This window comes from Tasmannia lanceolata, unplaced genomic scaffold (genome assembly GCF_043159265.1).
Source record: "Tasmannia lanceolata isolate RefF3 unplaced genomic scaffold, GAP_Taslan_0.1 ptg000018l, whole genome shotgun sequence".
Lineage (NCBI taxonomy): Eukaryota > Viridiplantae > Streptophyta > Magnoliopsida > Canellales > Winteraceae > Tasmannia > Tasmannia lanceolata.
The window spans coordinates 24989508-25047021 of NW_027518695.1; the positions used below are offsets into that span (position 1 = coordinate 24989508).

A 57514-nucleotide genomic window follows, 5' to 3' on the forward strand; every position below is an offset into this window, starting at 1 on the left:
GCCTTCAATGTGATTGCATAACTGTTGGACACCAAGTAACGCGGGTGTTTAGATCGGGCACTTTCTCTAGGTGCCTCTTGCTTATCGGTCAGAGCCGGGCCATGGGTGAGGTTTTCATGACCTTTGTAATGTGTTGTGCGAGGAACATCGGTGCCGCATTTAATTAAGCATGCAAAGCATAGATTAGTGTTGATTATTCCCATGCCATGCTGCCCTACTTCGATCTCTAACTATTCTTATTCACTAAACAGAGTATCTAAAATGCAGTTTAAGTAATGATAGTTGATTTTAGATGAATAGTGGGCTTGACCTGAATAAAATATAGCAGAGAAGAGCTCCTAACCCCCAAACCACCCCCTCCCCCCCCCCCCCCCCCCCCAAAAAAAAATGCTAAACTGAGAAAAACCCAATTTTTGTTGCACCATGAACCTGTCTCTAGAAATCCGGTTTTCGGACACTAATCAAAGCAAACAAAGACAAAATAGCCTTCGGGGACCCATAGAGTTAGCCCAAACGAGTGTATACAACAATTCAAGTATATAGTGAAATAAAGAAAGAAGACAAGAGACACAAAAGATTTAAGTGGTTCGGCACTTGGCCTACTCCACGGGCAATCAGGGAGGTATAAATTCACTAAGAATGATGGGAAATTATAACAAGGGTGAAAAACCCTTACCTCTCCAACAATGGTAAAAACCCCACCAACACCGTCTTCTTACAGCCCCAGCAAAAAAAAAAAAAAAAAAGCCAACCCCCTCTTTACAATGTCTTCACAACCCAGAATGCACCATAAAAGGAACCCAACAACCTTGGATCAAGCTCTTGCAAGAGAAGAAGAAGAAAACCCTTGGAGAGAAAGAAAACTCATTTTCTTGTAGAGAAAAGCCCTAACCCCTTTCTTGAGAATTAATCCCCAACTAAAGATAAAACCCTCTTTAGTGGGCTTATAGAAACACATTACAAGAATGCCCCTTCTTAAAGAAGTTATTCCAAGTGATTTATATCACTAATCCAACAATCTCCACTTTGATAGAAAATCACCACTTGCCATTGCCAAAATCACCAAACTCACCTTGGCATAATACCGAGAGAAGTCAAGCTCCAATCCAACTTCTCTATTGAGATTGTCTTTGTCAACATGTCCACTAAGTTCTCCTTTGTTCCTACTTTTGACACATGAACCTTGCCTTCTTCAACAATTTCACGGGCATAGTGATTTTGAACCACAACATGCTTTGTTCTCTTGTGGAACACCAGATTCTTGGCTAAGCAAATATCACCCATGCTGTCACACAACAACTCCATGAGTTGAGTGATCATACCAACATCACCCATCAAACCTTGAAGCCACACCGTTTCTTTGCAAGCTTCCGTCAAAGCCATGTACTCGGCTTCGGTAGGTAGTAGACAATGCAACCGTTGGTTGCAATTTCGACATCCAACTAATAGGACCATTCCTAAACCAGAATACATAACCTGTAGTAGATTTCTCTTTGTCCAAATCATTGGCATAACTTGCATCAACAGAACCATGCAACGGCTTCGAATCCTTTCTATATGTGGTAGCATAATCACTAGTGCCTCTTAGATAGTGAAGCACCCATTTGGCGGTCTCCCAAATGCGCTTTATGTGGATTCACCATAAACTGGCTTAAAACTCCAACAACATAAGCAATGTCCGGCTTAGTGCATACCATGGCAAACATCAAGCTCCCAATAAGACTAGCATATGGGACTCGATCCATTTTCTTTACTTCCTCTTCTGATTTTGGGTATTGATCGGAACATAACTTGAAGTGGGGCGCTATCGTCTTAGACTTCCTTATCCCAAACCTTTCAAGCACCTTTTCCACAAACATCTTTTGTGAAAGCAACACAGCTTAATTCTTTTTATCTCTTATAATTTCCATTCCAAGGATTTGAGTTGACAGTCTGAGATCTTTCATCTCAAATGAATTGCTCAATTGTGCCCTGAGCTCTTTAGTCTTTACTTTATCCTTGCCCACCAAAAGAATGTCATTCACATGCAAGACCAATATCAAGAAAGTGTCATCTTCAAAGAACTTTAAATAGGGACAATGATCATTGAAATACAGGTGTGACAACCCAAGAGGGGGGGTGAATTGGCTAATTAAAAATTTGGGGCTTAATCAAGAGGATTATTAAAATTGATTTACTAATTAAGCACTAGTTAATCTAACCCTTGTTCAAATAATCAATATAATGAAGTCTAGGGTTTATATGTTACTTTAAGCTTATATACTCTAACCCTTGTTCAATAAACCATAAATGCAATTAAAGGGTAAAGATTACCAATCACCAAGTGTAAAGAGAGGGAGAAGAGAAAGCATCCACAAGGCACGAAATTTATAGTGGTTCGGTCACAACTTGACCTACTCCACTCTTCCAAGTTTACCTCCTTGGGCGCTCCACTAAACCAATAAGATCCTTCAACGGGCGAATCTCAAAGCCGTACACTAACTTCTTCTTCAAAGGGATCACACCCTTTCTTTACGAAGTCTTGCGAGGGCACACTCCCTCTTGCAATGATTCACCTTTCTTAGCGGGCCGAATCGGAGACCCTCAAATAAAAATGAAGAGATAAAAGAAAAGAACTCTCAATGCCTCTGAATTAGGCGGATTACAACTTTGAAAGCTCACAAACACTCCAAAGAATATAAAATGTAAAGCTTATGGAGTTCCTCATGAAAGAATGTAAAAATACAAATTCAAAGAGGTTTAACCTTTCATGTAAAAGTTTAAGTTCAAGAAGATAGGATTTGATCTTGCAAAAGGTTGTTTTGAAAGGTTTAGATAGTGTATATATAGCCCAGAAGGAAATATGACCGTTTGGGGGTAAAATTGTAAAATACAGGGTTGAAAAAGTCAACCTGCGCAAGCCCCAATACTTTATTTCAATGTCGCGGCGGTTGAGGCACGACGGTCGCCCGCCCTTATCGGGCTCTCAAATTGAATTTCAAATTTCATACCAGGGCGGTCGACCGGCTCTGAGAAAAATTTCATTTTTAACTTTAAATTCAAGGGGCTTTGGGCTTTGGTCTTTGGGCTTAAGTCCTAGGTTTTCAAACACATATTTGGGTGTGTGAAATGATTTTCAAAGATATAAAAAGTTAAGTATGAAAACCTATTGAAAGTGCATTTAAACATAAAATCAAGAGGACTCCAAATACATTCTAAAAATAAGAACCTTGAGTCTTCTTGGAATGTCTTGGCTCCTTTGCACTTCCTTGGACTTCTTATGCTTGAGTGAACAACTTGAACTTTGTTTTGGCTCTTGTGACTTGTCCTCCAATCTTCAATGCATGTTGAGGTACATGAGGTGTCACAATGGCATGTTCAACTCCAAGCTCTTTCTTGACACTTGCGGGGAACTTGTGGGATCTTCATGTTGAGCTCCTTGACTTGGTCATCTCCAAATGGTGATGACTCCAATGTAGGTGCAAGCTCTTTGTTCCTTGCTTTCTTGATCCACAAGCTATGTGTTGCGTTGAGTTGTGTAATGGCAATTATGACATGGAAATTCCTGTATATGACACAACACCTCGAGGCAACACATTAGTCCATAAAAGCTAATAAATTTAGTTTGCTAGCATCAAAACAAGAAATACATCCCAGAAAATCAATGACTTACACTAGCTTTAAATGTGTCAGGCTCAAATGACCATACTACAATCAAAAGATCAATTTTATGGGCAGGAACCCTTGCATAGGAAAAGGATCGTGGGCCCCACTCTACATAAGCCGGTTACCGTATAACACGTGTTGTTTTCTTTGTATAGCCACATGGCATGTTAATGAAGTGGTACGGACTGTTAACCCAGTTTAGATGGTCCACTCATAGTTAGCAAAACGTGATTAGGCAAAAAAAAAACGGGGATGAGAAAAATTGAGTTTAATAAGTTAATGGTTCAAAATAACATCATAATAAAAGTGGAAACACAAAAAAATGGGTTAAAATTTTAGTCATTTACAAAATAAGATGCGGTAAAATTGGAAAGTTGGTCAAAAAAGGTGTTTAAATTTTTTTCCTAAAAAACAGAACTTTTCTCTACCGTAAAAGTTTTAAACGGAGTATTAAATGGCACACCAATAAAACATGTTTTTTTTAAATGCCATTTAAATGGAGTTTTGCTACCCACTTTCATTGAATGATCCTAGCTCATTGTTCATTCGTACTATCCCACCAAGAAAAGATAACTATTGATTTCTTTGGACCTCTAGGGGCCGTCTGGATACACGAATTTTAGAATCTAGGATTTCTTCAAAATTGTAGCTAAGAGGAAAGATAAGAAGCGGACCGGCCGTCATTTTTTACTCGAAAAGACTTATTGCCCTTCTTTCCGTCAATCAGAGAGTAGCAGATTCTCCCATATTTCCACGTTTTAGGAATCTTAGGATGCGGGAGAATTTTTAAAACCTGAATTTCTCACTTAAAATCCAAGAAACGCTGTGAGGACAGCATACAACAGCTTGATCATGAACCCTTTTTTACATTGTTTTCAAACTAAAAACCTGGATTCTAAAATCAGCGCATCCAAACGGCCTCTTATGTCACGGTCCTGACTGGGGGCCACCTAGGTATGGTACTGGGTGGGACCCAGTCTGGTATGAGACAGGTTTAAAGGGCCTTGCCTAATGCGTTCCATCAGCTCTGGAGCTTTTGGCGTATCGGCAAGATACCTAACATTTGGTATCAGAGCAGCCACCACGTCCCGTGTTCGAGTCACATAAGGGGCGACCTGTGGAGAGGGCTACCAGGAAAAAAGGCCAGAGTGAAAGCCGTCACAGAGTGGGCCGCCGAGGACGGCGGGTGCGGAAGCGTGGTGGTATGTTACGCTCTTTAGCGGGGGCCCGCCTAGGTATGGGACTAGGTGGGACCCAGCCTGGTATGGGACATGTTTAATGGGCCTTGCCTAACGTGTTCCATCAGCTCTGGAGCTTTTGGCATATCGGTAAGGTACCTAACATTTGGTATTGTTTGGACTTGATGTCTATTCCGGCTGCCAGGAAAATTTTTTCATAATAAATTACCGTATCCCAGTGGTGAGAGAGGTGTAGGGCAATGGGAGGAGAGAGTTTTGAGAGTGCACAATTGAGATTAGCTTGAAAAGTGGTTAAAAATCAGGAAAAAGTCAATCCGATTTTGAATAGAGTTTTTTGTTTTTTCTTTGTTATATCAAACACTAGTTTCCTTATTTTTAGCCACTTCACTCTCATCTCCAGTTGGAGACATTGATTTGTCATGAAAAAAAAATAAAAAAAATTCATGGTAGCCAAAAGTGGCCGATGACTCGATGAGTCAACCAGTAGTCGAATCCACCATGATATTTAACTCATGCCATTCTTTTGTTCTTTTAAAGAGTAGAACTTGAGTTTTTATCGACTGCCCAGGCTTAGAAATATTCTTTATTTGGATGTAATAGAAGGCCACCACAAACCTCTACTGAAATTTAGATCCATTAGTAAAAATTCAATGTTAAACTTTCATGACCTTAAAGTAGGGCTGCAACAGGGTTGGGTTGGGTCGGGTTTTTCAAAACCCTAGCCCAACCCTGGATCCCATTATCTCGACCCTGACCCGCCCTGACCCTGAGTCAGGGTCGGAAAACCTCAACCCATTGCCCGCCCTACAGGGCTCAGGGCGGCCCTGGCCCACCCTGATTGGCCTTGATTGGGCCGGGCCGGCCCTAATTGACCCTAGTGCAAATACCTGTTAAGAGTGCCAAAAATAAAGCAACCACATATCATATAGAACAAAATGATCACTAAACCGAGAAAGGGAACAAAATAAGACAATATGAATTCCACAACATGACGGGCAACAGAGACAAATAATAATAATAATAATCTAAAGAAACATCAATCCAAGATAATAGAAAACATTAGCAAAAGAAACATGCACAGATGGTTCAATTCTATAATAGAAAACTTAGGGCCGGGTCGGGCTAACCCGAGGTATCAACCTTGAACCCGACCCTACCCTGAGTCATGGCCTAAAAAATGAACCCTGACCCGCCCTCGGGGTTGGAAAATCCAGTCAGACCCTGTTCGGGCTTAGGGCGGGTCAGGGCTAACAGGGCCAAATTGTCCATGTGATGGGCCACAACCTAAATAGGTTGTGCCCAAAAATTCATTTCTGTATAATGATCCCAACCCTCCGATCTATAGAGGAACTGCATATAGAAACCTCTATAGATCGGAGGGCCAAGATCATCCTATGTGACTGATTTTTGGGACACTACCTATTTACTTTGTGGCCCATCACATGGACGGTTGGATCATCCTATAGTGTGGTCCGTACAGTACTTTTTGAAAAACACAGGACTATAAGCGCTTACAATACATCCGATTTCGGAAGGGCATTTTTGTCATGTTCGACGTTAAATGCCCCTACAGAAACGTCCAAACAAACACCGCTAGACATAAAAAAGAGACACCGCTATCTCTTTTTTATGTCTCTTTGCCCGTAATTATCATAATTTTTGAATTTTCTTTGTACTTTTTCCCATAATTGTCATATTTTACTACACTCTTTCGGTATTTTTTTTAGTATTTTGCTAATCTACTTCCATTTTCCCGTAATTTTTCATTTAAAACTTATTACATGATTATCATCATTTATTGCTATTATGTATTGCTAGCCACCTTTTGCACAACTCGTACTTCATGGGCTACAAGCATAGAAGTAGACTCGGAGAAGGTGGCTAGCAAATCTCTATAAAAAAAAATTTTCTTCCAAAAACGTCAAAATTCCGGTTGACCTGCGGGTGTGCGGGCCAGGTGCGGTCCAAGCCCAACGACCCATAAAATTCCCCCCCGTGATTTTGACCCGGCCCGTTTGACCCGTTTCCCCACGATTACATGAAAATGATGAGATTATGAGAGTTTTTATATACTGTAAGTCCTGATAGTGAGTATTTTTTAAGGAAATGTTATCAGCACTACTATATTTTGATGAGGGCACTCCTCACTTTATTAAAAGTACGGTATGGACTGCACCATAGGATGATCCAAACCGTCCATTAGATGGGCCACGGCCTAAATAGGTTGTGGCCCAAAAATTACTTCCATAGTTTGATCCTAACCCTCCGATCTATAGTGGGTTCGGATCAACCCAAAAAAGTTATGTATGGCTTACATCGTAGGATGATCCAAACCGTCCATTTCATGGGCCACAATGTAAGTAGGTTGTGTGCCAAAATTCATTGCCATAGGATAATTACAACTCTTCAACCAATAAATGTTTCCTAAATATGCCGTTCCTCTATAGACTGCAGGGCTAGGATCATCGCATGGAAATGTGTTTTTTGGGAACACCCTATGTACGATGTGGCCCATTAATTGGACGGTTTGGATCATCCTATGGTGTAAGTGATACAGTACTTTTTTTTTTAAATAAGGAGTGTAAGAAATATATTTTTGGTTTGCAAGCTTTGTCACAAAATTCTTGTTAGAATATATATGGTGTAAGCCCATGTAGTGAAGTATTTTTTAATAAGACAGGGGTCCCCGCAAAACCCCAACATACCTATAAAAGAATTAAAAATTGTACTGAATATTTTACGGCCTACACCATAGGATGATCCAAACCGTCCATTTAATGGTCCAAACCGTCCATTTCTTGACCCGGCTCGTTTGACCCATTTCCCCATGATTTAGAGGGAAATGATGTGATTATGAGAGTTTTTATATAGTGTAAGTCCTGATAGTGAGTATTTTTTTTTTTTTTGAAAAAGTACTGTATGGCTTACATCGTAAGATGATTCAAACTGTCCATTTCATGGGCCACAATGTAAGTAGGTTGTCTGCCAAAATTCATTTCCATAGGATAATTACAACCCTCCAACCAATAAATGTTTCCTAAATATGCCGTTCCTCTATAGACTGCAGGGCTAGGATCATCGCATGGAAATGTGTTTTTTGGGAACACCCTATTTACGATGTGGCCCATCAATTGGACGGTTTGGATCATCCTATGGTGTAAGTTGTAAGATACTTTTTTTTTAAATAGGGAGTGTAAGAAATATGTTTTTGGTTTGCAGGCTTCGTCACAAAATTCTTATTAGAATATATATGGTGTAAGCCCATGTAGTGAAGTATTTTTTAATAAGCCGGTAGGGGTCCCTGCAAAACCTCAACTTACCTATCAAAAAATATAAAATTGTATTGAATATTTTACGGCCTACACCATAGGATGATCCAAACCATTCATTTAATGGGCCACAATATAAATTGATTGTTCCCAAAAAATAATTTACAGATGATAATCCTTTGTTCACGCACATGCAATGCACGTGCGTTTTTACTAGTAAAATGACAAATGAGATTTTATATTCAAAAAGTATTGTACGGACCACATCATAGGATGATCCAAATCCAAACCGTCCATGTGATGGTCCACAATGTAAATAGGTGTTTGCAAGAAAAATCATTTCAATAGGATGATCCTAGCCTTCCGATCTATAGAGGAACATCATATTATAAAACCTCTATAGATCGGAAGGCTGGGATCATCCTATGGAAATGATTTTTGTAGGACAACCTATTTAAGTTGTGGACCATCACATGGAGGGGTTTGATCATCCTATAGTATGGTTCGTACAGTACTTTTTGAAAAATAAGGGACTATAAGGGCTTAACACCGTATAAAACCTCTCTCTTAGTTTTTTAAGCGCCCCACTTCCCCAATCTCTCTCTCTCTCTCTCTCTCTCTCACAGGTTCTTACAAAAATGAGCGGTAGCTTTCTAAGAAATTTTAGCCGTCGATGCTTGAATGGGGACTCAAATCAACGGTCGATTCTCAACCCATCTCTTTTTCCCTTCTCCTCTCCATCTTCTTCCATTACTCGTTCAACCACACAACACTTGAGATCATATAATCGATTATTTCTTCATAAGAATCGAGAAACAAACATCTATTCATCTCTTTCTTCTTATTTTTCATCAACATCTTCTTCTTCTTCTTCGAAGGGATTAGTGAGATGGTATTTGGGCATGATCGAGTCTCACCCTGTTCTCACAAAAAGCCTCACTGCTGGCTTTATTTTCACAGTTGCTGATATCTCCTCCCAAGTAAGACCCATATTTCTTCTTCCTTTCTTCGTGCTATTTGTTTTGTTTTTGGAATGTTGGGTTTTTCTTTTTCTTTTTCTTTTTAAGAAGCTCTTTCTATAAGGCCCTTTTTGGATTGTTAAGAAATTTCTGGAAAACCTTTTCCACATGAAAAGAGATAACGTGAATCAATCCTATTCAATTTTTTTTCTTAGTGAGACCTTCAATTTATGATAATATCCCTAAAAAATTAACCATAATCATATCATTTTCTTCTAAATTGTAGGAAGAAAATTTTTTCCCAAGAAAAAATTTCTGTCAGAGATGTTTTTTCTTGCAATCCAAACAGGACCTAAATGTAGCTGAATTGCTTTCTTTTTTGGATTTCTATTTTTCTTGCACATTTTCTTTTCCCTTTTATATTTGTTTATAATTCTAGATAGAATCTTGTATAAATGCATGCTATCCTTGGACGGAGTCCTTTTGGATATCTTGTAGAAATGGAGGATCTCTTATGAGTAATTGTAGTTTCTTCGCGTTTTTCTCTAACAATGGGACTCTTCGATAGTTTTTTAAAGACTTACAGAGCAGAATATCATTGGAAGATAGGTTAAAACATGGGAGGATTCAGGTTTAAATCCATTCATAGTTCAATTCCCAATTCATCACAATGGCTCCATTCATCATTGGATTCCCCCATCCGGGGCCGACAAGTGTCAGATCAGCTGGGCAAAATTGAGGTTTCCACAAATACCCTCTTCAACCTTGATTAGAAGATGATGGTACGAAACGATGGCATTTTGGATTTGGCTGACTGAGTCTTGTCTAGGTTCTCTAGATCGTGGGATTTGCCTCCTCCTCAGGGCACCCGAAGAAATGCATGAAAGATCAAGAAACAGCCTCAGCAAATGGATGAGGGCTTTCTTTGCCACCATCTATCTTCTCCAATTTTTTGTGGGGGTAATTAATACTCATCACTGGATCTCTTGAAATAGTATGTGTAAAAAGAAAGAAGGGGGCTTGGGTATTTGATCCATCTTTGATGTCAACCAGGCCTTTAGACTTAAATCTCTCCATCACATTCACCAAAAGAAATTCCTTTTGGAGAAGGTTTATGATATCTAAATATGTTAAGGACCAATGTCAATTATCTAAATGTGAGAAATAACAGCCCAAAAAGCTAGAAAGATATTGTAAATGTTAGAGAAAAATAATAGCTAGATAATAGTGCATGAATTATTGGAAAATAAAACATTTCTTAAGGAGATTCTTGATTGAAGAGGCCACAAACATTCATGATGTTGATAAATAACTCAAACTTAATGAAATATTAAATGAGAATGGTCATTCGAATTGGGATAAAATCTCTGAATGCTTGAGCAAAGGCTTAAAAGACAATATTACAAATTCAAAACTTCAAATTAGCAATAATAAGGACAATCTTATTTGGTACCCTAATAATGATGGAACATTCTCCATTATATCTGCTTGGAATTTGTTAGGAAATAATCAACTTACCCACATTTGGTCTAAAAATATCTGGAATAATGTTCCTCCAATGATTAACATTTTATATGGAAACTTTTGAATAGAGTTATGCCTGTTGATGGGTATTAGGGGATAAAAATATTCAGATTGCTTCTAAATGTAACTTTTGTAAAGTAGGAACTTACGAAAACCTTAAACATATGTTTATAGAAAGTGATCTGGCTGGCGATCTTTGGAACCTTTTCTAGAATTTTTTAATATCAATTTGATCCCTAGCCAATCCATCAAAAACAGAATTCAATCTTTGCATGAAAAAGCTAAGAAAAGTTATTTTACATTCAATAACATTGTTAAAACGGTCCCCTCTATTATAATATGGAAAATCTGGTTAGAAGGATGTAAAAGAAGAATGGAAAATCAAATGACCCAAACTAACCAGATAAAAAATAAAATCATATCTTGGCTTAAGGATCTAGGCAATAATGCTAAAACTACTTCCAAGTTCCAACTGCAACTTCATGGAAAGATTATTTCTGGATCAGATCAACAATAAAATCAAAGATCCCATCTCGAAAAAGTTCTACTTTGGTTTACTGAAAGAAACCAATTGGAGATATTTTGAAGCTATATGTCAATGGTGTGGCTAGAGGCAATCTTATTGTTGTCAGAGGAAGGGGGTGTTTTAGAGATAATAAAAGTAGGGATAATATTTACGTTTTCTCATTTCTATGATGTGAATACTAACATGTTAATTGAAGCTAGAGCAATGGGAAATGACCTATGCTACTAGTGTTGCTTTAGGCATTAATAAAATATGGATTGAATTTGATAGTCTAGTCCTTGTCAAAATCATTAAAGGCTAAGACATATTCCATTGGCACATCCATTATATTCTAAAGCAAATATTATGTGCTATGGAATTTGCTAGTACTAACATTTGTAGCGAAGGTAACCTTGTTGCAGACAACTTGGCAAATTATGCTTATGACACTAACATTAACGTAGTTTTTTTCGGATTGGACAAGTCTCTCCAAAGATTATAGAGGAGCTGCTGGATGCGATCAACTGTATATTCCTTATATTTGTAACAAATAATGTTGTCTTTTTCTTGGAAAGGGAGTTTATTTTTATTCTCTTCTTGTATTTTGATGGGTTATGTCCTCTTGTAATTATTATTTTCTAATTCATCATTAATAAAAATTATGGTACCACTTAGGGTTCCTAGATAAATTCCGGGTTAAATAAAAAAAGTATTTTGTGTAAATATTAATATAAATTACATGTGAAATGTTGTGTATATTGAATTATCATACATGCGCGACAACACATGTCACTAGGTGTTCAATGTTGTTAAACTATTATGCTAGTTGTCTTGCTTATATGATGGTTTCTAAGGGCATGTTTGGCTGCCAGGAATTGTTTTCCATGATAAATTGGCGTCTCTAAAGTGGAGATGAGGGTGAAGTCGGCTAAAAATCAGGAAAGAAAATCCTGAAACTAGTGTTTCCGGCGACGAGAAGTTCCGGGTTTTTAGCAGCTTCTCGCCGGAGGAGACACTAGTTTCAGGATTTTGTTTCCTGATTTTTAGCCGACTTCACCCTCATCTCCTCTTGGGGACGGCGATTTATCATGAAAAACAATTCCTTCCAGCCAAAGGTGCCCTAAGTGTATACTTGTGCTTATTCTAGCATTTCCGGTAGTTTCATCTTAAAATTCTATCACTTACATATGCTTTTGTGATTTGTTAGGACTAGTAAAAACGCATGTGCATTGCACGTGACAAAGTATTATCATATGTAATTTTTTTTTGGGAACAATCAATTTATACTGTGGCCCGTTAAATGGATGGTTTGGATCATCCTATGATACAGGGCGTACGATTCTTTTGAAAAATACTTGATTGTACGGACTTACACCATAGGTTGTATGCCAAAAATCATTTCCATAGGATGAGCCCAACACAGTTACGGGGTTTCCAAAATATGTCATTTATCTATAGATTGTAGGGATGCGATCATCATTTGGGAATGATCAAATGGACGGTTTGGATCATCCTATGGTGTAGGCCATAAAATATTTAGTAAAATTTGTTCTTTTATGATAGGTAAGTTGGGGTTTTGCGGGGACCCCTACCGGCTTATTAAAAACATACTTCACTACATGGGCTTACACCATATATATATATATATATATATTCTAACAAGAATTTTGTGACAAAGCTTGCAAACCAAAAAATATTTCTTACACTCCCTATTAAAAAAAAAGAAGTACTGTATAACTTACATCGTAGGATGATCCAAACCGTTGAATTGATGGGCCATATCGTAAATAGGATGTTCCCAAAAAAATACATTTCCATGCGATGATCCTAGCCCTGCAGTCAATAGAGGAACGGCATATTTAGGAGACATTTATTGATTGGAGGGTTGTAATTATCCTATGGAAATGAATTCTGGCACACAACCTACTTACAATGTGGCCCATCAAATGGACGGTTTGGATCATCCTACGATATAAGCCATATAGTACTTTTTGAAAAAAAAATACTCACTATAAGGACTTACATTATATAAAAACTCTCATAATCACATCATTTCCCTCTAAATGATGGGGAAACGGGTCAAACGGGCAGGGTCAAAATGACGCGGGAAATTTTACGGGTCATTGGGCTTGGACCCGCATCCGGCCCGTGCATCATCGGTTGATCCAAACCGTCCATGTGATGGAGTACAACATCAATAGGTCGTGCCTGTAGGCTGATCCTAGCCCTCCAATCTCTAGAGGTTTCCATAATATGGTGTTCCTCTTCAGGTGCCCCGAATTCGTATATATTTCGCAAGGTGTGCGGGAGTCGTAATATCCCCAAAAAATTCATCAGGAAAAGTAGTTTGTGTGTAATTGTCATATGTCGATACCTCCTCTCTGTAGTTTTTTTCGTAATTGTCATATATAGGTATCCATGGTCCGTAATTTCCCTACAAAACTTAATAAGTAATGATTATTATTGTAGCTTCTTTGTGTACTCATTATTGTTAGCCACCTTTACAGACATAGTATTTCCGTGAGGTTTTTCAACACGACTAATAAGACAAATCTCTTAACACACACAATTGCAAAGGACGGGCGAGATGTAGCCTTCGGAGAAGGTGGCCAGCAGATGGGAAGAATGACAGGTCACCAGTTTGGTTTTGGAAGGATTTGTAGGGGTGCTTGACGATGGAAATGGCAAAAATACCCTTTGTCAATTGGCTGTAAGGGGAATTATTTTCACCAACACAAATGGGACACAAGAGGAAATTGTAGAAAAGAAGGGAATGAATTGTTAAGGTTCTCGCTTTATATATAGGATATAGATTTCCACCAAAACCAAAATGTTTCTGTTTTTTGTGGTGGCCGAAACCGAAATTTAAAACCTTGGCTATGATCTAAAGTTCTAAAGTAAAGTAGAACTTTCAATAACACTACTTAAATAGAAAGCTACTTGACTAAACAAGCATAAGTACCTGGAGGTGTAAGATGTGAGGAGGTTGTATTCCTCTTGGATTTGTCAATTGGTAGGAGATTGGGCCAATCAGTTAGGGTTCGACTGATTGATTAAGGCTCTAGCAATTGGTTGAGCCTGATGGGTCATCGGGGAGTTACATACTCTAATCTGCTATTCTCTAGTATACTTCTAACAATTCTAACTATGACTAAGCATTGGACTAAGTATGAGCTAAGAAGCATGCTAATTTAAAACTAAAAATTGGAAAAAGAAAAGCTAAAGAGATATCGGAGGGAGGAATCCATATTACTTCTTTTGTTCGCCCAAGGGCTCGCCTCTACGCAGAGACTAAGATAGGGGAGGAAGGTCAAGAGTGAGAGAGGAGTCGATGCGAGTCCCAGGGCACCTTTGACTCTGCTCGAGTCTTAGTGTCTTAGGGCGGTCTCAGATTGGCTCTTCGGTCTAGAATGCCTTTTCCCTAGCCAGGCTCCTCTTTTGAGCTTCCAGAGCTTCCTAGGAGGAAATCAGATGATTTAAACTTGGGTGGGGGGGTAAGGAACTCTACTTATGGACTTTAGATAGAGGGGGGCCTAGGTTGAATTCACTAAAATAAAGTTTTGATCCGAAGGTCTAGGTTATTCTAGGGTTTTTGGAAGGCCAAGATCAGTTTTAAAGTGTTTAGGAGCGTGAAGTGCATATAAGGGGCAAATCCTAGTTCATAATATCAAAATTAACTTTTTGAACTTTTCCAAACGACTAATCACTGGGATATCTAACCGATCGGTTGTTTCCTATCCGAACTGATTGGTTGTTTCCTAACTGATTCATCAACCAGATTGTTTTAAAACGCGGATGCGAGTCAAAATGTTGCCAAAGTGAATCCTAGTAGACTCGACATGGTGCGCTCGAGTACTCGGTTGACATGGCTAAGTACGTACTTAGTTGATGCGATCATAACTTGGGAAAGTCAAAGGAGTTTTGATTGACTTTATAGGTCAAGACACGGACTCAGACTAGAACGCGGCGAAGGTAAAAGGGAGTCCACGATGACACGGAGTTTTGAAACTATGGTCAATAGTACGAATTGTCAGTCCAAAAGATTCCAATTCTAGGGTTTTATGGCATTTTTGGCAATGTTTGAAGGGTATTTTGGTATTGTTAATGTCTTCAAGGTTTCTAGAGGTTTCTTTGGACGTTTGAGGGTGATGGGGCACAAATACGGCTACGCTCCCAAATATCGCCACGTGTCATCCATGCACGAGCAGAGCCCAACCATCATGAAGAAGGGTGTTGGAAAACGGCAAGGACCACGCATTCATGACACATGTCGCCCTCTCACCACCCAGGCCTCATCATCACAAATTAGGGAAGGAAATGGCCGCCAAAGCCACGCGCGCCGGCGAGGCAGAGGGATGGCCCAATCCTGTAAAGGAAGTTCTTCTCACCACCCAGGCCTCATCATCACAAATTAGGGAAGGAAATGGCCGCCAAAGCCACGCGCGCCGGCGAGGCAGAGGGACGGCCCAATCCTGCAAAGGAAGTTTTTCCCTCCATAATGATGAAAAAGGCCGCACACCTCCCTTTAAAAGGGGAGGGAAAGGAAGAAGAAGGGGACCTTTTTTTTCTTTGGACCCCGGAAAGCAGGGAATTCACCCATCCTCCACCCCGCAACACCGGAAAAAGAGGCGAGGCAACAACAGAGGAGGCCAGGAATCCCATCCTGCCCTCCCTGCTAGTCCCCTCCGACTCACTCATTTATGCACCCAGAAATGTCCCCGCGCACCGGCCCTGGTAACCCTGGTCAAAACCCCCTCCCTTTCTAGCTGTTCTTTATATTGACTGGTCGAAGGATCTGACTTGGGTGTCGAAGTGGTCGTCCGGGACCCACCCCGGACCCCCTGACCCCCTTTTGTTTGTGATTGCAGACCCCGCGGAGGCCCTCTACCGACCGCGCGATCGCAGACCCGGATCCAGACGCCATCAGAGGGTATTTGGTAAATTCAAAAAAATTTGGAATTCCTAAAGGCATCTAGGTCTAAGGGTCCTCTTAAACGCTTAAGGAAGGCTTATGGAAGTGTTAAATTTCGGTTTCGATCGTTAGCAAAACGGCATGAAATTTCGCTGAAATCTTGTGAAAGCACGAAAACATTTTGGCACGAAATCATGGCCGAAATCTAAGAAAGATCCATCACCACTAGTTTTTCTTTTTCTTTTTTCTCCTTTTTTACAAATATCTTTAAGGAATCTCGTGGTTCTCTTCTCTGCCAGTGGAGTTGATTTTTGGTCAGGGATTCTGCGAAATGTCTTTGTTTTTTTAATCTAAACAGTTGCATTTTTCACATATTTTGACCTAAACATTAATGAACTCCTGAAATTTTGGGCGAAATTCTGAAATTTCGAGCGAAATCTTTTACTTTTCTGAATCCAAGTGGATTTCATTTCAGTAGTAGCCGAAATCAAAATATTTTGGCTGAAATCAAGTTATATGAACATGGAACAACACTATCCTTGTAGATCAACTCAACTTCTTGAAAATGTTGGTGCGAAATTAGATTTTGGGCTGTCCCTTAGTGGTGTCCAACAATATATAACCACCAAGATTTTTTACTCCCAAGGGAGTTCCCATGGCTAATTTATTAACCGAATCATCATTTCACTTGTTTGTAGTGAAATGCTGCCATCTTATCATGTTGAGAGTCATCTTATATATTCTTTGTGTTTAATTGGTCCACAGAACCCATCATTATCCCGTGGTTAATCCATTAGTGCCTGTTTGGTTGCACAATTTCTGAGGTTAACTTGGTGTTTTGGTTGACTTTGGGGGTGCTACATCATGTACTTGTGGTGTTTGGTTGCATGTTTTGATTCAAACCACTAGGAGACTGCTTGACTTGTCTCTCCCTTGTCTGCCCTTCTGGCATGACTTTTGTACCCCCACCAAAACTATTCGAAAAAGGAAGAATTTTCGTTAGTAGAGTATTGTGATTTAACATTAGCAGTCCTCTCTCTCTCTCTCTCTCTCTCTCTCTCTCTATATATATATATATATATATATATATAGAGAGAGAAATATATTAGAATATTTGAAACTTGACAGAAATATATTAGAATCATACGAGGGTTACATGCGAGGGGGACCAGTGGTCCCCCTATGTTCTACAGCGTATGAAACCTGGAAGGAAATTCCAGGCTCGGGAAAAACAAAAAGAAAACAGTAAAACCATTTCTCAGTCCTTCCAATCTTCCTATACGTCCTCCTTATAGGCTTGAGGACCACCCGATCCGCCCACCTTTCAAAAAGGTCTATCTTCCACCATTTACAGGAGACTTCGCCCCCCCCCTGAAACATTCCAAAAAAACTTTGCAATCTTCCCGCGAAGATCTTGACAACTATTGCTACTAGCATTTCTCCAAAAAAGTTCTCTACAGCCATCCTAAAAAAGGGACCCCCTCAAACTATACACTTGCCCAATTCCTTCAACAAATACTTAATCTCATAACGAAAAGCTTCTTCGTCTGACACTATGGCATGATCCTTGGCTTTCAGAACCCTACCTTCAGCCGCCTTACGGCAGCTAACGGAGACTCAACCATTCACTATAGAGTTTTTGTAAGTAGAGTATTGGGATTTTGCAGTAGCTCTCTTCTCTCTTTCTCTCTTTCTCTCTCTTCTCTCTCTCTATATTCGTAATGACACCCCTACTGCTCACATATTTTGTTAATGTTACTCTGCACACTATGCACTAGGAAACTAATTCATTTGACAATAGAACAGTACTACCACTACTCAACGAGGAGACTACTTCACTACTATTACACCTTTCGACAACTACAATTCTTATCCACCACCACTCTACAAGGTAACTTACCTGCAATCAAACTGACCCTTAACCATTCACTATTTCATTTGGTCTGCATGTTTTGATTCAAACCACTAGGAGACTGTTTGACTTGTCTCTCCCCTGTCTGCCCTTGTTGCATGACTTTTGTACCCCACCAAAAACTAAGCTAAAAAGGAAGAATTTTCGTTAGTAGAGTATTGGGATTTAACATCAGTAGTCTCTCTCTCTCTCTCTCTATATATATATATATATATATATATATATATATATATATATATATATATATATATTGGTATTGACACCCCTAATATCCACATTTTTTTTTGTTAACGACACTCCGCGGTAGGAAACTACTTTCATTTGACAACCGAACACTACTACCACTATACGAGGGGACTGTTTCACTGCTATTACACCTGACACCTGTTGACTACTTCAATTCTAATTCACCACTACTCTACAAGGTAACAACGTGCAATCAAACTGAGACTTAACCATTCACTATAGAGCTTTTGTTAGTAGAGACATAAAGTATTGGGATTTTGCAGTAGCACTCTTCTCTCTCCATATTGGTAATGACACCTCTACTGCTCACATATTTTGTTAATATTACTCCGCACACTCTGCACTAGGAAACTACTTCATTTGACAATTGTACACTACTACCACTACTCAATGAGGAGACTGCTTCACTACTATTACACCTGTCGACTACGTCAATTCTTATTCACCACTACTCTACAAGGTAACTACCTGCAATCAAACTGACCCTTAACCCTTCACTATTCATTTGGTCCTAGTTTATTGCTATTTTATCATGTTGACCAGCATTTTTCTATGTTTCTGGGTTTGATATATCAAATAGACCCTCTAGCTTCTGTTAAATTGCGGTCTGCACATGGTCTGAAGTCAGATATACAGTTGATTGCTCATGTTAATTATCACAGGTTTATGTATTGACTCTTAATTGATTTCTTCTCTTTGATTAACTGTTCCTTTTTATAAATGCAACAATCATATTCAGTTTTAAAAGACTGTTGGAGTTACTTCTATTGGGGTTTAATGAGATGTTTTTTCTCTCCTTATTCAGCCCAATAGAAGTATGCTTCAAAAGACTATAAATTCTAAACACATTTAATTATTAGCACTCCATTTGTACCATCTCTGTAACAATATGTTATATTGTCGCTAGCTAATTCTTTTGTATAAAATGTTCCCAGATGATTACACTCACATCTTCAGATTCCTTTGATCCGATAAGGACATCACGTATGGCTGGATACGGAATGCTAATATCAGGACCCTCATTGCATTTATGGTTTAATTTTGTCTCAAGAATTCTACCAAAGCGGGATATAGTCACTACTTTGAAGAAGCTTGTTTTAGGTCAAACTGTCTATGGACCTATTATCACTGTTGTTTTCTTTTCTGTGAATGCAGGTCTACAAGGTACATAAACATAACTCCCTTGCTTTCATATGCTTAATACACTTTTATCTAAATGTCTATGACCAGTTTTTGCGTTGTTTTATGATGATTGCATGTGCTCGGGTTTATTGCTATTGGAAACTGAAGTGAAGGGTGGGTATTTGTCTTCCAAGGGAAAAGTGGAGACAATAGTGAATGCTATATTTGGCCTTCTTATATGACAAGGAAAATGCTGGAAAAGTTGCCTTATTTCCCACCACCACTGGGTTGCTTGGGTGGGAAGGAAAAAAGGCAAAATAGAAAGTTTTTTTTTTTTTTGCAAAAACCAAAGGTATAAATGAAAGAGTAAAAGAGAGAGAGAAAGAGAAAGAGAGAGCGAAAGAGAGAGAAAGAGGAAGAGAGAAGAAGAAAGAGGGTTTCTTCTTGTGGTTTCTCCTGGGAATTTTCTCTTGGGTTACTCTCGGTGTACGGTCTTGGGTGGGAGAAGCAAGGAAAGGGTTATGGGTTTGTGGGTTTTTGGTTTAATCCATTGCAATCCTTGTATATTGTTTTCTCATAGTGAAGATCATGTTTCTTGTCCGCGGATGTAGGCTTGGCCAAACCACGTAAAATCTCGGTGTTCATCTTGTGGCTTGTGTTTGTTTTTACTTTTATGTTTATTTGTTCACGATCAGATTGGACTTGCATGGTGGATTTTCTCAACAAGTGGCATCAGAGCTCAGGTGGAGTGATCATCGAGGCTGGTGGAGTGATCGTGGGTGTTGTGATTGGATCGCGATTACAGTGATTGTCCAAGGGTAGAAAGATTGTCCAAGAGAGGTGGAGCGATACACCGAGAAGTGCAGAGGAATCTGAGATGGGGATAAGATCGAGTTCTACCCTGCTCAACATTGACAAGTTTCACGAAAAGGGCAGTTTCACCCTATGGCAGATGAGGGTGGAGGACATCCTAATTCAACAGAGATTGGCGAAGGCGTTGAATGGGAAGGATGGGAAGTCGGGGAAGATGACGGATGCCAAGTGGGAAGACATTAAGTCGAATGCGGTCAGCATGATTTGGATATGTCTGGTAAATAACGTTATATTTAACATTATGGAAGAAGATTGTTGAGAGAAAGATTTAGAGAAGAGAAAGTGAGTTAGGGCTATCTCCCCCTCACTAATTTATTTATATACTAAAAGAACAGTACAATTACTAGAATGCCCATAGGCTTATTCTAACACTTCCTCTCAAGCTGGAATGTATAAGTTACTTCCTAACCTGCTACAAATGTCACTCAGCTTTGCTTTATTCAATGGTTTTGTGAACATGTGAACATATCAGCCAACTGTTCTGCAGAAATAGTAAATAAAGCACGTATCTCCTCTTTCTGGATTCTCTGACGTATGAAATGACAGTCGACTTCGATATGCTTTGTTCGCTCTTGGAAGACTGGATTTGCTGCAATATAGATGGCTGCCCTGTTGTCACAATATAACTGTGAAGGCGAAGGAAACACAAAGCCAATCTCAGATAGGAGTGATCTAATCCAAATAATCTCTATAGTAGTATGCACCGTGGCTCTGTATTCTGCCTCTGCACTTGATTTTGCAATGACGTCATGTTGTTTTACTTTTCCTTGAAACTAGGTTGCCTCCCACAAAGGTACAATACCCGGTAGTCGATCTCCTATCAGCTGGAGATCCAGCCCAATCAGCATCTTAGAACCCCTCAATTCACGTATGATCATGCCGTTTGAATAATAATTCCTTTCCCGGTGCACCCTTCAGATATTTGAGGATTTGAACCACTGCATTCCAATGTGAAGTCTGAGGAGAGGTCATGTACTGATTGACTACCCCAACGGCATAGGATATATCAAGATGAGTAACAGCAAAGTGTATGAGCTTGCCTACAAGCCTTCTGTACCTACCATGATCCTTCAACAAATCACCCTCTTCTGGAACCAGTTTCACATTGGGATCCATGGGTTCAGATACAAGTTCCACACCAAGATTTCTTGTTTCTTCCAACAAATCCAAAACATACTTTCTCTGTGATAGAGATAAACCACTAGAGGAGTACACGACTTCTATTCCAAGAAAATATCTGAGACGTCCCAAGTCCTTTGTAGCGAACTCGTTTTGCAAGAAAGCTTTCAGTTTCTGAATTCCCCCTGAGTTACTACATGTAATAATGATGTTATCGACGTATACAATCAACATAATGCATCCTGTTGAGGACTGATGACTGAATATTGAGTGATCCACGTCACACTGTTTGAGGCCAAAGCTCATAACTGCCTCACTAAATCTGCCAAACCACGCACGTGGAGACTGCTTCAACCCATATAATGGTTTCCTGAGGCGACAAACTGATGAGGACAACTCCCCCTGAGCAACATAACCTCGAGGTTGCTCCATATACACCTTTTCAAGGAGGTCGCCATACAGAAAGGCGTTCTTCACATCTAACTGGTGAAGATGCCATCCATTATTGACTGCAAGAGACATCAAAACCCGAACGGAAGGTATTTTCGCTACTGGAGAAAAAGTCTCATTGTAATCAACTCCGAAAGTCTGAGTGTACCCCTTAGCAACAAGATGAGTCTTCAGCCGCTCCACAGTTCCTTCAGGTAAATATTTAATGGAGAACACCCAACAGTAACCAACAGGTCGAGCACCAGTAGATAGAGAAACCAGATCCCAAGTATGGTTAGAATGTAGAGCACCCATCTCATGGTCCATGGTAGCTCACCAGCCGGGGTGTGTGAGAGCCTCATCCAAAGACTGTGGTAACACAATTGAAGACATATAGAGTACAAAGCTTTTGAAAGTAGGTGTTAGACGATCATAAGAAACAAACTGAGAGATAGGATGTGCAGTAGAGTGGGAACGAGTACGCAAAGCAATAGGAGAGTCAGAGAACTACAGGAGAAGGTGAGGTGGATACCTGAGTAGAGGGTAAAGGAATCTCCGCTTGTGAAGACGATCTGTCGGGGTGAGGATGCCGTGATTGCTGCGAACGACGTTGATATTGAAACTTGATAGGTGGAGGATCTTTCTTGTGAATACAGGAGTCGACCTGACTAGGAGGGCAGTCAGAACTGGTTGGTAAAGCTGCAGGAGCACTGTCTAGAATGACAAGAAGTGAGATGGACACCTCAGGTGCCGAAGTGGTCGAGGAGGGACAGAAGTAGACCCGTAGAGGGTTCGGACTCAAAGAATGTAACATCAGCCGAGAGAAACCTTGAGAGAAAGATTTAGAGAAGAGAAAGTGAGTTAGGGCTATCTCCCCCTCACTAATTTATTTATATACTAAAAGAACAGTACAATTACTAGAATGCCCATAGGCTTATTCTAACAAAGATGAAGCACCTAAATTGTGGGAGAAGTTGGAAAAGCTTTACATGTCAAAAAGCTTGGCCAACCGATTGTATCTGAAGCGACAATTGTACTGGCTGAAGATACATGAATGTAGAGATCTTCTGGAACACATGATTGTGTTCAATTGGCTTGTGGATCAACTCCACAACGTTGATGAAAAGTTGAAGGAAGAAGATACGGCCTTTTTTCTTCTTACTTTGCTTCCTGATTCGTATGACAACTTGGTGACGACTTTATTGTATGGTAAGGATACAATAAAGTTAGAGGAAGTCATGACGTCGCTCTTGTCGAATGAGATGCGGAAGAAACATGTTCTTGATGGGAGTCAGGAGCATGTGTTGGTTGTTCATGGTGGGAATCAAAGAGGAAGGTCGTCTGACCGGGGATCAGGAAAAGGCAGGTCAAGATCCAGGGTCGGCGGAAAGGGAGTGCACTGTTATCATTGCAAGGAATACTGCCACATCAAGCAGGATGGTCCGAAACGAGCTGACACGACGGACCATGGTGTTACGAATAAGGTGGTGGCTGTAACGGATGAACAGAGTGAAGTGGTTGGAGACGTTCTCAGAGTCTTCTCAGGTAATCACACTTCTCATGATGAGTGGGTTCTAGATTCAGGGTGCTTTGTTCATGTATGCTCTAGAAAAGAATATTTTGATGCGTTCCAGGAGAAAAAGGCAGGTGTTATGTTATTGGGTTACGAGTCTACTTGTGACATCACGGGAGTTGGAACAGTGAAGATCAAGATGTTCGATGGAGTGATTCATACTTTGGGTGGTGTGGCGTATGTCCCAAAGATGCGAAAGAATCTAATGTCACTTAGCCGGTTGGACTCTAGGAGTTGCAAGTTCTCAGTTGCAGGTGGAGCCATGAAAATCACACCGACTGTATGGTTCTGATGAAAGGAGTGAAATGTGGTGGATTATATTGTTTGGTCGGGGACACGGTGACTATTGTTCATAAGATCTTGATGGCTAGTTGGAAACGGGGTGGTAGTGCGCGTACGCGTAGGTTCTCTTTCGCAGTTGGTGCAGATACAGGTTTCCAAGTTGCATATGATGGTGAGAAGGTGATAGTACCTGAATTGGAGAGGATGGATCAAGATCTCTCTCCACGGTTGAATAGGTGAGTCAACGGGTTAGCAGCTACACGTGTGCATTGACTGTGTTAATCGAATCAGGAGGAGTCAGAACCAGGATGATTCGCAGGGTGTGTAGCTGGTACTTAGAAAGTTAAATGGTGGTTTGCGGCGACAGCAGACCGATCGCGACAACAAAGGTATAAAAGAATGAATATGTGACTCTCTTTTGGGTGGCTAGAGAGAGAAATAGAGAAGGGGAGAGAGAAAATAGAGAAGAGAGAAAGAGGGTTTCTTCTATGGGTTTATTCTCAGGTTTTCTCTTTGGAATTTTCTCAGGGTTTTCTCTTGGGTTACTCTCGGTGTACTGTCTTGGGTGAGAGAAGCAAGGAAAGGGTTGCGGCTTTGTTTCATCCATTATAATCCTTGTATATTGTTTTCTCATAGTGAAGATCGTGTTTCTCGCCCATGGATGTAGGCTTGGCCGAACCACATAAAATCTCGGTGTTCATCTTGTGGCTTGTGTTTATTTTTATTTTTCTGTTTATTTGTGCACGATCGGATTGGATTTGCCCGACGGATTTTCTCAACAGAAAATTTAATAGTTCAGGGAATATCTCCTGACTTAAGTTTATCATTCCTTTATACATTTGATTTCATTTTATATTTTTTTGGCTATTCAAGTTGTGGGACATTTATGAGATAAAATATTCATTTGGGGCTCTCAAATAAACCACTTTAGTGCTCTGAATTTAGAAGTTCATATGTAATCAACTTATTCATTTCTTTGGCCATAATTTTAAAATGCTGATTTAACCCGTTAATAGTGGCGCCTGTTGGGAGAGGAGATAGAGAGGAGAATGGGAGAAAAGAAAGAGTGAGTTGGAGATAGCTTCCCCTCACTTATGTATTTATAGAATAGTGAAAAGTGTACAAGGACCAAAGTGCCCGTGCCCTTAGGGGCGCGTGCGCGTGCGTGCACACACACACACACACACACACACACACACACACACACACACACACATATATATATATATATATATATATATATATATATATATATATATATATATATATATATATATATATATATATATAACACTCCCCCTCAAGCTGGAATGTATGTATCATGCATTCCTAGCTTAGTACAAATATCATTTAGCTTAGCTTTAGTCAGAGACTTTGGTAAATACATCAGCTATCTGATCCACAGATCAAGTGAAGGTAGTGCATATCTCGCTCTTTTGGATTCTCTGGCATATAAAATGACAGTGAGATGAGCAGAACGGTGTGGACGGAGCTCGGGATGCAAGGCATAGCATGTATCCACATGATGTCCAGCCACCTGGCAGTGAGTGCAATAAGGGCGGCCACGCCCACCAATACCATGGCAACCACCAAAATCTCGGCCACCTCCACAGCCAAAGCCACCTCCGTCATGGCCAGAACGATCACCACTATCATATGGAGCGAGCGCAGAATCATCAACAGAGGCAGCATGAGAGGAATCACCCAGGAGACACTGCTGGGCACAAGAATAAACCTCCATGAGGGAGGGAATGGAGCCAAAGACAATAATCTGTTGTCTGAGATGCAAAAAGTTAGGCCCAGGAGGCATCAAGGAAGTGAACAACGTGGAGCTGTTCCTTTTGCCGGGTTAGAGCGGCCAGATCAGCTGTGAGGGGCATAAATACATTGAACTGCTGATAGAGTGAAACAAAATGACTGTAAAAGGTAGCTAGGGGTGTATCGTAACGCTGGAGGCGCATCCACTCCGAGTATGTGGCACAAATGCGTGCGAGGTTATCAAAGCCCAGAATATAGGATAGTCGTATGATCCCAGATCTCCTTGGAGGTCTTAAGGCACATCATCATGCCCGCAATGTGAGGTGCCATGCTTTGCCATAGGAGGGTACGAATGGGGGCATCATCCTACCGCCATCAAGCATATGATGGATCCGTAGAAAAATGCGGACTACGCTCAATGAAACCAACCTTACCTCTTCGTAGGACGTAGGACGCCAATCGAGTTTTTCAGAAGTCATCTGTGGATGAGAGTGCTCCACAGAATTAGAGTAACTAGAAGGAGGAGCCGCAGGTGGAGGAGTCGAGCTGACAGTAAGAGTCGGTTTGATAGGAGGATCCATGAAGAGAAGATAGAATGAAACTCACAACCACAACGACATCAGAGGAACAATAAAAAGAGAGGAAACTCACAGGACGGTCCCGGACTGCGTACCGCGGCTTTGAAGGAGTTAAATGGCAAAGATAGACATAGGGCGACTAGCCAAAGGGAGAAGATAACCTAACTAAGAAGATCGGAGCCGCGAAGACATATGAAGAATGTGACAGAGAATTTAGGCCATTTAGAAGAGGTGAGAGAGAGAGAGAGAGAGATTAGGATTCCAAGAGATGAGAGGTCAAAGGATTAAAGGTAAAAGGAAGGTAGAGAAGATGATGGTGGTTGTGACGAGGAAGGAGCTGGCCGTACGGTAGATGAGAAGTCGGGTTTGGGATTTGGAAGGGTGGTCTAATGAAGGTTACAGTGGAGAGGAGGGGGGCTGGTTTGGGTAAGGAAGAAGGGAGGCAAGTGGAGGGGGGCTGGCTGCTGTTGGTTTGGGGGTTGAGCTTTAGAGGAGGGGCGAGGGTGCTGGGAAGTACGGAGGCGAGTGGAGGAGGGCTGGGGGATGTTGGTTGGGGTCGAGTTGAGATTTGGAGGAGGAGCGTGGGTATGAAAGTAGAGGAGGGCTGGGGGGTTGGTCCACGACAAGGAAGGTGCTGGGGTTTGGGCGCGAGGCGAGTGGAGGTCTGGGGCTAGGAGTTAGGGTTTGGATGGGACTGAGAGTGGAGAAGGCCTGAGAGTTAGGGTTTGGATGAGGCCAAGGAAGAAGAAGAAGAAGGGAGAGGAGGGGGGGGGGGGGGGGGGGGATGGTAGTCCTTAGGGGGTCAAAACCCAAAGGCTCCGATACCATGTTGAGAGAGGAGATAAAGAGGAGAATGGGAGAAAAGAAAGAGTGAGTTGGAGTTGGAGATAGCTCGCCCTCACTTGTGTGTGTGTGTGTGGAGAGAGAGAGAGAGTGAGTTGGAGATAGCTCGCCCTCACTTGTGTGTGTGTGTGTGTAGAGAGAGAGAGAGAGAGAGAGAGAGAGAGACTTCTAACATCGCCAAAAACTTGTTTTAATAATTGTCTGAGCTACATCTTTTCTTTTCTTTTTTTTTTGAAAAGTGACAATTTTATTATAATCGAGGTGGGACAAGATGTCCCCCAAGATTACAAGATAATATGTAAATTAGTTGATCCTTGAGGATTTACAAATATGAAATAACTAACATGTCGTCCTTTAGCACACCCGCTTTAGCCAGGCCATCGGCCATCCCGTTTGCCGACCTTCTGCGGTCTGAGCTACATCTTAATGTTATTATTATTAAGATCTGTTAGTGTCAATGATCCATTTATTATTATTATTGTTATTATTATTATTATTGTTGTTGTTGTTGGTGTTGTTCGTGTGAAATTGGTACCCTGATGACATTTAAGCAGTGTTTAAAAATGCGGATTTGACGCGGAACGAGGCCAAGAAAAATCCTTGTTGACTCGGCGCGGACGCGGCCAAGAACGCGGTTAACACGGTTGACAAGGTCATAACTCGGGAGAGTCAAAGGAGTTTATTGACTCTGTAAGGCAAAACGCGGATGTGGTGAAACGCGGAATGCGGCCGAGGTAAAAAGGAGTCGACTCGGGCGAGTTCCTTGCCGAGTCAAGGAGTTTTTAAACACTGCATTTAAGCATCATATATTCATGGGCCTCCGATGGGTATAAGCATAGTTTCAAAATTCCACCGTGTCATCGTGGACTCCCCTGTGTCGACTCCCTTTTGCCTTGGCCGCGTTCCGCATTTTGCCTTGGCAAAGTCAATAAAAACTCCTTTGACTCTCTTGAGTTGGGAGTAATGACTTGTTTGTAACACATCTCTTTCTTTCACTATGCTTGCTCCTACATTTTCAAAAGGTCGAACTGTTTCTTGTTTTGGTGCTAAATGCAGGTGAGAATGGTTCCGAGATTGTTGCCAGGCTGAAGCGAGATGTCATCCCCACTATGATAAATGGGCTCGTGTACTGGCCAGCGTGTGATTTTATCACATTCAAATTTGTCCCCGTCCGTCTACAGGTAGCTTTCAAAATATTTGTTTGTAACTAATCTGATAAAATAGCAGATTGTTGTTGATTTTGCTCTTGGTATCCTTTTTTGCAGCCGTTGATAAGCAATTCATTTTCATTTTTATGGACCATTTACATTACATACATGGCAAGTCTAGAGAAAGCTGTTACAGATGATCCCAACTGATTGACTGCACATCACCGATTCCTGGTGTTTTGCAAGTGTAAAGTCCATCCAGTGCGAGGCATGGCGATATCACGCACCAATCCACATGTCAACGGTTGGAAATATGGGTAGGGAAACAGAGTTAAACAGCTGTTTGACTCTCTTTTCTTGCTTCCCTACTAAATGAATTCCCCTCATAGACAGCTGCATATTTTGTTGTAATGAAAGTGTTTTTTTTTTTTTTTTTTCACATTTATAGATAAAAAAAAGTGTTATTCACATTTCTGCAAGGACCATTTTGATGAGACCCCTTTGAGCCTCTATCACTTCTCTATATTGCTTGGCATGACATGGTAATCCACTATAGCAGGTACAATAGAAGATTTGTGGCTTAAATCCTAGGCAAAGCATCTGTGGATTTGAGCCTTCTAAATCCCTGAATTTTCTCTTGGGGGTTAAGAGCTCTTGGTTGTTGAGAGACTCTGAGTTCTTGATATCAAGATTTCAGAATTGCATTTGAATGTAGTTGAGGGCTATTTTTTCTGGTTCATGCTTGGTTTGGGTTACAAAGCCAATTCGTCGTGGGTCATTAAAATTGTTATCAAATGCCTAGACCACTAAGAAAGGTTATGAATATAACCTTTCTAACCTTTACCAATAAGACCTGGAAGTCAGGTGCTCGATTTTACAAAGACTAGTTTAAGAAACTCTGTTTTGTAAGGGGGTGCGGATCCAATTGGGTGCCCTAGCAGGTGGGTTTTTATAAGGGCACTCTTTAGTTTAGCCTACCCTAAACTGAAGGGTGCCCTTGCAAAAAACCTAATTGCAACGATGCCTCGTTGGATCCACATCCCCCGACTGCATTTATCATTTCTTTAATTTTGCATCTTTTAGTGGCAGTATCAATGTAATTGGGTGACGTAGATCCAATGAGGCACCCTTGTGACTGGGATTTTGAAAGGGCACCCTTCAATTTAGCATTCCTTGAGGGGTGCCCTTGTAAAAATGCAGTCACAAGGGTTGGATCCACCCCAACTGCATTTATCATTTCTTTAATTTTGCATCTTTTAATCTCATTTATAAATGTGATAGAGTGATGTGGATCCAATGGAATGCAGAATACCCTCGCAGATGTATTTTTTTTCAAGGGTACAATTTAGCATTCCTCAAAGGGCGACCTTTTAAAATCCCACCACAAGGGCATCTTGTTGGATCTACATCATCCAGTCGCATCTATCATTCCTTTAATTTTACATTTTATTCAGTATCAAAACAAATCTTGTTGGGCGATGTTGATCCAATGGGGCACCCTTGTGATTGTGGTTTTGCAAAGATGCCCTTGAGCTTAGCAATCTTCTTACCCTTTGATGAATTTCAAATCGTGGGCGTTCTTGGGAAAAACCCTGCTGCAAAAGGGTGCCCCATTGCATCCACGTCACCCAACTACTAACTCTGCTTACCGAATGATAACCTTGCAAAATCCCGGCCGTTAGGGAACCAACTGGATCCACATACCCAACTACATTATGTGATTTGGATCCAATGGGCGCACTTGTGACTTGGTTTTTGCAAGGGAGCCCTTCGGCTTAACATTCCTTTTTCTCTTTTGAGGAATGGTAAACTGAAGGGGTGTTAGAGTTGGTGCCTTAAAAATCAGTGTACTTTGCCTATTAGTTAATAAAAGTTTCATTTCATGACATTCTTTGGTGTTATTTAAGTTAATATGTGAGATTTGCTTATTTGTTTTACACATATTTATCCTTAGGGGGGGTAGTCGCACCGGATTTAGGCGTACTTTTGCGAATTTCACAAGTTCAGCATTAGTTGCGTGATACTTTTTGTCCGCATTTTTAAAGTTGTCGTTAGTGGCAAGTTCGCAAAAATGACGAACTTCATTCCGCCAATGACTTAAAGTCACGCTGTACGTTCAAAAAGGTCGAGATTTAAGTTCACCTCAAACAGGTGAAACTTAAAATCCACGCCCTAATCTCACGACGCAAAGGTGAAACTCGACTCTTCTCTCTCCCTACAAAAATCATTCAAGCATTGAATTCAAGACTTCAATGCAACAAAACATATGATCATGTTAGGAGCAAGCTCAGAGTCTAGAAGAGGATATACAAACCGATTGCAGAATTGATGGCATCAAACTCGGGATTTGGTTGGAACCCATTTACAAAAAAAATTACAGCCCTAGATGAAGTTTGGGATGCTTATATTGCGTTAATAGCATAACATTTGTTAAACTTACTATAATATATATGTTGTATTAAATTGCATTCATATCTAATGAATTTTTTTATTGAATATAAGCCAACCCGGAAGCTGCCAACTACAGAGATAAGTGAGTTGAGGAATTCGAGTACTTAAAGACAATCCTAGGCAATGGTTTCGCAGTTGGGACAAATGCTGCACATATTTCAGAGCGGGCATGGATATAGGCGTTGATCTTGATAATATTGTATTTGATGATGACATGGGTAATGAGAGAGATGACTTTTTGGATAATGCACCTTCACAGGCGCCCACTACCAATTCTTCATTGCAGCGAAAGCGTAGATATGAGGAACACAATTCTTCTCGTCAAAGGGCACGACCTACAGTTGATACCAATGAAGTGCTTGTGGAATCATTCACTAACCTAGTTAGTGAAATGAAGGCCCTTAATACAAAGAATGCTGCCCATGCAAATTGGCTAGATGCTTTGTACTAGATCCCAAACCTAGAACGGGACCTACGTTAAAGGGCTCATGAGTTCTTAAATACATCTGAAGTCAAAGAGCATTTTATAAGGATGGACATAGAGACTCGCAGGGATTGGTTGAGATGCATGTATGACGACAAATATCGAAATTGAGAGCATCAGAAGAATTTTATTTTTTGGACCGATAGAGATTTTTTGAGAGGGGTATCGTTTTGGAATTCTGATATTATGGAGATCTTTTCTTTTTTGGATATTATGATTTGGGAAGATGTTTGCTATATTGGCATCAATGTGTCATTTGAGAAGATATATTATGTTGGAAAGACAAATTATTTACTCTATTTTGCTATATTGCCATCAATGTTAAAAGATGTTCTGGTCTTACTATATTTTCTTTCTTTGATGGGTTATTTATTTCTTTATATAAATTATTTACTCTATCTGTGCATGATTGTACTTTACTTGTGTTTCGTTATGTGACTGTTTGGGGTTGCCTCTTAACTAGTAAGGGTCTGTCATTACTTGATTAGCTAACATAGCGGACTGCACTCTTCAATTGTAGGAATCTTGAAGAGTGCACTCTTCAATTGTAGCTAGTTCATTATTCCTTCATCAACAGCATCTGTATCATTATAATTGAACCTTTGATTATCTGTCGCCTTGCAAGATTTTTGCCGTTATCAGTTAGGCTTATAAATTTTTATTGAGGCGTTAGCCGGGCCCACAAATGCACAATAGCACTTTGATATTTTAGTAGGGCCCGTAAATCCATGGGATGGTTGTAAAAATTGATTATTAGAACTCTAGGACTTCAAATTCATGTATTTGTTGATGACTAAGGTGTGATGTTAATGCCTGCGTGACTCTAAAAAGTCCCCACTGGAGTGCTCAGAGTCCCGGGTGTCTGCATATTAAAGTACAAGTCCCCAAAGAGTCATGGACAGTTTGTCAAAGTCCATTAGGGACTTAAAATCCGGTGGGACTAACCCCCCCCTTAGGGAACAAAGTAGGAATCCTGTGCTTACAAATCCTAATGAGCAAAGAGATATGGAATTCCGGTTCTTTGCAGACCTTAATGGTTCCTAGTTGGGGTCGAGATTAGACATCTCCTCCTGTATACAACTAACACCGGTCTTGCCTATTTGCACGTGTCGTGGTGTGGCTTATCTCAGTCACTTGGGTAGTAGACACTAAGCAAGAAGAGTGGGCGCGGCAATGGGATTGTGCACTGAACAGGATCACATTGGAATAGCCTGTGGACAAGAGATAGTAAGGCTATTCTACCAGATAGAAGCCTTTACATGTCCTTCGACCTGAGGAATCATATTGGTCTGTGGGCCCGTCTTTGTTTCTTGGTCTATCTAATAGTGGTTCTCTTAAGGATCACTTGAGGGTAGTAACAGAATGTTGGACAAACCTACGAGACTAATAGGGATACCCGACATGGAATTCTCCGCAGTTGGTCAGAGCAGTAGGCCTATAAAATACCTGGCCAGGTGGATTTGATAATCAAATGATTTTTCAAAATATATTTTGAAATGATTTCAGCAAATTCATTTGCGGGCCTAAAATGCTTGACTGAAAGGTATACTAGGGGTGGACATGGTTCCGGTTCAAACTGAGGAATCGAACCTAACCGGCACATATGGTTCGGTTCGGTTCGGTTCCATTTCTATATGGTTCGGTTCCGGTTCCGAAATCCGGGAACCGGTGCAAATTCGGTTCGGTTCTGGGTTTGGGATTCCGGAACCGAAAATCGAACCGAGAACCGACCCTCACTTTAAGTCCTTAAGTTCCATACCTCCTCATTTGATAAAATCACCCCACGCCCATTTTAATTCACCCCCTTATAAGTTTTAATTCATGCAGGGGATGGAAATATCATTTCCACGAGATTTTATAGGGTGTGGGGTGAGAGGGTGTGGCCCTAAAATCTAGTATTTTCAAAAAAGTAATGTACGGCCCACTTCATAGGAATATCCAAACCGTTCATTTGTTGGCCCACTTCATAAGAATATCCAAACCGTTCATTTTCTTCTTTTTCATGCCTTAATCAAATGTAAAATGACGACCAAAAACAATAAATATCACCCAGGCGGTTACTAGCCCACTACTATTACTGTTACTATGGTTTGCGCCTTGTCGCATGACACATGTAGATGTTTAGCAGAATGGACATCTACTAAACACTAAACAGGGGTTACAGGGCCATTGGTGAAGGTTGGGTAAACCCAGAACCGAACCGAACCGAACTGATTATATATGGTTCTGGTTCGGTTCGGTTCCATACATATATGGTTCGGTTCTGGTTCCAATTTCAGGGAACCGATTATATATGGTTCGGTTCTGGGTTTAGCCCAAAACCGAACCGAACCGAACCATGTCCACCCCTAAGGTATACCATGAGTGGACCTAGGAGGCAGTGTATGTCCACCCTTCATAGGACCCAACTCGATAGATGTGGAAATGGAGAAGGGACATGCACATATTAGATGTGATTAGGGGTATGATGATTTGACGATTATATTCATGATTATGTCTTGATGGAGGCCACAAATCTAATGCGATTGTAATTTAGACTATGGAGCAAGATTACAATTGGGCTCATCTTTGGGTTCTGCAGGATTGACCGTTGAATCCCTACAACGATCCTACTCACAACTCGAATGACCAGCTTATATCTATTTGATAGGGGTCCCCCATTTATTGGATTGCATGGAAGAACTAGTTTTGTCGCAAAGGGAAAGTTATACGTAGTTCCTATGGTGTATATGCACTATAGGATACAATTGGAATACCAATTTAGTTAAATATTAACTAAAGGGTATTTTGGGAATTATAATTAATTTGGATGGAGCTTTATTCCTATTGGATAGGAGGATTTTTCATTTTATTTAATTGGAGAATTAAATAGGAGATTTAATTTGAATATAAATCAAAGTAGATAACAACATGGGGCGTTTTTGCATAAAAAACGTCTATGAATGTTTCTAAATTTAGTTATCTTTCAAAAAAGAATAAGAAGAAATGTTATGGACTTAGGCAGCCTCGGCGAGAGAAAACCAATTGTCTGGGATAGCTATTGCTGTGCTGTGCGCCTGTGCGGCACAAACTCAAAAGCAATTTATGAAATACATGACTGATGGAACTATATCATGTCAAATCCAATGAAATAAAAATATTGTGCTAATGCTGGGGTATCTCAGAAAGCTAAAGCTTGGAGAAATTAATAACCTATTCCCAGGGGGTTGATACCATTTAAGGGGTTCTTGAGATATAGCCGACAGTGAGAAATGGAATAAGCGGAGGTGGCGTCTGTGAGAGTAAATGACCGCTTTAGGAATATCAGCGAAAATAGGAAAACCGGCAGGTATTTTGCTATCTGAGAATTCTGAGCGCTGATGCCAAACAAGCCTATTAAGATATCCCGTATCTTAAGGTATGACGATACCAATGCCATCTTATTTTCGCAAGGACATGGTGTCTTGGTGTTCAGTATATGAGTTATCAAGATTCCATTTCTTATTCTTTTTTGAAAGATAACTAAATTGTATTCCAAGTTCATTTAAATAATATAATATCTTGGTCCATATCTTAATGGAGTGTAAATAGGGAAACAAATAATAGAATAAAGAAAGAGAGAAAAGTAAAGATACTTGAGGAGAAATTATATGAGAATTTTTAGCAAAGACAAGTAAGCCACGTTTACTTTTGGCATGGAAGGCACCCATATTGGGCAAGCAAAAACGTCCAACAATTTTTGAATTGTATCTTGTGTATTTGCTTTCTATTTTGCAAAAGTTGAAAGACTAGATTTTCATTTTTTAAAGGATTGTGGGAGATATTTTTAGACTTCTCTTATAGATGGAAACAACACAATATATATATATATATATATATATATATATATATATATATATATATATATATATATACATATGAGAAAACGGTTCCTACACATATGTGTAGAGAGTTCTCTACACACTAGCTTAAAATACAGTGGCGGCCCACATTGTTTGGGTGATCCAAGCCATCCATTTTAAAGGCCCTCACATAGATAGGGTGTCTACAAAAAATCAGATCCATAGGATCATCCCAACCCTACGATTTGTGGAGGTAAAATGGATGTCTTCAAACCTTCACAAATTAGTCCATTTTTTGCCTCCAGAGTTCGAATGGTTAGGATGATCCTATGGATCTGATTTTTTGTGGACACCCTATCTATATGAGGGCCTTAAAAATGAATGATTTGGATCACCCAAATAATGTGGCCCCCACTGTATTTTAAGCTAGTGTGTAGATAACTTATCTACACATATGTGTAGGAACCGTTTTCTCTCTCTCTCTCTCTCTCTCTCTCTCGATATATATATATATATATATATATATATATATATATATATATATATATATATATATATATATATATATGAGTTAAGTGAAGCTACACATACGTGTAGCTAACTTAGCTACACCGACGACTTAAAATACGTGGGCCCACATTGTTTGGGTGATCCAAACCATTCATTTGATAGGACCTCACATTGATAGGGTGTTGCTTTGGGTGTTCCCTTTGGCCTTTGACCAAAAGGGTGAAAGCATTTGAAATTTTAAAATCCATAAGCATTGAAATCATTTACAATCATAAGAACATTGAAATCATTTAAAGGTCCAAAAACATTGGAGTATTTGAAAACTCAAAAAAACATCAGAAATTTTAAAACATCAAAAGCATTTGAAAACCTTTAAAATTCAAAAGCGTTTGAAATATTTGAAAAAGTGAAAAGTCTTATGAGCATAGTAGGAGAGTTTGGTCCGAACTACGTTGGCTTGATCCTCTTTCATGAGGTACGTAGTGCAGCTTGGGATCTTTATCCCAAGTCCAGCCAAACTTTGTAAATAGACTTTGTAAATCGTTCAAAAATCATTCAAACAACTTTAAAACCTTGTTTTCAAAAGATCTTCCTCTAGAGTTAGGAGTTTGTCCTAGATAGAGAGTTTTGGAGTTAGGAATTCCTCCTTGATATGTTGTTTGATTGTGGTGGTTGTTGTGTGTTTGTGTTAGAGTTAGGAGTTTGTTACTCCTCCGTCCGGTCAGTTGGCGATTCACATCGCCCACTGATGACTAGGTCTAGGATGCGTTAGTGATCCCATTGTTTTCCTTAGGACACACAGCCTAGTTACACATAGGTTGTAGGAACCACCTGCATTAGCTTAGGGCTAACCTGCAATTACTTAGGGTATATAAGGTGTCCTAAAATCCACAATCTACTGGAATTTAAATAATTGCACAAGAAGCTTTAATAACCAGTCCGATCTTTTAGGTCGAGTCTAGGATAGAGGTCTAGATGTCTTAGGCATCATAGCTTAGAATAGGTGCGAAGAACTACGTTGCTTTGATTCTCGTGGAGGCGGGGATACGTAGGCAGCTTTGGATGAATACCAGACCATCTAAAGAATCGGACGAAATTGTTTAGAGTCTAGGATTTGTTGTGTTGTATCGTGTGTGGTATCGAGTCATATTGTATGTTTTGTTGTGTTTTCTTACTTTCCTGTGCAGACCTTATACCTTTAGCCGTACATTGTATGTGTTTGTCCATTAGAACTTAGACACCAGTTAGGCATGTCGCTCATAACCTAGCTATGATTAGGCGACACTTCTTCTATTTATTTTGTGCGTGCTTATTATTATTTTCCCGGGTCTTGCATGTTTAGGTAGACGTCCACTCGGGGATATTTGTTCCCATTTCACATGATTTTGGCCCAAAACTCTTCAAGGTTAATAAATAAATGGCATAAGAGACCAAGTGCTTGCACTAGGACGAATTGGGGGTGCTATTTGGACCTTTTCCATTCGTAATCAGGCACGGACCTTTTGAATCTCTGGTTATCCGTTGCAAATAGAGTATTTATTTTTTGGGTTCCATGGCGTATCCATTGATGGCGACTCTGTGTATTTTCAGGTGCGTCTTGGTTTCGAGCCCTGACTCTAGATTAAGAGGTATCTCATTCATTTTGTATCGCCACTCGTGCTATGCTAAGAGGGTTGCATCATTTCGGGAGTTCCATGGTAGAGCTCTCCTTCACGTTGTGGAGATCTTTGAGGATTGCAGGGGATCTCATGTCCTCGACACTCGATTCTCTCAGATCCGGGTCCACAACCAGCAAAAAAAGTAATCCACAAACCCTAGATTAAATTTCAATGCCTTATTTCTTAGCATGTGTCTAGATCAAAAATTACAAACTAAAACCAAAATTGAATCTCTTACCTCAGGGGATCAGTTCTCCACTCTCGAAATCCTCCATAGCATCCACATGCTCCATGTTAGGAATTTCCTCTAGAGAAATTATGACTGACTTTAATATTTATATATCTAGGTTATAGAGCCCTAATCCAACTTATTTCTTTTTACGAAATACCCCTCACTTAGCCGACTTCTACTGTAAGATCGCACATCGGAAAGGGAGAGAAAAAGTTCTTGGGCTATATATGTGAACTCTCATTCTCCCTGTGTAGATGCATTTTTAGTAACCCTGCAATGATGGTCGAACACGATTAGTTTTATTGGAAAACAAAACCGGGCGGGTTGAGATCGAGAATCGAACAATATTTACATAGGAATGTCGGGGCGTGACATTTACATTGGGGGTTTCGAGGGAGTTTAGAGATATTTCAATAATTATTACATTAAAATTCAATTCTACAAGATATTTAATTGCTATGAAAATTCTCCCTTTACATATAGGATATTTAATGATTGATTGAACTTTGCTTTTATAATTTCTTAAAAAACCAGGCAAGAAAACCAAGTTTTCCCATATCGAAAATTGATATCGGCACTTCTTATTTCGATAAAGGCACTCCTCTATATTTTCCCCTGTTAAGATTGGATGTTAATAGCGTTTTATGAGAAAAGATGCAATAATTTAAGAAAACGGCACATGCATTCTCATGCAGATAAAACTCCCAAGTACTTAACCCCTAGAAAGACACTTTTCTTTTTTATTCATAGAAACGACAAAGACAACTGTAAAACCCCTAGAAACAGAGCCCAATATTCCTCGGAACAGCAACAGCATAAAGAGGATTCTTTGTCTCGCATGAAAGCTTCAAAAGCTCGCTTAAGTCAACGGTCTTCCCTTCAGCTGGGCCCCACTTGAAGTGGTGGGCCAACTTAGCCACCCAAAGGCTCACGGTCATGAGCCCAAGGTTCTTCCCAGGGCACACCCTACGCCCAGCCCCAAATGGCGCCAGCCTCAAGTCGTTACCCCTCACGTTTACATTAGCACCGCCGGCGCAATCTAAGAACCTTTCAGGCTTGAACTCGGTGGGGTGGGCCCACACGCTCGGGTCGTGGGTGATAGCCCACATGTTGACCATGGCTGTGGTGTGAGCGGGGACCACCATCCCGTTGCCGAGTTGAACGTCTGAGGTGGAGAGGCGGGCCCAGGATAGGAGTGGTCCTGGTGGGTGGGCTCGCAGTGTCTCTTTTATTACGGCCTGGAGGTACGGTAGGTTTGCCACGTCGGCATCTGTGACAGTCTGATTGGATCCGATAACGAGATCGAGTTCCTCTTGTAGCTTGTTTTGGACATCTGGGTTCAGAACAAGCTCCGCCATGGTCCACTCGGTTAAGAGTGCTGTTGTATCAGTTCCAAGGATTATCATTTCCTGCAAAAAAGTCATCATTCCTTAAGATGTGTGGAAATAACAAAAAACGAAGGGGGCCATCATAACATTTCCCGAATAAAGAGAAGATTAAAAGCATTTTTTTGGTTTCTTAGTCACAAATACTTTCTATATTTTTTAAAATATCACGATAGTTTTAAATTTTTATGATAAAATCACAAAATACCGAAAGTTTGGATTATTTGAGATAAAATCCTCCCAGAAATTATGGAGACAACTATTTGTGACTATGGTTCTTATTGGCAAGATGTAAGAGGATATGAGGGAATAATACGAATTTATATTTTTCTTGGAAAAGTTGGAGTGAAAAACTAGTTTAGGCAAGACTCGATCGTTAACATGAATAGAAAAAACCCATTAGAGATGAGAAGCTGATGTGTTGTACAAACCAAAAGTTACTAATAAAAGAAATGTAGTTTACATTTCACAAGACAATACCATTATAAAGCTACAAAAACAAAAAGACTAAAAAAAAGTTTTAATACTAAGAAAATCCTACTAAAAATTACGTCATGATGTTGTGCAAAAAGCTACAATAATACTAAATCATGAAAAGTAAATAAGTACAAGAAACCAATGAAAGAATTCACAGAGCAACCATATGTAAGAAAACAATAGATTGGGAAGATATCATAGGTTAGAAACTAGATGGAAGTAGTAACCAATAGAAAGAAAGATGTAATAGTTCAAAAGACAAATGCATGCAGAGAGTAAGAGAACAAACCCATAAAACAGCAATCATGTCATCTTCATCGAGCTTCTCTTCACCATGAAGAGAAAGCAAAACATCAACAAAATCAGCATTATCTCCAAGTATACCACTCCCTCTAGCCTTGTGTTCTTCTATAATCTCCTTAACCAATCTTCTGACACGTGGCACAAGAGTAGAGCATCGTTGATTAATACGATGAGGATCATAAAAGTAGCTCAACCAAGGCAAGTAATCAGACCAGTTGAAAGCACCCAATAGCTCAAACCCTTCCTTCACCATCTCTCTAAGCTCCTTAGTCTCCTCGCTAAAATGTGCCTAGGCGTAACGTTTGCCAAACACACTCCCCATAATGTTACTCAAAGCTGCCCCTTGAAGATGCTTTCTCAACCCCACCATCCCGACTGCCAACTGCTTACCAGCTATGTCATTCAACATCATGGTGCAATCTAGATGACGCCTGGCCTCGTGGGCTGATATGCGCTTGGGTGAGAAGAGGTGAGAGGAAGAAATTCTTCGAAGGAGACGCTAGTAAGTACCGTTGGGAGCAAAGCCGATGGCCCGGCTGAACATCAACTTCTTAGCCAACTGTTTGATGGAGCGATCGGCAAAGTGAGGAGAGGTGAGGATTTCTTTGGCGGTTTGTGGGTCGGAAGCCACGACGATTGGTGTGGAACCGAGGCTGATGGCCATTAGCTGGGTGGTGGCTCGGGTCTAAGCCATGGTTGCGATGGTTCGATGAGCCAAGCCGCGACTGAGAGTGAAGAGACTACCGAAGATAGGTAGACCTCGGGGTCCCGGTATGGTGACACGCCCTTTTTGGTTTCTACCGTTTTTCCAGGCAATGCCACCAACAGAAAAAACCCATGAGATAAGGGCAATGGAGAAAAAAGTGACAAAGAGATAGGGCAAAAGAAAGCCATCGCAAAGGGTTTCGGCTCCAAGGAAAGCAGGGAGTGTGAAAACCCACCAGCTGGAATCCTTTGAAGCCAAACTCAACTCCATTGAAAAAGGTGAAAGACTAAAAACGAATACCAAAGTGGGAGAAAGATGAGAGAAGTGATGAAATGGAGTAGGGGAGATGGGTATATATAGGAAGAAGAGCAATTGGATAATTAATGAGGAGGGATTCTCTCGTGAGTGTGAAATGATTTTGCGGGCCCAAATTGCCAAAAGTGTACGTGGGATTCTAACGAGAAAGGAGGGAAGGGGGGAGGGAGCAATTAACATGGTTTATTAAAGGAAATATTTTAAAAAGATTTCCTTTTATGAGAAAGTAGGGTAGTCAACAAATCAATGGATCAAGTTCAACCAATCAACGTATCAACTTCGCATCGCATTGATCGTTCTTTGTCACTATGCACTCAAATCCCTTATCACTCGGATCGGATTCCGATTGTTCTTCAGATCGTAATTCATGTATCTGGGTTGCGATCCAGCTCAAATTGGATAGTCTATTGAGAAGTCCTACATCTTACTGCTTACATTGTATACAATTTTAAAAAAGTATCTGGGTTGCGATCCAGCTCAAATTGGATAGTCTATTGAGAAGTCCAACATCTTACTGCTTACATTGTATACAATTTTAAAAAAGAACTTAAAATGTTCAGTCCACGATAAGAATGTATCTATGCGGTTTATTCAGATAAATTAGTCTTTTATCTATGACTAATTGTAACTTCTAAATATGTTCTATAGTATTTGTAAACAATGAAACTAATCTAAATTACAAGCGAAAAAATAATGCAGTTAATGACAACATATAACAATAAGATTCAATCATGACCAAATGATGAAGTAATAGTGTATTAATGGCAACGTATATTCATTCATTTGTATCTACATGAAAATATAAAATAATAATCTTTTGTATGAAGTTATAAAACTAAGCGACAACGGGAATTTGTATCTATATGCGTCATATTTTAAAAATAATAATATAATACATCGTACAATTTAAGTTTTGATAGAAAGTTACCTTCTGAGATGAAAATTCACATTGTTACTTCTGTCCTTGAATTAAAAAACCGTTTCCTAGAAAGTTTATAATACATTGAAAACAAACATAAGTGTACCAACATTAGTAATTATACAAAAATGTACATTTATGAAAATACATAAATAACTCATTTATGTACTTTGATTTGATAAGATCCCTTCAACAAAAACAATCTAATTTATACTACGTAAATGAAAGAACGTGCAAGATATTACATTCAACACTAAGAGTACAACATATTGATAAAGATTGCGGATATGCGTACAACTCTATTTCGATAATGGGGTGAATTCACCTTACTTTGTTGCGCATATCCGTACAACCATATTTCGATAATGGGGTGATTTCACCTTACTTTATGCCTTTTAATTGTGTACAGAGAGCTTTCTAGAAATTGTAATAGTAGTCGACATCTGATTAAAGAAATTTTAATAGTATTTGACATCTGGTTAAACAGTGTAAAAAAAGGTCATGACTTCGTCCTATTTTCAAAACATAGTGTAGATATTAGTATCACGTAAGTTATTAAGAATTTGTTACATTGTTATGAATTCTTCGACATTCCAAATGACAATTCGATTCAAAAAATAGTTGTAACTGAGGTTTTCTCTCATATTTTGTCCCGAAATTCATTCTAAATAATCCCTATTAATTAATAAAGCACTAAATGAAATGTAACTTCTTCTCATTTATTCCAATAATCTGTGTCATCCTCTCTTATACTCTCTTTGTATTTCCATAAGGATAGCATATTCAAGATTATGAAAACAAAATCCCAATCTACGACCATCTCTTACCTCGGATCAAGCTCTCGCTTAGGACGATTTATGCCGGCTCATGGATCTCCGGAGCAATTTTTTCTCTTTGCTTTACGGTTTTTGGTTGAGAAATTAACTGAGCATTAATATTGATACTATTGCCAATAACCTTAATACATATTTTGTCACCCCCGAAACCCGGGATCCAGGCAGGCATGGAACAGCGCCACACACCTGCAGGACAAACCCGATGTCGGAGCATCAGTCGATGGCGATACGGCGGAAATAATAGCCGATGATGTGGACCGACAGATCGACCATCCAAAAGAGATCCGACGATCTGAAAGGATCAAAAGGCTGCGTGGGTAATTCGTGCATTCGGGCGAATACTTACTGGAGAGTATTTTGTCATTCGAAGTTCCTTTTAATTCACCGTGATAAGGCTTAACTATAAAACGCAATTAAAACTTCCTATTTTTTCAGTTTTTGGAGGTCATTTTTCATTTTGGAATTTTACATTTTGGAGGGAACTTTAGCTAGCAACAAAAATCCAGATTGTGTGGATTTCGTTTAAGAGAGGAAACACTGTGTAAGCTTGTAAACTTGATTTACAAGCTTTCGATCCTTTTTCTGTGTTTGGATCCTTGTTTACAAGGAATTCATTTGGAGAATTTGATTGTTTTGAGTGTCTCCACGCTCAAATCTTACTGTTGTTTATGAAGTTTAAAAATATATACAGAGGTTTCTGTTGTGTCACAATCCTGCAGTCCAATCATTGAAATTTGATTCCACCACCAGACTTTTGTAGATCTCCTTCGAAATATATAGGTAATTACTTCCATTCCAGTTGGTACTTGAGGGAATTTGTTAAGAAAGAACTCCATAAATATTACATGCCTTGTAGCCTACAACTATTTCCAGTTCCTCTGAGATAGTTTTATTAATCACTGGGCAGAGTCATTTATTCAGCAATTTTCCTTGTTCTAACCACCACATATACTTGTCTTGCTTGCTGTCATTACATTCCATAATACTTGTGGATCGAGACTCCAAATATTAGTGCATACTACTACTACTTTTGGCCTACTACCACTTCTTGTTACGTCTTACAGGGTTCCACATTCGATCTCCCTTGCTCCATGCTTCCGCAGAATGCATCAAAAGTGGTATGAGAGCACCACTTGCAGTTCATTCGATTCAGCTCAGGTCCGGATAATAATAAGTAGAGTGAATGACTCCAAAAAGGACTGAAACTGATCCAATAGTATCCGGAGAGGAAACCTCAGGGAACGGTGGCAATGCTAGGCTAATTGACTTGTTATAGCAAAATACAAAGAGGTAGGGAGAAATTTAATGCAAAGTGTAACGCAACAAGATAATCTCATGGCTGAAATACGGAATATTGGGCAGGAAATGGAAATAATGATGTGGCATGATCACAGTCCAAGAACTAGGACTGAAACAGACTTCCAAGATGGGGAGTTTGAAGAGCTTGAGGTGCGGTTGCCAAGGAGGCCAGCTCCTAGGCAATATTATCCACATCAAGAAGCAGCTCCTAGGCACAATTATCCATGGCAAGAACCGGATCCAAGGCAATATTATCCACATGAACCAGCCCCTAGGCAGTATTACGCACAACATGAGGATCAGAAGTGGGAATCTCGTATAGAAGTTGAGATTCCGTAATTTCATGGAAGTATGGTTGCCAAGGAAGTTTTGTACTGGTTTGATGTTGTTGAGGAGTCGATTGAATTCAAGGATTTGTCTTTCCACAAACAGGTACAGCTTGTAACCCTCCGATTCAAAGGACGGGCTGCCAGTTGGTGGAAACCTAGTAAGCACCAAATATGAGAGCTAGAGGAGCCTCCCATTAGATCTTGACTGATCTTAAAAAGGAAATGAAGCGAGAGTTCCTCCCTTTTAATTACCAACAAGTTTTTATCATAGACTTCAAAAATTGGTGCAAGGAAATATGATCGTTCTTCAATAAACGGATGAGTACCATAAGTTGGTGTCTCGGAATAAGCTTAGGGAGACACAAGAGCAATTGGTGACAAGGTACTCAGAAGGTTTATGGCCTTCTATACAAGAAACTCTAAAAGTTCATGGGTTTACTACAGTTTCCTCCGCCATGTGTATGGCAATATTGATAGAAGAATCGCAAAAGAAGGGACCATATCGAGCCAAAACCCAATCCATTGGTTATAGAGCTACTACACGGCCTATGGCTCAAGGAGCTTCTTCATCTCATGCACCTCTCATGCCACAAAATACAGTCCCTACTGCTGCTCCATATCCAAACAGGCTGGTAACTCGCTCTCAACAAGCTACACAAAGTCAAATTTCCATGTCTAGGCCACCCATAAGGTGCCATGGTTGTGGTACACTTGGACACTACCTTACGGACTGTCCAAACCAAAAACAAAGATGTATGTTCATGAGGAGATAGCTATAGTGATGCAGGACAATACCTAATTTAGGAAAAATCCTACACTCCTGATGGGATTAAGGCTTTAGGACAATTTAGGGCTTACGCGGAAAACTAAAAGAACACTTACCAACTTACCTTGGGCCGAATTAACTCCTAATTAATCTATGGGCAGCAGCAATAATGAGACATAAGTAGCATAAACAATTGTAAAGATTGTAATTAAGCACGAACTAAACCTTATACAAATCAATCAAAGCGATAAGGATTCGTTAGATGAATTGATGAAAGATTAGTCTGAAACTAGGAAATAAAATGATGAAAATAGAAACTAAATAATAATAATTAAAAAAAGACGGCAATGTCCGTGGCCCATGCTAGAATCTACGCCATTATTCTCATCCACGTCTGCGCTTGTAAACCTTGAATCCACGCCCGTTGTTGATGTCCCTATCATATAGTGAAGATCCACAAGAGCAAGAGGGTTATGAAGAAGTGAATGAGACATATGTCTTGGAAGAGGATAGTATTGGCCAAAGTTTTGTCTCCCAGTGATTATATTTAACTCCTAAGCTCAAGGAGGCAGATTGGCTACGCCACTATATTTTCCACCCGTTGTACTATTAATTGTCTACTTTGCAAGGTCATAATAGAGTCGGGAAGTTGTGAGAATGTCTTAGCAAGTGATGCAGTCCACCAGCTAGGATTGCAAGAAGTCTCTTATCCTCACTCGTACAAATTGGCTTGGCTCAATAATTTAAATTAGATGAAAGTTTCTACTCGTTGCTTGGTTGCTTTTTCAGTTGGGAACACCTTTAAAGATGAATTTTGGTGTGATGTTGTTAGCATGTATGCTTGTCATCTCCTATTGAGTCTGCCTTGGAGTATGATAGGAAAGCCATACACAACGCGTTCTCTAACACCTATACGTTCTTTATAAATAATAAGTTTGTGTTGCTTCCATCTAAGTGTGAGAAGGAGGAGGAAGAGAATAAAATAGATGAGAAAAAGGAAGGCATACTTACTTCATGAAGACACGGGATAGAAGAAGAACTCCAAGAAGGCACCGATGATGTAGTATTTGCATTGGTTGCTAGAGGACTGATTTTGATGAAGTAAAAGAGGTTCCAAAAATTGTCAAGCCTCTTTTGAAGGAGTTTTCAGATGTGTTTCCAGATGATCTTCCAAACCAATTTCCTCCTATGAGAGAGGTTCAACATAAAATTGAGTTGCTACCGGGTTCTATTTTACCCAACCGTCCATGTTACTGTACGCGCCCCAAGGAACATTAGGAATTGCAGTTTCAAGTGGAGGAATTGCTTGACAAAGGTTTCATTAGAGAGAGTACCGGCCCATGCACTGTTCCAGAACTCTTAGTTCCAAAGAAAGATGGCTCTGGCGCATGTGCATGGATAATAGAGCTATCAATCACATAACGGTAAAATACCGGTTTCCGATTCCAAGGCTAGATGATATGCTCGATCAAATAAGTGGTGCAAATGTGTTCTTCAAAGTTGATCTAAAGAGTGGTTATTACCAAATTAGAATAAGGACCTGTGATGAATGGGAAACCGCATTCAAGACACGAGAAGGCCTTTTTGAGTGGCTAGTTATGCCATTTGGTTTGATGAATGCACCTAGTACTTTTATGAGGATTATGAATGAGGTTATTAGACCATTTAATGGTGGCTTTGTGGTGGTATACTCTGAAACCTGACTTATCCAAGGTGCAATCCATCATGGAGTGACAAACTCGAAGAACTATCCAGGATGTGAGAGCTTTTCATGGTCTAGCTAGCTTCTACCGGCGATTTGTGAAAGATTTTAGTTCCCTAATTGCACCTATGACTGATTTCATGAAAAAGAGAGATTTTAAATGGGCTGAGGCAGCACGAGCAAGCTTTGAAGCCGCTAAAAAAGCTTTGACAACAGCCCCCTTACTTGCTCTACCAAATTTTGGCTTATTGTTTGAACTTGAGTGTGATGCAAGCAAAGTTGGAATTGGGGCGGTTCTAAGCCAAGAAAAGAAGCCCGTGGGATACATTAGTGAGAAGATTGATTGGGCATGACAGAATTACAGCACCTATGATCTTGAACTTTATGCCATTGTGAGGTCTTCACATCATTGGAGACACCACTTGGTGCAACGTGAATTCATTCTGTTTTCCGATCATGAAGCCTTAAGGTATCTTAATATGCACCAAAAGCTTTCTCCAAGGCATGCTAAGTGGGTAAATTACCTTCAAGAGTTTACCTTTATTCTCAAGTACAAATCCGTTTGCAAAATAAGGTAGCTGACGCCTTGAGTAGAAGGTATGCTCTCTTGAATGTTATGGAAGGTCAACTACTTGGCTTCGCTTTTTTGAAGAATGATTTGAGTAGTTATCCTTATTTTGGAAAAATTATCGTGGAAGTTGACAAAGGTGAAAGGCCAGAATTTGTATTGCAAAGTGGGTATCTTTTTAAAGAAAATGCTCTTTGTTTGCCGGATAATTCTCTACGATTGGAAGGATTGATGGAAACTCATGAAGCGGGACATTTTGGCAAGGATAAGACACTAGCCGCCTTAAAAGAATATTACTTCTAGCCAGCCATGGACAAAGATGTTGATCGGTTTGTGAAGTGTTGTTGAAAGTGCCAAAGTAGCAAAGGCTACACTTCCAATGCCGGTTTGTATCAGCCCCTTCCTATTCCTATGGCCCGTGGGAGGATATCTCTATGGATTTTGTTTTGGGGATGCCTAAAACACTAAGAGGATGGGATAGAATTTATGTTGTGGTTGATTGGTTTTCTAAGTTGGTGCACTTCATTCCTTGCAAGACAACTTTGGATGCTACAAGGGTGGCTGATTTGGTTCAGATCCAGACCGAGTTGTCTGCAGGCCACAGGCATGACTCCCTTTAACACTCGATCACAGATTTGGGTTGGCTTTGAACCTCAGTTCCTATAGAGCTAGTTTAGTTGAAATGAGATTTACTAAATCTTCATTTGATACGTATCAACAGAAGGCACCAATACATGGTTTCTCACCTAATAGCGTTTCTCCCTAATCACTCTTTACCTCTTCTCGTCAAAACTCCCAAAACCTCTCAGGCTCATTTCATTATTTGGTATCAGAACATACTTCCAAGTGATTTCCCACATATTTTGATTTTCGCCATAAAAAACAACAAACATACTACGAGGATGCCACCCAGACGAGGTCCAAAGAAAAATCAAGACGGAGATCTCTATGATCCACCAAAAATGCACAAAATCAACCAATTGATAAAGGCCCTTACACAATGGGTGCAAGCTCCGTCATAATAGGAGATAAACAAAGTTTGCAACTCTCATAGTCGGAAGCGCGAAGAATGATTCGAGGCTTGATCGTCATAGACCATCAATACGAATAACCTTTGAATCCACGAAGGGTTCTCATCGAATCCACGAAGAGCTTTTCTTTGAATCTACGAAGAACGTGATAAAAAAAATTTCTCTCTAAGAAGAAAAAAGATTTCATTTTATGAGAAAGTAGGGTAGTAAACAAATCAATGGATCAAGTTCAACTAATCAACGGATCAACTTCACATCGCGTCGATCGTTCTTTGTCACTATGCACTCAAATCCCTTATCACTCGGATCGGATTCGGATTGTTCTTCAGATCATAATTCAAGTATCTGGTTGCGATCCAGTTCAAATTGGATAGTCTATTGAGATGCCCAACATCTTACTATTTACATTATATACAATTTTAAAAAAGAACTTAAAATGTTCAGTCCACGATAAGAATGTATCTATGCGGTCTATTCAGATAAATTAGTCTTTTACCTAAAACTAATTGAAACTTCTAAATATGTTCTATAGTATTTGTAAACAATGAAACTAATCTAAATTACAAGTGAAAAAATAATGCAGTTAATGACAACATATAACAATAAGATTCAATCATCACCAAATGATGAAGTAATAGTGTATTAATGGCAATGTATATTCATTCATTTGTATCTACATGAAAGTATAAAATAATAATCTTTTGTATGAAGTTATAAAATTAAGCGACAACGGGAATTTGCATCTATATGCGTCATATTTTAAAAATAATAATATAATACATCGTATAATTTAAGTTTTGATAGAAAGTTACCTTCTCAGATGGAAATTCACATTGTTACTTGTATCTTTGAATTAAAAAACCGTTTCCTAGAAAGTTTATAATACATTGAAACCGTTTCATAAGTGTACCAACATTAGTAATTATACACAAATGTACATTTACGCAAATAAATAAATAACTCAGTTATGTACTTTGATTTGATACGATTACTTCAACAAAAACGATCTAATTTAAACTGCCCAAATAGAAGAACATGCAAGGTATTACATTCGACACTAAGAGTACAACATATTGATAAAGGTTGCGGATTTGGGTGCAACCATATTTTGATAATGGGGTGAATTCACCTTACTTTGTTGCCCATATCCGTACAACCATATTTCGATAATGGGGTGATTTCACCTTACTTTATGCCTTTTAATTGTGTACTGAGAGCTTTTTAGAAATTGTAATAGTAGTCGACATCTGGTTAAAGAAATTGTCACAGTATTTAACATATGGTTAAACAGTGTAAAACAAGGTCATGACTTCGTCCTATTATCAAAACATAGTGTAGATATTAGTATCACGTAAGTTATTAAGAATTTGTTACATTGTTATGAATTCTTCGACATTCCAAATGACAATTCGATTCAAAAAATAGTTATAACTTAATATTTAGGTTTTGTCTCATATTTTCTCCCGAAATTCATTCTTAATAGTCCCTATTAATTAATAAAGCACTAAATGAAATGTAACTTCTTCTCATTTATTCCAATAATCTGTGACATCCTCTCTTATACTCTCTTTGTATTTCCGTAAGGATAGCATATTCAAGATTATGAAAACAAAATCCCAATCTACGACCATTTCTTACCTCAGGTCAGGCTCTTGCTTAGGACGATTTCTGCTGGCTTAAGGATCTCCAGAGTAATTTTTCCTCTTTGATTTACGGTTATGGTTGAGAAATTAACTGAGCATTAATATTGATACTGTTGCAAATAACCTTAATACATATTTTGTGACCCCCCAAACCAGGGATCCAGGCCGGCATGGAACAGCGCCGCACACCTACAGGGCAAACCTGATGTCGGAGCATCAGTCGATGGCGATACGGCGAAAATATTAGCCGAGGACGTGCACTGACAGATCGACCATCCAAAAGAGATCCGACGATCCGAAAGGATCAAAAGGCTGCATGGGTAATTCGTGCATTTGCACGAATACTTGTTGAAGAGTATTTTGGCGTTCGAAATTCCTTTTAATTCACTGTGATAAGGCTTACCTATAAAACCCCATTAAAACTTCCTAATTTTCAGTTTTTGGAGGTCATTTTTCATTTTGGAATTTGAACTAAAATTTGAAGGGGGGAGGAAAAACCAGACCTGAGATCTGTGTGGTCTGTTTTGGAGGGAACTTCAGCTCACAACAAAAATCCAGATTGTGTGGATTTCGCTCAAGAGAGGAAACACTGTGTAAACTTGATTTACAAGCTTTCGATCCTTTTTCTGTGTTTGGATCCTTGTTTACAAGGAATTCATTTGGAGAATTCGATTGTTTTGAGTGTCTCCACGTTCAAATCTACTGTTGTTTATGAAGTTTAAAAATATATATAGAGGTTTCTGTTGTGTCACAATTCTGCAGTCCAATCATTGAAATTTGATTCCACCTCCAGACTTTTTGGATTCATGCTTCGATTGGGTTTCCCAACACAAAGTACATTGGGGATCTTTGAAAGAAAATGATTTCAACAAACTCGAACATCCCCAAATCGAACACAATATTCCTCTCACCCAAGATCAGTAAAACTCAATATAGGATTGTGTTTTTCCCGCCCAAAAACTCTCATCCGTATAACAAAAGCCCATCGGAAACTGGTTGGATGGATATCAGCGAAAAAAGTAATCCACAAACCCTAGATTAAATTTCAATGCCTTATTTCTTAGCAAGTGTCTAGATCAAAAATTACAAACTAAAACCAAAATTGAATCTCTTACCTCAAGGGATCAGTTCTCCACCCTCGAAATCCTCCATAGCATCCACATGCTCCATGTGGATGCTATCAGAGCCAACCCAAATCTATGATTAAGTGTTAAAGGGAGTCATGCCTGTTGCCTGCAAACAACTCGATCTGGATCTGAACCAAATCAGCCACCCTTGTAGCATCCAAAGTTGTCTTGCAAGGAATGAAGTGCACCAACATAAAAAACCAATCAACCACAACATAAATTCTATCCCATCCTCTTAGTGTTTTAGGCAACCCCAAAACAAAATCCATAGAGATATCCTCCCACGGGCCATAGGAATAGGAAGGGGCTGATACAAACCGACATTGGAAGTGTAGCCTTTGCTACTTTGGCACTTTCAACAACACTTCACAAAGCGATCAACATCTTTGTCCATTGCTGGCCAGAAGAAATATTATTTTAAGGCGGCTAGTGTCTTATCCTTGCCAAAATGTCCCGCTTCATGAGTTTCCGTCAATCTTTCCAACCATAGAGAATTATCCGGCAAACAAAGAGCATTTCCTTTAAAAAGAAACCCACCTTGCAATACAAATTCTGGCCTTTCACCTTTGTCAACTTCCATGATAATTTTTCCAAAATAGGGATAACTACTCAAATCATTTTTCAAAAAAGCGAAGCCAAGTAGTTGAACTTGCATAACATTCAAGAGAGCATACCTTCTACTCAAGGCGCCGGCTACCTTATTTTGGACCCGGATTTGTGCTTGAGAATAAAAGTAAACTCTTGAAGGTAATTTACCCACTTAGCATGCCTAGTGAAATTATGACTGACTTTAGTATTTATATATCTAGGTTATAGAGCCCTGATCCAACTTATTTCTTTTTACGAAATACCCCTCACTTAGCCGACTTTTACTGTAAGATCGCACATCGGAAAGGGAGAGAAAAAGTTCCTGGGCTATATATGTGAACTCTCATTCTCCCTGTGTAGATGCATTTTCAGCAACCCTGCAGTGATGGTCGGACACGATTAGTTTTGTTGGAAAACAAAACCGGACGGGTTGAGACCGAGAACCGAACAATATTTACATAGGAATGTCGGGGTGAGACATTTACACTGGGGGTTTCGAGGGGGTTTAGGGGTATTTCAATAATTATTACATTAAAATTCAATTCTACAAGATATTTAATTGCTATGAAAACCTCCCTTTACATATAGGATATTTAATGATTAATTGAACTTTGCTTTTATAATTTCTTAAAAAACCAGGCAAGAAAACCAAGTTTTCCCATATCGAAAATTGATATCGGCACTTCTTGTTTCGATAAAGGCACTCCTCTATATTTTCCCCTGTTAAGATTGAATGTTAATAGCGTTTTATGAGAAAAGATGCAATAATTTAAGAAAACGGCACATACATTCTCATGCAGATAAAACTCCCAAGTACTTAACCCCTAGAAAGACACTTTCCTTTTTTATTCATAGAAACGACAAAGACAACTGTAAAAACCCTAGAAACAGAGCCCAATATTCCTCGGAACAGCAACAGCATAAAGAGGATTCTTCATCTCGCATGAAAGCTTCAAAAGCTCGCTTAAGTCAACAGTCTTCCCTTCAGCTGGGCCCCACTTGAAGTGGTGGGCCAACTTAGCCACCCAAAGGCTCACGGTCACGAGCCCAAGGTTCTTCCCAGGGCACACCCTACGCCCAGCCCCAAATGGTGCCAGCCTCAGGTCGTTACCCCTCACGTCTACATTCGCACCGCCGGCGCAATCTAAGAACCTTTCAGGCTTGAACTCGGTGGGGTGGGCCCACACGCTCGGGTCGTGCGTGATGGCCCACATGTTGACCATGGCTGTGGTGTGAGCGGGGACCACCATCCCGTTGCTGAGTTGAACGTCTGACGTGGAGAGGCGGGCCCAGGAGAGGAGTGGTCCTGGTGGGTGGGCTCGCAGTGTCTCTTTTATTACTGCCTGGAGGTACGGTAGGTTTGCCACGTCGGCATCTATGACAGTCTGATTGGATCCGATAACGAGATCAAGTTCCTCTTGTAGCTTGTTTTGGACATCTGGGTTCAGAACGAGCTCCGCCATGGTCCACTCTGTTAAGAGTGCTGTTGTATCAGTTCCACGGAATATCATTTCCTGCAAAAAAGTCATCATTCCTTAAGGTGTGTGGAAATAACAAAAACGAAGGGGGCCATCATAACTTTTTCCGAATAACGTGAAGATTAAAAGCATTTTTTTGGTTTCTTAGTCACAAATACCTTCCATATTTTAAAAAATATCACTATAGTTTTAAATTTTTATGATAAAATCAGAAAATACCGACAGTTTGGATTATTTGAGATAAAATCCTCCCAGAAATTATGGAGACAACTATTTGTGACTATGGTTCTTATTGGCAAGATGTAAGAGGATATGAGGGAATAATACGAATTTATATTTTTCTTAGAAAAGTTGGGGAGAAAAACTAGTTTAGGCAAGACTCGATCGTTAACATGAATAGAAAAAACCCATTAGAGATGAGAAGCTGATGTATTACACAAACCAAAAGTTACTAATAAAAGAAATGTAGTTTACATTTCACAAGACAATACCATTATAAAGCTACAAAAACAAAAAGACAAAAAAAAAGTTTTGATACTAAGAAAATCCTACTAAAAATTACGTCATGATGTTGTGCAAAAAGCTACAATAATACTAAATCATGAAAAGTAAACAAGTACAAGAAACCAATGAAAGAATTCACAGAGCAACCATATGTCAAAAAATAATAGATGGGTAAGATATCATAGGTTAGAAACTAGATGGAAGTAGTAACCAATAGAAAGAAAGATGTAATAGTTCAAAAGATAAATGCATGCAGAGAGTAAGAGAACAAACCCATAAAACAGCAATCATGTCATCTTCTTCGAGCTTCTCTTCACCATCAAGAGAAAGCAAAACATCAACAAAATCAGCATTATCTCCAAGCATACCACTCCCTCTAGCCTTGTGTTCTTCTATAATCTCCGTAACCAATCTTCTGACACGTGGCACAAGAGTAGAGCATCGTTGATTAATACGATGGGGATCATAAAAGTAGCTCAACCAAGGTAAGTAATCAGACCAGTTGAAAGCACCCAACAGCTCAAACCCTTCCTTCACCATCTCTCTAAGCTCCTTAGTCTCCTCGCTAAAATGCGCCTGGGCGTAACGTTTGCCAAACACACTCCCCATAATGTTATTCAAAGCGGCCCCTTGAAGATGCTTTCTCAACCCCACCATCCCGACTGCCAACTGCTCACCAGCTATGTCATTCAACATCATGGCGCAATCTAGATGACGCCCGGCCTCGTGGGCTGATATGCGCCGGGGTGAGAAGAGGTGAGAGGAAGCAATTCTTCGAAGGAGACGCCAGTAAGTACCGTTGGGAGCAAAGCCGATGGCCCGGCTGAACATCAACTTCTTAGCCGACTGTTTGATGGGGCGATCGGCAAAGTGAGGAGAGGTGAGGATTTCTTTGGCGGTTTGTGGGTCGGAAGCCACGACGACTGGCGTGGAGCCGAGGCTAAAGGCCATTAGCTGGGTGGCGGCTCGGGTCGAAGCCATGGTTGCAAGGGTTCGATGAGCCAAGCCGCGACTGAGAGTGAGGAGACTACCGAAGATAGGTAGACCTCGGGGTCCGGGTATGGTGACTTGCCCTTTTTGGTTTCTACCATTTTTCCAAGCAATGCCACCAACGGAAAAAGCCCATGAGATAAGGGCAATGGAGAAAAAAGTGACAAAGAGATAGGGCAAAAGAAAGCCATCGCAAAGGGTTTCGGCTCCAAGGAAAGCAGGGAGTGTGAAAACCCACCAGCTTGAATCCTTTGAAGCCAAACCCAATTCCATTGAAAAAGCTATAAGACTAAAAGCCAATACCAAAGCGGGAGAGAGATGAGAGAAGTGATGAAACGAAGTGGCGGAGATGGGTTTATATAGTAAGGAGAGCTATTGGATAATTAATGAGGAGGGATTCTCTCATGGGTGTGGAATGATTTTGCGGGCCCAAATTGCCAAAAGTGTACGTGGGATTCTAGCGAGAAAGGAGGGAAGGGGGGAGGGAGCAATTAACATGGTTTATTAAAGGAAATATTTTTAAAAGATTTCCTTTTATGAGAAAGTAGGGTAGCAAACAAATCAATGGATCAAGTTCAACCAATCAACGGATCAACTTCGCATCGCATCGCATCGCATCGATCTTTGTCACTATGCATTCAAATCCCTTATCACTCGGATCGGATTCGGATTGTTCTTCAGATCGTAATTCATGTATCTGGGCTACGAACCAGCTCAAATTGCATAGTCTATTGCGATGTCCACCGTCTTACTACTTACATTGTACACAATTTTAAAAAAGAACTTAAAATGTTCAGTCCACGATAAGAATGTATCTATGCGGTTTATTAACATAGATTAGTCTTTTATCTATGACTAATTGAAACTTCTAAATACGTTTTATAGTATTTGTAAACAATGAAACTAATCTAAATTACAAGCGAAAAAAAAGTGCAGTTATGACAACATATAACAATATGATTCAATCATGACCAACTGATAAAGTAATAGTGTATTAATGGCAGCGTATGTTCATTCAATTGTATCTAGATGAAACTATTAAATAATAATATTTTGTATGAAGTTATAAAATTAAGCGACAACGGGAATTTGTATCTATGTGCGTGATATTTTAAAAATAATAATATAATACATCGTATAATATAAGTTTTGATAGAAAGTTACCTTCTGAGAAGGAAATTCACATTGTTAAGTGTGTCCTTGAATTAAAAAACCGTTTCATAAGTGTACCAACATTAGTAATTATACACAAATGTACATTTACGCAAATAAATAAATAACTCATTTATGTACTTTGATTTGATACGATTACTTCAACAAAAACGATCTAATTTAAACTGCCCAAATAGAAGAACATGCAAGGTATTACATTCGACACTAAGAGTACAACATATTGATAAAGGTTGCGGATTTGTGTGCAACCATATTTTGATAATGGGGTGAATTCACCTTACTTTGTTGCCCATATCCGTACAACCATATTTCGATAATGGGGTGATTTCACCTTACTTTATGCCTTTTAATTGTGTACTGAGAGCTTTTTAGAAATTGTAATAGTAGTCGACATCTGGTTAAAGAAATTGTCACATTATTTAACATCTGGTTAAACAGTGTAAAACAAGGTCATGACTTCGTCCTATTATCAAAACATAGTGTAGATATTAGTATCACGTAAGTTATTAAGAATTTGTTACATTGTTATGAATTCTTCGACATTCCAAATGACAATTCGATTCAAAAAATAGTTATAACTTAATATTTAGGTTTTGTCTCATATTTTCTCCCGAAATTCATTCTTAATAGTCCCTATTAATTAATAAAGCACTAAATGAAATGTAACTTCTTCTCATTTATTCCAATAATCTGTGACATCCTCTCTTATACTCTCTTTGTATTTCCGTAAGGATAGCATATTCAAGATTATGAAAACAAAATCCCAATCTACGACCATTTCTTACCTCAGGTCAGGCTCTTGCTTAGGACGATTTCTGCTGGCTTAAGGATCTCCAGAGTAATTTTTCCTCTTTGATTTACGGTTATGGTTGAGAAATTAACTGAGCATTAATATTGATACTGTTGCAAATAACCTTAATACATATTTTGTGACCCCCCAAACCAGGGATCCAGGCCGGCATGGAACAGCGCCGCACACCTACAGGGCAAACCTGATGTCGGAGCATCAGTCGATGGCGATACGGCGAAAATATTAGCCGAGGACGTGCACTGACAGATCGACCATCCAAAAGAGATCCGACGATCCGAAAGGATCAAAAGGCTGCATGGGTAATTCGTGCATTTGCACGAATACTTGTTGAAGAGTATTTTGGCGTTCGAAATTCCTTTTAATTCACTGTGATAAGGCTTACCTATAAAACCCCATTAAAACTTCCTAATTTTCAGTTTTTGGAGGTCATTTTTCATTTTGGAATTTGAACTAAAATTTGAAGGGGGGAGGAAAAACCAGACCTGAGATCTGTGTGGTCTGTTTTGGAGGGAACTTCAGCTCACAACAAAAATCCAGATTGTGTGGATTTCGCTCAAGAGAGGAAACACTGTGTAAACTTGATTTACAAGCTTTCGATCCTTTTTCTGTGTTTGGATCCTTGTTTACAAGGAATTCATTTGGAGAATTCGATTGTTTTGAGTGTCTCCACGTTCAAATCTACTGTTGTTTATGAAGTTTAAAAATATATATAGAGGTTTCTGTTGTGTCACAATTCTGCAGTCCAATCATTGAAATTTGATTCCACCTCCAGACTTTTTGGATTCATGCTTCGATTGGGTTTCCCAACACAAAGTACATTGGGGATCTTTGAAAGAAAATGATTTCAACAAACTCGAACATCCCCAAATCGAACACAATATTCCTCTCACCCAAGATCAGTAAAACTCAATATAGGATTGTGTTTTTCCCGCCCAAAAACTCTCATCCGTATAACAAAAGCCCATCGGAAACTGGTTGGATGGATATCAGCGAAAAAAGTAATCCACAAACCCTAGATTAAATTTCAATGCCTTATTTCTTAGCAAGTGTCTAGATCAAAAATTACAAACTAAAACCAAAATTGAATCTCTTACCTCAAGGGATCAGTTCTCCACCCTCGAAATCCTCCATAGCATCCACATGCTCCATGTGGATGCTATCAGAGCCAACCCAAATCTATGATTAAGTGTTAAAGGGAGTCATGCCTGTTGCCTGCAAACAACTCGATCTGGATCTGAACCAAATCAGCCACCCTTGTAGCATCCAAAGTTGTCTTGCAAGGAATGAAGTGCACCAACATAAAAAACCAATCAACCACAACATAAATTCTATCCCATCCTCTTAGTGTTTTAGGCAACCCCAAAACAAAATCCATAGAGATATCCTCCCACGGGCCATAGGAATAGGAAGGGGCTGATACAAACCGACATTGGAAGTGTAGCCTTTGCTACTTTGGCACTTTCAACAACACTTCACAAAGCGATCAACATCTTTGTCCATTGCTGGCCAGAA

At 39.7% G+C, this 57514-nt stretch overlaps 2 protein-coding genes and 1 pseudogene across 3 annotated transcripts; 1 reads left to right on the forward strand and 2 right to left on the reverse strand.

Moving 5' to 3' along the window:
• The first annotated feature begins 8690 nt into the window (after nucleotides 1–8690).
• Nucleotides 8691–28406, forward strand: LOC143850912 (uncharacterized). 2 transcript variants are annotated; one of them, XM_077360200.1, is made up of 5 exons: nucleotides 8691–8813; nucleotides 8992–9093; nucleotides 19107–19335; nucleotides 27805–27929; nucleotides 28014–28406. In XM_077360200.1, exons 1-5 carry the CDS (start codon nucleotides 8787–8789, stop codon nucleotides 28104–28106), a joined length of 576 nt encoding a protein of 191 aa, XP_077216315.1. In that variant the 5' UTR covers nucleotides 8691–8786; the 3' UTR covers nucleotides 28107–28406. The 2 variants fall into 2 exon arrangements, with proteins under 2 accessions (XP_077216315.1, XP_077216313.1); XM_077360198.1 differs by having other exon boundaries at nucleotides 8697–9093.
• Nucleotides 28407–37828: 9422 nt separating this feature from the next.
• On the reverse strand, nucleotides 37829–40193 carry LOC143849340 (cytochrome P450 78A7-like; annotated as a pseudogene).
• Nucleotides 40194–51804: 11611 nt separating this feature from the next.
• LOC143851838 (cytochrome P450 78A7-like) lies at nucleotides 51805–54291 on the reverse strand. Its single transcript, XM_077361333.1, has 2 exons — nucleotides 53302–54291; nucleotides 51805–52560 (listed from the first exon to the last, which is right to left on the reverse strand). The coding sequence occupies exons 1-2, from the start codon at nucleotides 54289–54291 to the stop codon at nucleotides 51928–51930; spliced, it is 1623 nt and encodes a 540-aa protein (XP_077217448.1). The 3' UTR covers nucleotides 51805–51927.
• Between the last annotated feature and the right edge of the window lie 3223 nt (nucleotides 54292–57514).

Coding starts and splice junctions, on each gene's coding strand:
- LOC143850912 (XM_077360198.1), top strand. CDS start 8,752: ATGAGCGGTAGCTTTCTAAGAAATTTTAGCCGTCGATGCTTGAATGGG. Junction 19,336..27,804: donor TGTGAATGCAGGTCTACAAG/GTACATAAACAT, acceptor TGCTAAATGCAG/GTGAGAATGGTTCCGAGATT. Junction 27,930..28,013: donor TTGTCCCCGTCCGTCTACAG/GTAGCTTTCAAA, acceptor CCTTTTTTGCAG/CCGTTGATAAGCAATTCATT.
- LOC143851838 (XM_077361333.1), bottom strand. CDS start 54,291: ATGGAATTGGGTTTGGCTTCAAAGGATTCAAGCTGGTGGGTTTTCACA. Junction 52,561..53,301: donor ACATGATTGCTGTTTTATGG/GTTTGTTCTCTT, acceptor ACTTTTTTGCAG/GAAATGATATTCCGTGGAAC.